The 71,510-nt window shown below is 38.9% G+C and overlaps 5 protein-coding genes, 1 long non-coding RNA gene and 1 pseudogene across 10 annotated transcripts; 3 read left to right on the top strand and 4 right to left on the bottom strand.

Annotated features, from left to right (window-relative positions):
- Nucleotides 1-12,475: 12,475 nt before the first annotated feature.
- LOC115967103 lies at nucleotides 12,476-12,958 on the bottom strand. Its single transcript, XM_031086185.1, has one exon. It carries the CDS (start codon nucleotides 12,956-12,958, stop codon nucleotides 12,476-12,478), a length of 483 nt encoding a protein of 160 aa, XP_030942045.1.
- A 7,226-nt stretch (nucleotides 12,959-20,184) lies between these two features.
- LOC115967104 lies at nucleotides 20,185-21,638 on the top strand (annotated as a pseudogene).
- A 720-nt stretch (nucleotides 21,639-22,358) lies between these two features.
- On the top strand, nucleotides 22,359-26,565 carry LOC115967277 (F-box/kelch-repeat protein At3g23880-like). The gene is made up of 2 exons (XM_031086354.1): nucleotides 22,359-23,612; nucleotides 25,134-26,565. The coding sequence occupies exon 1, from the start codon at nucleotides 22,454-22,456 to the stop codon at nucleotides 23,291-23,293; it is 840 nt and encodes a 279-aa protein (XP_030942214.1). The 5' UTR covers nucleotides 22,359-22,453; the 3' UTR covers nucleotides 23,294-23,612; nucleotides 25,134-26,565.
- Nucleotides 26,566-28,412: 1,847 nt separating this feature from the next.
- LOC115967278 lies at nucleotides 28,413-33,575 on the top strand. Of its 5 annotated transcripts, none has more exons than XR_004086423.1 (5): nucleotides 28,413-28,495; nucleotides 28,769-28,832; nucleotides 30,591-30,660; nucleotides 31,574-31,652; nucleotides 33,195-33,575. It is a non-coding gene; the product is annotated as an uncharacterized LOC115967278 (long non-coding RNA). The 5 variants fall into 5 exon arrangements; XR_004086420.1 differs by lacking the exon at nucleotides 30,591-30,660 and adding an exon at nucleotides 31,363-31,404 and having other exon boundaries at nucleotides 33,195-33,573; XR_004086422.1 differs by lacking the exon at nucleotides 30,591-30,660 and having other exon boundaries at nucleotides 33,195-33,572.
- Nucleotides 33,576-48,547: 14,972 nt separating this feature from the next.
- Nucleotides 48,548-50,532, bottom strand: LOC115967105. The gene is made up of 4 exons (XM_031086186.1): nucleotides 50,476-50,532; nucleotides 50,299-50,366; nucleotides 49,064-49,346; nucleotides 48,548-48,907 (listed from the first exon to the last, which is right to left on the bottom strand). The coding sequence occupies exons 1-4, from the start codon at nucleotides 50,530-50,532 to the stop codon at nucleotides 48,548-48,550; spliced, it is 768 nt and encodes a 255-aa protein (XP_030942046.1).
- A 4,684-nt stretch (nucleotides 50,533-55,216) lies between these two features.
- Nucleotides 55,217-56,814, bottom strand: LOC115967107 (probable (S)-N-methylcoclaurine 3'-hydroxylase isozyme 2). The gene is made up of 3 exons (XM_031086187.1): nucleotides 56,292-56,814; nucleotides 55,923-56,200; nucleotides 55,217-55,822 (listed from the first exon to the last, which is right to left on the bottom strand). Exons 1-3 carry the CDS (start codon nucleotides 56,812-56,814, stop codon nucleotides 55,217-55,219), a joined length of 1,407 nt encoding a protein of 468 aa, XP_030942047.1.
- Nucleotides 56,815-69,579: 12,765 nt separating this feature from the next.
- Nucleotides 69,580-70,272, bottom strand: LOC115967108. Its single transcript, XM_031086188.1, has one exon. It carries the CDS (start codon nucleotides 70,270-70,272, stop codon nucleotides 69,580-69,582), a length of 693 nt encoding a protein of 230 aa, XP_030942048.1.
- Nucleotides 70,273-71,510: the final 1,238 nt, after the last annotated feature.

Raw genomic sequence — 71,510 nt, forward strand, 5'->3', positions numbered from 1 at the left:
GGGCTAAACGTGCATTTTCGCCAATAATAAATTGAGAACGTATACCCTAGTGGTTTTAGTAGCTGTATACGTCTTCTTCTCTCTTTTTTATTATTTTTTACCCAAATAAAGCATATATACAAAGAAGTTGAAACTGCGGATATTTTCCACCTGAGTCCTTCAATAGTCCATGATGATACGTTGAGAGAAATAATAAATTAAGGGTGTATACCCTAGTGGCTTTAGCAGCTGTATTTTTCCTTTTAGGGGAAACACTCTCCTATCTGCAATTTTGTTTTATGGCATGAAAAGACTAAAAACAGTATATTTTCATCTGTCAAGACTCTCCTCTCTGTATTTTTCGAGATTGGTTCATATCAGATTCTATCCTATCCCAATCGTTGGTACCAAATGGTAAAACTCAATGATGACCAATCAATTTATCGAGTCTGTATCAAAAAATTTATCGAGTCAATGACTGCTTTTTCATGAAAAAGAGTAATAATTTATGTATCTTTTTTTAATTTCCTTTTTCATGTAATGAGAAAAAATTGGATTGGAGATCCACTGTCAAAAAGTTTCGTTTTGGGTGTAAGTTCAATTATTTCAAATTCCTTTAGTTATAAAGTAGAACAAGAATCCACTTTTGTAGATATACTTATATAGTTGTTTTTAACTTATATTTGTTGATAGTTTTCCAAATATCAGTGCACTTTGGGAAATAGTTTTATTTTGTTTTATATAAACATTGTAGCCTGATATTTTAATTGATGATTTGGTTTCATTGCTGATACAAAGATTGTAGATTCATTTATATTTAATGTTGGCATGTGTATCAAGCTGCTAAAATGAGCATTCTCAAAAAAAAAAAAAGGTTGCTAAAATGAGAGAAATATAAGTTCCTTATTACCTATTATATAAGCATATAATTCCAATGCTAACATTTGGTGAATGCATTTCAAAACTCGGAATTCATGATTATTTTAAGCCGTCTATATATTTATATTTTGTCAATATATTATTTTTTTGGTGATTGTGTTAATTTATATACCCACCAAAAGCTTTATAAACTTTCTAAATCACCAGCTCACAGGGGCGGAGCCACGTTGCCCCTTGGGGGGGCCGTGGCCCCTGCAAAAAAAAAAAAAAAAAAATGTCCACCAGCCTATATAAAAAATTTAATTGGCCCCCCCATGATGTACATCCACCCCCCTCCCATTTCTGTTCAATTCACTCCCAACCCTAGCATGCTTTAGTTTGAATTGTAGGCCTCTTTTATCTTCTAATAAAACAAAACATGGTCCCCTTATATTTAAATACCCAAAGGCACTACCCAACAAAATAACATTTTATCACCCATTCTCAATCTCAAAATCAAAACCCTTTCTTTTGCTATTCTTTTTAGAAAGGTGCTACGTCCACAAAATTTTTACAATATTTTTACAAACCATAAATGGTTAGTTGTTATTGGTTCAAATTTGAACCTAACACTAAGATTACTTTTTTGCTCCAACAATAACAACCAATAACAACCAGTAACAACCTGCCACTTATGATTTGTTGTAAAAATATTGTGAAAATATTGTAGACATATCATTTCTCTTCTTTTTATTCTCTTCTTGTCTTCTGTGTACATGCTACCGCCCACTCCACTAGTACTAGCAGCCCTCAAACAAAACAAAACCTTAGCTCAGCCCTCCTTTCAAACTCAGTCCTCACGATCCCAAAAAAAAAAAAAAACCTGACCATTATTTTCTTTCTTCTTGCTTTCTTAAAATAAATCATTCAGAGGGTGAGTTTTCAATTTTCTTTTCTTTCTTCAGCACTACCCTTCATCTCTTTTTTTGTTTTTTTTTTTTTTTTCCTTCTTCTCAACTATATACGCTTACTTAAATATTTACATGCACTTTAATTTTTCATAGATTTTTAGAGAAATATATGATTGAAGGCATGGGGAGGTATGAATAACATCCATATAATTAATAATAGGAATGATGATAGGTTGACTGTTTAAATTATAGTGGAAATTTTGTTTTTTTTCTTAAGTACGAATAACATCCATTTAATTAAGTAAAAATTTTAATTAAGATTTTATTTTTTAAGTTCTTTTCAGGTTAATTTTTGAGTCATATTCTTAAAGTTTAAAGAATTATGAGCAAACAAAAAACAATTGATGCATTCTTTAAGAAAAAAGATGTTAGCAATTCAGAATTTATGACACCTATGGTTGTAGAAACAAATGTGGCTGTAGAAATAAATGTTGATACTTCAATGCCCAATGAACACCCTTCCAAATGTTCAATAATTCAATTTGAAGAGATAGATCGTGATCCAGGATCACGTAAACAAATATGTGAATTTCCTATCAAGAAACAAGATGAATCCGTCGAGCTTATTTCAAAGAAGGTCCATATCAACCTAAAATTATAGACTGTCCATATAACAATGATAATCGTCGTCGTCGAAAATCAGCCCCCCCATGTAAAAAATCCTGGCTACGCCCCTGCCAGCTCACTTCCTTCCTTCCATTCCTTCCATAGCACAATCTAGTATCTACACAACATTTTTTCAACAAAAATTATTACACAAGAATATGCAGCAAGTGAGAATAAGATCACTATTAGACCACAAATTTATTCGTAAACTAAATTTCATGGCCATTTCATAGTAAATTTATCAAGTTGAATGAGTTAATAGACTTGTAGGTGCTGATGTTTATGGACGACTTGTAAGTTAAAATTATCTGCAAGTGCCCATTAGATATATGTTATATGACCCATGAAACTTGAGATTATAGTGACTTTTGGTAGGAGTTTGCCATGCGTACTTGGCTTAGAGCATCCACGTTGATAGAGTCATAAATTTAGCATTACAAAAAATTATTTTATCTATTTTACCACCTTATTTTACAAAACACGTAATATCAGTAGTTTTAATAACACAATAAAACAATATAAATAGACTAAAATGAAATCATTTTCAACATAAATGCATAACTTATATATAAATTGAAAATTATAATATAAATTTTTTTGAGAATAAAATTATAATATAAATTCAAAAAAATGAAATATGAAATCCTAGAAGGACACACCAAAGGGACTCAACGTAGTGGTTAGTCTGTAGGTATTGACTTCTTCTCTCTTCTTTTATTTTTTACCCAATAGTTAACGTCTTCTTCTCTTTTCTTTTATTATTTTTTACCCAAATAAAGTATATAGACAAAGAAGTTGAAAAGGCAGATATTTTCCACCTGAGTCCTTCAATAGTCCATGATGATGCGTTGAGAGAAATAATAAATGGAGGACGTATACCCTAGTGGCTTTAGCAGCTGTCTACGTCTTCTTCTCTCTTCTTTTATTATTTTTTACCCAAATAAAGCATATATACAAAGAAGTTGAAAAGGCAAATATTTTCCACCTGAGTCCTTCAATAGTCCATGATGTTGTGTCGAGAAAAATAATAAATTGAGGATGTATACCCTAGTGGCTTTAGCAGCTGTATTTTTCCTTTTAGGGGAAACACTCTCCTATCTGCAGTTTTGTTTTATGGCATGAAGAGACTAAAAACATTATATTTTCATCTTTCAAGACTCTCCTCTCTGTCTTTTTCGAGATTGGTGCATATCGGATTCTATCCTATCCCAGTCGCTGGTATCAAACGCTAAAATTCAACGATGACCAATCAATTTATCGAGTCTGTATCAAAAAATTTAATGAGTCGATGGGTATGCTCTCCATGTGACAAATGACAACTGCTTTTTCATGAAAAAGAGTAATAATTTATGTATTTTTTATTTTAATTTCCTTTTCCATGTAATAAGAAAAAATTGGATTGGAGATCCACTGTCAACAAGCTTTGCGTTGGGTGTAAGTTCAATTATTTCAATATCCTTTAGTTATAAAGTAGAACAAGAATCCACTTTAGTATATATAGTTGTTTTTAACTTATATTTGTTGATAGCTTTCCAAATATCAGTGCACTCTTGGAAATAGTTTTATTTTGTTTTATATAAACATAGTAGCTTGATATTTTAATTGATGAGTTTGTTTCACTGTTGATACAAAGATTGTAGATTCATTTATATCTAATGTTGGCATGTGTATCAAGTTGCTAAAGCCTAAAACGAGCATTCTCAACCAAAAAAAAAAAAAAATTGCTAAAATGAGAGAAATATAAGTTCCTTATTACCTATTATATAAACATATAATTCCAATGCTAACATTTGGTGAATGCATTTCAAAACTCAGAACAAAGCTGTGCGCGCCTGAAATGAGACTGTTGGGCTCCAACTCACTTGGGCTCACAATTTATTTATAAGGTGGGTTTCAGGATTTCCTACTTCGGGTCGTTCTCGGCACAGAAACTCAAAGTAACATTCCTCCTTTCTCCCTCAATGACTGTTTTTCTCTCTTTTTTTCTAAACCCCTTCCTCTTCCCCAACTTCTTCTATTTATAGCTTAAAGTTAGTGGGGAGATCATGATTACTGCCATCGTTAGTGCAATTGAAGGTCCAATATTATCTGTTTTAAGTGGGTGTTTAGGTGAGAGTGGAATGTAACGATTATGGCCTTGGAACTTGGTTCCAACTCAGGTGGATTTGCTCGGTAATGATGTTCCCCGAACATCCTATGGCTCGCCCAGACAAGGTTTATCTGATTGCTCGGGAAGTTTTATACCGAGCACAGTTCAAGATCTGAGGCCCAAAACTCGTTCTTTATGAAGGCAGTCTCAAGAAGGGCCTAGGGCGATGGGGCCGTACCATTGGGCCTGAGCCCAGGGCCCATCTGGGTCTTGGGATCTTGGTGCCGTACATTAGCCCCCCCTTGATTCATACCCAGTTGCCGGGAAGAATCAAGGAGCCAGCCGAGCCTTTTGATCTCAAAAGTCCTATGGCCAAGGACCCATGCGGTTATGGTTTCTCACTAATGCTCTTCTCAAAAGACGCGCTATTCTGTGGCGCAAGGCTCAGTTGTCATTATTGCCTGACGGTTTGCGAACCGAAGCGGCGCGCGTGTCGGTTATTTTTGGCATTCGCAGGGTCGTTCGTGAATCGCACCCATTTATTGCTTGATTAAACGTTCCCATGCCCTTTTCTGATCCTATAAATAGCTTCCTTCAGAACATTCTTTCATTTTTTCCACCTCTGATCTTTTGAGCTTACTCTCTGCCGACCACTTCTTTGTGCACTTACTCACCTACCCAGAGTTCTTTTCTCCCTTAGAACCCAAAGTAAGTTCTCTTCCCCTTCCTATTCCTTCAACTTATTTCTTTAAGTTCCCTTTCATAGCATTAAGTGTCATAGATGGGTTACTCTTATCTTCTGGAGGCCCCGGCTGCCTTGGCCACTTTTAAGAGCAAGTTTAATATTCCCAATGACGTGGAAGTGGCTTACTGCCACGAGAGTGAAATCGCTCTCCACCGAGGACAAGGCACAACCTTTTTTCCTTTAATGGCAATTCTAGAGGGTGGGGTTAAATTCCCTTTGAATCCCCTTTTGACAGACACACTTAGGTACTACGGGCTGTGTCCGACCAGCTTCCCCCCAACTTTTACCGGGTAGTTAGTTGCGTTACTAGGTTGAACCACACCTTTGATTTATAGTTAGATTACCATGATATTAACCATATGTATAGCCTTTGTGGGAACAAAGCTACCAATTATTACCTAAAAAATAGAGATAATCGGGTACGGCAACTGGGACCCGATTATGCCTACCTGATTCAAATAGGAACTCCGTCGGGGAGTTTGTCCGGGTGCGCGGCAACTGGTTTGCCGGGGAAGTCCCCTGCCCTCTTTTACGGCGTGAAGTGGGTTTATACCAATCTCTTGATCTAACTGTTCTTCCCCCCCCCCCCTTTTTCCTTTTCATTGAAGTAGATCTTCGTTATTAAATATTGATATAACACTTGTTCTTTTGTAGACGGCAAAGTGTTCGTTCCGGACATCAGAACTGTCCACGTAAAAGACCTGAACTTCATCCTCCGTTCCGAGATATTCATGCACTGGGACGGACATCTCCGAGCATCGCACCTGATCCTCGGAGTAGAGCCTGTTTATTCTACCTGGCAATCCTTCAAGCAGGCACTATTAGTTGATAGTCCCCTGCTATCTTATATTGACGTTCGGTACGCGAACTTCTTGCCGCCGAAGCTTACAACCTGGGAGGCGAGAGAGTTCAGAAGGCACTACACTTGCTCGGACAAACTTGCTCCTTTGCGGGATGAGTCTGCGGAACGCATGTCTTGGCGTCTTCGAGACTTAGCTCACGAGGCAATTCAACAAGAGGATCCTGTTCAAGAGCAAGCGCAACCCAAGAACCTTGTTATAGAGCCCGAGCGTTCAGCGATTGAAGCGACCGGCTTGTCGACTGCAAATATCCCAACCCGATGAAAACATGGTGTCAAGGAGGGTTATGACTATTGATCACTTCGTGCCCGGTGCACGGCAACCCACCCAGTCCCCACCTTCTCAGGGTCGAAGTCAGGCGCCTCACCCTCCACCCTCTTCTCAAGCCGGACGAGCCCGAAAGAAACAGAGGGTTGCTGATCAACCATCTACGAGTCCGGGAGACGCTGCCGTCCAGACTCCTCCCCAGCTAACAGGGGGCATCATCATCCACGAGCCGTAGGCCCAGGTCGGTCCGAGGGTTGCGTCCTCTTCCGAAGCCACTCCAGCGTGGAAGCCCAAATTTTTGCTGGACGGCAAGCCTTTGCCTTCAACCGCCTGTGTGCGGATGTGGGAGAAAGGCGAAGGCGGTCGTATTGCCCAGACCCTGGCCGAGGGTCTTCTTCTTCCCGACGATGTGCATGCCTTCGAGGAGGGGTCTGAGGAGTCCGTGGGGCGTCGGTTAGAGTGGCATGCTATTGCGGTAATTCCTTATTTGTCTATTACTTTCCATACATTTACTTTTACTTCCGTACTAACTTCTGTGATTGCCAGGCTGCTCAACTGGCCCACATACTGGCTAGCCGTGCACGAGATCTTGCCGAGGAGGTCGATCATGAGAAGGGGGCGCGGGAGTTAGCTGCTAAAACAACAAAGGAAAAACTAAGGGTAGCTGAATCTGCCGAGAAAAAAGCCGCTGCCGCGGAGAAAAATAGAGCGCTGGCGGAGAAGAGATGCGCTGAGCTCCTGGCTAAGCAGAACGAAACAGACATGAAGCTAGCCGAAGCCATTAGCCTGAACACCTCTCAAGCTGAGGAGCTAACCGACCTGAGGGCAGCCCTGGAGGCTTGCGAGCAGAAATGGTATAACAAGGGATTTGCCGATACCGAGAAATCTGCGAAACCGATGGTGGCCCAGGCTCGGAAGCTAGGTTTTGAGGCCGGGTGGTTTGCTGCTCTTCAAGCTCTGGGAGTTCCTAAGGATTCCCCCCTGAGAGACCCCGGCCAGATTCCCTTCCCGAGCCCCGTTACTGCCGTGTAGGATCCCTCGTTGGCTGTTGAGGAGGAAGAAACGACAAGCATGAGGGAACTGGTGGAACAGATTGATACTCATGCCGAGCCAAATGAGATGGAGGCCACCAGCATCCCAACTGTACAGGACCTCCTCGGTGAAGACTCGCATTATCCTTTGACCGACCGGCAAGAAGTGACAAATCCAACCCGGCCCTCCAGCTGATTATCTGCAGGCCAGTTTTTTCATGCTTTTACTTATCTTTATAACATTTTTACTTTATTTTTTTATCGATATATTTGCCTATGTTACCGGGTTGTGGTGACTGAACAATGGGGATTACCCGTAAAAAGTTGCCGAGTTTTGGCGACGAGATATTAACTCTGCCTTTTAACTATGCTTTTAACTTGTTAAATGACTTCCTATTTATTTGTGTGTTTGCTTAGACTATGCCAATGGTTTCTTATACTGTAGTAAGTCGGGCCGAGGGCTACCCGTTCGGTTAAATCATGCCTTAGTATATTGCGTTCATATAATGGGGTTTAGTTTTTCCCGACCGTAAATGGTATGATGCCCCAAAACCTGTTGCGCGGTGCTTTGGATAATCCAAGAATGAAATTGCAACTAATGTTTGTAAGGGGGTTAAGGTTTCCACCTGCTCGGCGATTTTAATCGAACCGAGGATGTGGTTTCTGTCCTTAGAGTTTTTATTTATTTTTTTTTAATTTTTTTTTTTTTTGTAATGATAAGGTTTCCACCTGCTCGGCGATTTTAATCGAACTGAGGATAAGGTTTCTGTCCTTAGAGTTTTTATTTTTTATTTTTGTAACGATAAGGTTTCCACCTGCTCGGCGATTTTAATCGAACCGAGGATGAGGCTTCTGTCCTTAGAGTTTTTACTTTTTTGTAACGATAAGGTTTCCACCTGTTCGGCGATTTTAATCGAACCGAGGAATATGCAATTCTCTTGATGTGCAATAACGGGATCGAAAACAGCTTAGACAAGTAACTCCATCATTATCTTGACTTTAGCAAAGTACACATTTTGGCTTACACTTCAGTACACGGATGGTCACGGGTAAAACTTCTTTAAGTTATGAGCATTCCATGGCCAGGGGAGCGGCCTCTCGTCGAGGTCTTCCAGGTAGTAAGCCCCTGCGCCGACGATGGCAGTAATTCTGTACGGTCCTTCCCACGTTTGAGCAAGCTTCCCTGTAGCTATGTCTCGCATGTTTCCCACGACCTTCCTTAGCACCAATTCCCCGGCGCTGAATTCCCTCCCCTTTACATCTTGGTTGTATCTTTGGGCCAGTTTCTGCTGATACTCGTCGAGCCGTATGGTTGCGGCCTCCCTGCATTCTTCTAACCAGTCCAAGCGCTCCATCATCAGGTCGGTGTTCTGGGCAAGGTCAAACCCTGCGACTCGTGCACTGCATAAGCTTACCTCGGTTGGTATTACGGCCTCCGCCCCGTATGTCAAAGAGAAGGGGGTCTCACCCGTGGATCTTCTGGGAGTCATACAGTAAGCCCATAATACGTTAGGTAGCTCTTCAACCCATCTCCCCTTTGCCCCGTCCAACCTCCTCTTAAGCCCGTTCAAAATCGTCTTGTTCACTACCTCAGCTTTACCGTTACTTTGTGGATATGCCGGGGTTAAATACTTGTTCTTAATGCCGAGATCGCTGCAGAAGGCCAGGAACGCTTTGCTATCAAACTGTAGCCCATTGTCTGATACTAGTGAATTTGGTACCCCAAACCTTGTGACTATATTTTTCCATACAAACTTTTTCACATCAGTATCCCGGATGTTGGCCAAGGCCTCGGCTTCCGCCCATTTTGTGAAGTAATCTACAGCTACCAACACAAAACGGCGGTTACCTGTTGCTCGGGTGAATGGGCCGAGGATGTCTAGCCCCCATTGTGCAAACGGCCATGGGCTGCTGACGGGGTTTAGACAACCTGCCGACTGGTGGATTAGCGGGGCGTGCTTTTGGCATTGTTTGCACCTCCGGACATACTCCGCGGCATCCTTCTGCATCTGTGGCCACTAAAACCCCTGGGTCATTGCTCTATGCACTAAAGACCGTCCCCCGACATGGCCACCACACACTCCGTCATGTAACGCGGTTAGAAGTTCGTTCACTTTCTCGAGATGCAAGCATAAAAGGTAAGGGCCTGCGAAAGACCTTTGGTACAGTTTGTGGTCTGAAGACAGCCAGTACCGGGGAGCCACCCGACGAATCTTTTTGGCCTCGTTTTCATCATCCGGAACTTTATCCTCGGCAAGGAAATCTATGATCGGGTTCATCCAGCACGGATTAGCCACTGTCACCTTGGCAACCTCCACCCTAGCCTAGTCATAATCACTTTTCACACTGATGCTTGGCTCCCTTATAAGCTCTATTTTGACTAACCGCGGTGTATCCTCGGTGGCGGATGAAGCCAATGTGGCAAGCGAGTCGGCATGTTTGTTTTGCGCCCGACCTACCTGGGCCACCTTCACTGTCCCGAATTGGCCAATAATCTACTTAGCTGCACTTAGATAGGCTTTCATCCAAGAGTCCCGAGCTTCGAAACTTCCCACGATTTGATAAACGACCAGCCGAGAGTCTGAATAAATCTCAACATCCTTTGCGCCCAGATGCAATACGACCCTCAACCCGGCCAGAAGGGCCTCGTACTCGGCTTCGTTGTTTGAGGCTTTAAATCCCAATCTGAAGGAGTGTTCTAGTCGTATGCCCTTCGGGGTGATTATGACAATACCAGCTCCAGCCCCCATAGCATTCGAAGCGCCGTCTACAAATACTTTCCACGGACGACTTTCTGCATTACAGATTATCTTCCCGTCATTCTTAAGGGTGAATTCTGCGATGAAATCAGCAAGAACCTGTCCCTTCACCGAGCTTCGCGGTCGGTATCTTATGTCGAACGAACCCAACCGAGTCCTCCATTTGGCAATTCGGCCCATGAAGTCCGATCTTTTTAACAACGACTGCAGGGGATACTCAGTGAGGACGAACACCGTATGAGCCTGAAAGTAATGTGGCAACTTCCTAGTGGCGTGTACCAGTGCTAAAACTAACTTCTCTAGGGGCAGGTATCTCGACTCGGCATTTACTAAGGTTTTGCTTATGTAATACACTGGCATCTGTACTCCTTGGTCCCTTATTAACATAGCACTTACGGCATGGTCGGACATCGAGAGGTACATAAACAAATCCTCCCCGGGTTCCGGGGCCGTTAACATGGGCGCTTTTGCCAAGTATTCCTTCAGTTCTCGAAAAGCCTCATCACATCCCTTGTCCCAATGAAACCCCTTCCACTTCTTCAGAAGTTGATAAAACGATCTGCAGCGATCAGTGAATTTGGAGATGAATCGGTTTAGGGCAGCTAACATCCCGGTTAGCATTTACACTTCCTTGGGATTGCTTGGCGGTCTGAGGCGATTCACGGCCTCTATCTGGTCGAGATTGGCCTCTATCCCCTGAGTAGAAATCAGATAACCTAAGAACTTGCCAGCCCCCACACCGAAAGTACACTTCTCGGCGTTCAGGCCCAACTTATGCCACTGGAGGTCTTCCGTATGTTGTGACTCCTTTCTACTTTTTACCACCATGTCATCAATGTATACTTCAACCGTGCAACCAATTCTTTCTCGGAACATCCTCGTCATCATCTGCTGGTATGTGGCTCCGGCGTTTTTCAATCTAAACGGCATGACCTCGTAGTGATAGTTTGCACTCGAGGAGATAAATGTTGTTTTTTCCCGATCCTCAGACACCAAGGTAATCTGGTGGTATCCCTGGAAAGCATCCAAGAAGCTCATCCTCGGGTGCCCATACGTGGCGTCTACTAATTGGTCAATTTTGGGCATTGGGAACGAATCTTTGGGACATACCTTGTTCAAGTCTGTGAAATCCACACAAACTCTCCATTTACCGTTTTTTTTCTTCACTACAACTGTATTCGCTAACCACCTCGGGAAGAATATTTCTCTTGTCACTCCTGCTTCCTTGAGCCTTAGGACCTCCAAGTTCACCGCGTCAACATGCTCCTTCGATGCTCTTCTCGGTTTTTGCTTTTTCGGGGGGAATGATAGGTCCACGTTAAGCTTGTGGACAATGAACTCGGGATCTACGCCGGGCACTTCATACGGGCTCCAGGCAAAAACATCTACGTTCTACAAAAAGAACAACAACATCTCTACCTTTTCTCGGTCATTCATGCTGGTACCTATCTGGAAATACCTGTCAGTATCTAGAAAAATTCTAAACTTCAAAACCTCATCGGCAACGTCTGCCCCCGTTTCCCCTCGGGGCTTCTGTAATTGCTATAAAGTTTCTCTTTCGGTCTCCTTCGCTTGTCCGAGCTGTTCACTTTTCCACTTGACCGCGGCGACACGACACTGCCTAGCCACCCGTTGGTTCCCTCTCACCACGGCGACTCCATACTCGGTGGGAAATTTTACTTTCACGTGCAGGGTGGACGGAACGGCCTTCATTGCGTGAATCTACAGCCTTCCCAAGATTGCAGTATACGGTGAGAATGATCGGACTACTATGAAGGTCACTATTACTTCCTTGCCTTCCATATCCACCGAGAGAGAAATCTGACCTTCGAAAATCACGACTCTCCCGTCAAATGAAACCAGTGGCATGTCATACTTCGCCAAATCCTGACTCTTCAATCCGAGCCCTTCGAATATGTCCGGGTACATAACGTCGGCCCCACTTCCATGGTCTATCATCACTCTTTTCACCAGGAACCCGCTTATCCGAACTGTTACCACCAACGCATTATCATGAGGTTGGATCATCCCTTCCAAATCTTCTTCACCAAACAAGATGGTTAGCCGATCAACTTTCATCCTCTTCTCGAGTGAATCTCTTTCCGTGCAAGCCACTGTCAATACCATTTTAGCTGCTGCCGTACCTCTTAGGGTAGCGTGGATGACTTCGATAACTCCCAACGGTGGCAGGAGGGGATTCCTTTTTTGTTGAACACCCTGGCCTGCTTCTCGGTCAGCAGAGCCCACTACAAACTCTTTCAGATACCCTGCTTTTACTAGCTACCCGAGATGATCTTTTAGGACCTGACACTACTCGGTGGTGTGCCCTTTATCCTTATGGTATATGCAATACAGGTTTTGGTTCCTCCGAGATGGGTCACCCCCCATTTTGTTTGGCCACTTGAAGAACGATTCGTTCTTAATCCGGTCTAGGATTTTGTGCACAAGCTTTTTGAATGCCACATTAACTCCAATTTGCACCTCTGGTTCCTGCATCCTGAAATCTTTTTTAGGTCTTGCTGGCATAATGCCCTGCCGAGATCTCCCGAGTAATGGTGCTTTCCCCTTATTCTGCAGCCGATCATCTTCCAAGCGTTTGTACTCCTCAATGCGTCTCATAAGCTGTCTCATATCCTCGGGAGGTCTTTTTGTCAATGACTCCCGTAATTCAGAGTCTTCGGGGAGCTCCATCCTAAAGGTGCTTGCCGCAATCTTCTCATTTCCCCCACCAATCTCATTGTAGAGTTCCCAGTACCGGCTGGCATAACTCCAAAGGGTTTCTCTGACCCTCATCTTTATGGAAAGTAGCGCATCACCGGCTGCGGCACTCGGCTGCATGTCACGAATCTGCTGCCGAACTCTTGGATCAACTCAGCAAAGCTACGGATGGAGCCTTTTCGTAACCCATTGAACCATCTCAAGGCCGTAGAGCCGAGACTAGAGGGGAATACCTTACACATCAACGCATCATTGTGTGCATGCAAGGACATCATGTGGATATAATGACTAACATGCTCCACAGGGTCCGTCTTCCCATCCTAGGAATTGAATGGCGGCCGTATAAATCTACTCGGCATAGGGGCCCGTTCAATCTCGTCAGAGAATGGTGACCGAGCAACCCTTTGTAAGGCTCGGCTTATGGCGTCCATGGCAGCATTGTAGGGTTGTCATTCCTCCGGCGAATCCGATCCTTGGTCATCGTATCCATGCGACCGTGAACGATTCCGATGATGACGTGTCTCTCGGGAGCATGAGCAATTCCTACGTCGGCGTGATTCTTGAGAGGGTGATCGGTTTTGGAATCATTGTGTACCGGATTGGCTAGAGCCCTCTTTACCCCAGTTTCTCGTGCTATCATTTCTCCTTTACCAACGGTTGCGGTCCCTTTCTTGGCGTCGACCCCTTGCTTCCAACTCTAGATCCATTACCAGTCTCTGCAACCGCTCCAACTCTCGGTCTCTATCATCATACTGCCCGTGTGCCGAGACTCGACACCGTTCGACGAGTTTGATCCGACCCTTCTCCCAGGCCAGACCTTTCCTCTCCTTGGAGGCGTTACCTATCCTCGAGCCTTTTCTGCCTTCTCTCCCGCCATGTCGATCCCCGAGAAGATCCTACAGAACCGTTCGGGGCTCGCCCTCCCGAACGTCCCTCGGACATTTCCCTTGTTTGAGTCTCAATCGAACCACAGTTTCATAGGAGAGCCCCACGGTGGGCGCCAATTGTGCGCGCCTGAAATGAGACTGTTGGGCTCGAACTCACTTGAGCTCACAATTTATTTATAAGGTGGGTTTCAGGATTTCCTACTTTGGGTTGTTCTCGGCACAGAGACTGAAAGTAACATTCCTCCTTTCTCCCTCAATGACTGTTTTTCTCTCCTTTTTTCTGAACCCCTTCCTCTTCCCCAACTTCTTCTATTTATAGCTTAAAGTTAGTGGGGAGATCATGATTACTGCCATCGTTAGTGTAATTGAAGGTCCAATATTATCTGTTTTAAGTGGGTGTTTAGGTGAGAGTGGAATGTAACGATTATGACCTTAGAACTTGGTTTCAGCTCAGGTGGATTTGCTCGGTAATGATGTTCCCCGAACATCCTATGGCTCGCCCGGACAAGGTTTATCTGATTGCTCAGGAAGTTTTATGCCGAGCACAATTCAGGATCTGAGGCCCAAAACTCGTTCTTTATGAAGGCAGTCTTAAGAAGGGCCTAGGGCGATGGGGCCGTACCATTGGGCCTGAGCCCAAGGCCCATCTGGGTCTTGGGATCTTGGTGCCGTACAAAAGCCTTTCATGATTATTTTAAGCCACTTGTCTATATATTTTATATTCTGCCAATATATTATTTTTTGATGATTGTGTTACTTTATATACCCACCAAAAGCTTTGTAAACTTTCTTTGTGAGGTAAGTCTAAATCACCAGCCGACTTCCTTCCTTCCATAGCACAATCTAGTATCTACACAACATTTTTTTAGCTAAAATTATTACTCGAGAATATGCAACAAATGAGATAAAGATCACTATTAGACCACAAATTTGTTCATAAACTAAATTTCATGGCCACGTCATAGTAAATTTATCAAGTTGAATGAGTCAATAGACTTGCAGGTGCTGATGTTTATGGACGACTTGTAAGTTAAAATTATTTGAAAGTGCCCATTAGATATATGTTATATGACCGATGAGACTTGAGGTCATAGTAACTTTTGGTGGGAGTTTGCCATGTGTCCCTGGCTTAGAGCATTCACGTTGATGGGGCCATAAATTTAGCAATTTAGCATCACAAAAAGTTATTTTATCAATTTTACCACATCTCTTTACAAAACACTATCAATAGTTTTGTTTTAACTTTCAACACAATAAAATAATATAAATAACACAAAAAAACAATATATCTATTATAACAAACAACAACCAGAACCTCTACAGCCATAGCCACAACCACCCATGGAAAGTTTCTACAATTTCATTGATCTCAACCTCACTCAAAATTAGGTTGATCGAATGTCAGGTGAGACTATGCAAAATTGCGATTTTTGCAAAATTAATGGTCAAGAGTTGCACCACTTGATATTTTAACATTTGTGAACATTAGGTGATTGTTTCAAACAATTTTAGAAACACAATAAATCATGTGGATTTTCCAAAATTGCTATTTGAAGAGCCCAAAAATCTTGGTTGCATCTTCTAAGTAATCCTCTACCAACTCGTGTACGTGGGAAAAGTTTGTCTAAAAGCAACAATTTTGTCATGCCTCCAAAGTCATTCAAACTTCCTTATTTGTTTATTAAATTTCACTCGTTTCTTTCATTGTTTACTATTTTATTCTCAGCAAAAGATTCATAATTGCATCCACAGTCAATTACCAAACGAAACTGAGATTTATAAAAATAATAATTAAAAAAAAAAACAGCTACCACAATTATAAAATAATAATAATAGATGGATAAATGGAGAAGCTCCATCGAGTTAGGTATACGAGAGAGCATTCAAAATCTCTATACATAATCAATGGATTGGGTGCTTCTAGTGAGATAAAGATGAACATTTAATCACCAATCCTGGTTAAGTAGGAGACGTAGAGTCTAACATAAATTGGTTAATAAATTAAAGAAGATAAATGAATAATTTGAGAGTAATGCTTAGACTTCTCTTATAAAAACTAGCCCACTAATTAAAGTTTGTACAGTCAACTCCATGGATGTAGTGAATTAATATATTTTCAGCAAAATCTTTAAATAGTAGGGAAATTATTGTGTACTCTCGGAGTACCATAAATACATACTCCCTCCTCTCACATGAATGGCGGGTCTCACTAATTAAATTCATGGTAGAACCCATCATTCATGTGAGAGGGGGGAGTATGCATTTACGGTACTCCAGGAATACCTAATAATTTTCCTAAATGGTATCCCAATAATAAATGAGTAAAAAGAACATTAAAATTTAATAATCATAAATAAGAATTTAAACTATAAAATAAATATGATGTTTATTTCTTTTCATATTTAAGCTCCTAAGGATAAATGGTTCTTAAGGCAGGTTTCATGATATCTATGAGATTCTAGATTCGAAGTCTCTTACTGGCATCTTAGGGCTACCCCCAAGAAATTCCTCCTTATAATAACTTGGTGTGTGTGGAACGAGATGACTATATACATCTAAAAGAATAGTCCGATGCTTGAAGAGTTTTGGAATGGAATCTAGATACCCTCATTCTCACCCAAAAAAAAAAAAAAAGCTTCTTAAAACATAACATGTATAATTTCATGTGTTACAACATAGTAAAGGATAATAGGACACTCCTCTCTTATTATGAATTGCAGAGTTAAGCACTCAGTCAAATAGTATGTAATGTGATTGATGGTAAGCGTCAACATTAAATGCCAAGCTGATTAGGTATGTAATTGGGAAAGTCTCCATAAGAAATTTGATTCAAAAGAGAAGACACGTGGCTTGTTCATTAACCTAATTTTGTTGGCTAAAAGGAAGCACTTCGGTTGAGTAGTTGCTAAGGAATTTTGAGCTGCATTGATCTTATTTACCAAATCTTTAGATAGTTGCACAAGAATGAACGATTAAAAGAACATTAAACTTTAATGCTCACAAGTAAGAATTTAAACTTTAACATAATATAATTCTAAATAAATATGTTTATTTCTCTTTGCATTTAAGCTCTTTAAAACATGACACGTATAATTTGACGTGTTAAAATATAGTAAAACATGAGAGGACACTCCTATCTTATTATAGGTTGCAAAAGTAAAACACTTGTCAAGTAAAATGTAATGTGATTGACGTTAGGTGTGAACATTAAATGAACGGCTAAAGAACATTAAAGTTTAATGTTCACAAATAAGAACTTAAACTTTAACATAAATATGATGCTAAATAAATACATTTATTTCTTTTCACATTTAAGCTCCTTAAAACATGACAAGCATAGTTTGACATTATACAATAGACTAATAGAGTAAACATGAGAGGACACTCCTTTCTTCTCTTATTATGGATTGCAAAGTAAAACACTTGTCAAATAGAATGTAATATGATTGATGGTAGATGCCAACATTAAATGCTAAGGTGATTAGGGATGAATTTGGTACAAAGTCTCCACTAGCAATTTGATTCAAAAGGGAAGATTCATGGCTTGTTCGTTGCCCTAATATTTGGTTAAGTGAGACAATTGGGCCTAAGCCTCAGCCTAACTAGAAAGACCAATAAGGCTTTATTTGCCCACTACTGATAATGCGTGGAAAAGCAGGTGCAGGACCAAGACAACCGAACTAGAAAAATGAAAGAAAACAGAACATGTCCTTGTTGGCGTAGAGTATGTATACGCAAGAAAGGATAAAGCAGCCATGTCCCTGGTGGTTTCCAACAATTTCTCAGAGTAATTTTTGGGTTATTGTGCTTTTTTAGGATACAAGATCTGAAAGGTTCTACGAGAAAGTATCTTTTGCATCAAACTTACGAGATCTTGTGGAGACACTAATGGTTAAACTTACAACCATGAAATTTGATGATAGGTGTGAGATGCATGAGCATGTCATTGAAATGATAAATTTGGCTACTTATGTTCTTAATTGTTTTATTTGAATTTACGATTAAGAAACTAGAGGCATATAGCCCAATGTGGTGGGTTTAATTTGACACTAGGGTTGTTAGGAATGACTCTACTGATGTGAGATTTTGCACGCCACACTAATCGAAATAATGTAGGTGGGCTATTAAAGAGGGGTTTATTTTAAGTCCATAATAATATAATATCGATAATTTTTCAGTATAATTGACTGTGAGTTTTTTTTGGAAGAAATTGATTGTGATATTTTATAATAAATAATATTTTTTTTCCCTATGTGGGCTGAGACTTTGGTGGCTTTATTTCCATCATTCATCAGCCCAACCCAAATTTAATATCCAACCGAAGAAAAATGGGGAAATAAAAATCACTGAGTCTACTTCCCTAACAAATAGCAATATTGGATAGTTATATTGAAATGGATGAAAAACAATGCTATCTTTGGGGACAAGTGATGTTATACATGGGAGTGTTGTTCTAACTAAACTTGGGTTGCTATTAATAATATAATTGTTCCCTATTAAAAAATTTCAATTCTCTTTAAGAATTATAACATCACCTATTTTTTGAAAAAATGAGATGTAAATTAGAGAGTCTAGAGACTGGGTTCAAATTTAGGACTATTTACTTTGATATCATGATAAAACATTACTTAAAACTTCATATCCAGCTCAACTTGAATTTTTTTTTAAACTCAGTTTTTGTTCTTAAAACTTCAGGATGATTCTTATATTTCTCCTTAAAAATCTGGAGATAATAGGCAAGATATATGCACAATATACTGAATGGGAACTTTTTGAGAACAAATTTTTACCTTTAGCTCTTCTTCCCTTGTCTATGCATGCAAATATGGTGTGGCAGTCTCTCTCATGCTTGTATTGTTGCCCCTGTAGATAATCAATGAAGAAGTCATGCATCACTAGAAGAAACTAATGGCTATAGTTGGGTATTGGTATAACTTAAAAGAAACCTACCAAACAGTTAGGCTGCACAATCTCAGAAGTTTGCTTAGCACAATAATCTTCCTATTGCCATGTCTCACCCGATAGTTCCTGCCAAATACTTCTCCACTAGCCTGTTTGGAAAGAAAAAAAGCAGGGTCAACCAACTCATGCACATTATAAGAGTCCAGAATAATATTTGGAAACTCAGCTGTCCCTAAACTTACTCTGGGAACTTGATTCTTCAATTTGTCAGCAGACTCTAAACCATCAACAGGTACTATTTGTAGGTTTGACTGTCACTCTAGCTGCATTCTATTCTTACAACTAGTACACATACATATAACTGAATCATCTTATAGTATATCACCAGGAAAGGTTTGCACACCCACATCAACTTTGTCAACTGATAAAACTGGCTTGGAATTTTTCAGGTTTGGATGGAAATCTGAAGTGCTGACTTTATCGACAACTATCAGTAATTTCAAGGTCCTGGCGGATGCCTGTTGCCAAATGTTCAGGCGGTGTAAGAAAGTTCTTACTTTTTTTTTAGTAAACAGAGCTCTAGATCTTTTTGGGAAACAGTCAGCATTGATGAAGTACTCAACCTTTTCTGTTGCTGATTCTGGGTGAAACACTTGGAGTTGGACTTAAGTGCGGGAGAGACTTTCAGATCAAACTACACTGAGGCTAGGAGGAGACACACAATTCAATGATCCATTTGAGAAATCATTAGGCGCATCTGCACTGGACATGACAGCAGAACAGAAACCCCATTAAGAGGTTTAGAGACTGCACACAAAATTATCCCTCACATTTATGCTTCGTGATTATTCAGAAGAATGTGAGGTAATTTTAACTAGTTCCGCACAATCAATAATCACGGTGTCATCCTGTTCCTGTTCAAATGCTCCTTCCATATTAACATCTGTCTAGTGATCCTCAGAAATTTGGTCCTTCATACATCCACTTCCAGATGTGTGGTGCGGAGACTCGTGAAAACTTATATCTTCAAACTCCGTCAGTTGTGAATCTGAATTTACTGTTTCTACTTTGCTCACATCAATTATATTGTTAGCTTCACTGCTGGCTATTTGCTTATCCACTTGCTCAAAGAGCCCCTCAATATTTTCCTGTCTATTTCCATCTCCTTGTCACCATCATCATCGAAACAATAATGTCATTGGACAATGGAAGCTAGACTTTAGGAGATTCAAACTTCTACGACTCCATGCCACTGTGTGACCTCCATTTGAGTCATGGGTGTTGTGGCCATTTGCTTTAGTTCATCCTATTTATTCATTCACTGAAAGTCATACCCACATGTTTAATTTTGTGCATTGGAAAACACAAAAGAATTATTTACTACAAGCCACTCAAAGGCTCTTTTGTTTTTCTTGGTCCATATCTCCGAGATATATGGTGGCTTGGAATGCAATGATTGGTGGTTTCGCTCTAAGTTCTCGTTTTCTTGAGTCATTGGCTTTCTTGTGAAAGATGCAAGATGGTGATAAATTGAACCCAGATATAATCACAATGATAAACATGCTTCCCTCGTGTGCACAATTACAAGCTCTTTTGGAGGGTGAATCTGCCCATGGTTATGCCATTAGAAAATGTTTTCTCCCTCATCCAGTCTTGGAAACTGCTTTAGTTGACATGTATGGAGAATGTGGGAAGTTGAATATGGCAGAACATGTATATGGTCAGATGACCGGAAAAAAACCTGATTCCATGGAATGCCATGCTTGCTGCTTATGTAGAGAATGGGTGGAACAATAAAGCCTTGGTTTTGTTTCAGGATATTTGGCACCAACCTTTTAAACCAGATGAATATACATTTGCAAGCATTCTACCTGCCTATTCCGAATTAGCCTGAATGTGAGAGGGGAAGCAAATCCATGGTTTTATTATGAAGTCGGAGCTTGATACAAATACTTTCATCTTGAATTCAATTGTTTACATGTATGCAAAATGTGGGGATAGAGGGGCTGCACGAGAAGCTTTTGATCGCATGCTGCATAGGGATGTAATACCACGGAACACAATCATTATGGCATATGCCGTCCATGGGTTTGGTAGATTTTCTGTTCAATTGGTTTCTGAAATGAAGGAAAAGGGCTTCAAACCTAATGAGAGCACCTTTGTGTCCCTATTATCATCTTGTAGCATTTCTGGCATGGTTGAAGAAGGGTGAGAATACTATAATTCAATGAAGAGGTACTACGGTATAGATCCCAAAATAGAGCACTATGGTTGTATGCTTGACTTATTGGGTGTACCAGCAATCTTGAGCAAGCCAAGATATTCATTGATGAAATTTCATTGTTCCCTACAGCTAGGATATGGGGATCATTACTGACTGCAAGCAGAAACAACCAAAACATAGAATTAGCTGGTCTATTAGCACATTCCTGACTGGTCTATTAGCACCTCCATACATAACATTTGTTGCTTAGCTGCACCTTTTCCTGCTTTTAAGTTTTGTTGGGTTTGGAGAAACTGCAACTCTGCAGCACACACTGTTGCCAGTCTTGCTTTAAGCTTCCACCAGTTTTTCTGTTTCAATAAGAGCAATCTCCCACCATCTATCGAGTCTGTTTGTAGGGTGGATTATCTCGCTTGTAGTTCCGTTTTGAAGCTTAGTCCCAAAAAAAAAAAAAAAAAAAAAAACCAATACATAGAATAGAATTAGCTTAACTTTCAGCTAGACGCATCTTATCCTTGGAGCATGATAGTACCGGGTGTTATGTCTTGCTTTCTAATATGTATGCTGAAGCTAGGCGGTGGGAAGATGTGGAGTGGCTTAAATGTATTATGATAAAAGATGGGTTAGAGAAAACGAAGGGGTGTAGTGTGATCAAAATCAATTCTAGAACTTGCAGGTTCGTCAACACACTAGTTACTTGTAAATTAAGTATTATATAAATTGAGTTCTACATAGGTATTGAATTAATGAGTTCCACACTGAGTCAGTTAATCCACCACCAAATTGGGAGATGTTTAAGCAATAGAGTGGTGATTTTCAGTCCCAAAACTCATACAAACCTTCCATGATTAAAGATTTTGCGTCTGACAAAAGTCTAATAAGCATGAAATTTACTTTACCAAAAAGATTATTAATGCACATCCAAACTAATTTTTGTTATTTTGAGTTTAAAAAAATGGGGTTAAAGTAATTCATTCAAGGTTGAAAATGGCAAGTCTACTTTATAATTATTGAGATAAATTGACAAATATAGGTAATGTTTGGATAGAGCGTTGCGTTTGTTGCGTTCCGTTTCTATGCTTTCTCTTTTTTTTTTTTTTTTCCACGCGTTTTCCCCCTTACAAGCGGCTACTGTTTATGTACTGTACATAAACAGTAGCCGCAACATTTAATCAGTTTTATGTGAACAGTGCATCCGTGTACTGTTTATGAACCCACAAATTTTATTTTTTATTAATTTTTTCATTAAAAATAAGTCTCACGGTACTATTTACACATTTAAAAATTATTTTACTACAATATTTTCAGTTTTTAATTTTTAATTTTAACAAAATAAATTCTATCCAAACAGACCCATGGTATAGCCAATTAGCCATTCACGGCTTCAAGCCTGTTCTAGCTTGAATGAAGCCTTGTAGGGCTTTCTGGTTAGGCCGAGGCTTGGGCCCAATAGATTTACTTGCCAAACCTCCATCTCTCTTTTGATATTCCTCCTTGTCCTTCCTGCATTTCACCTTTTCACACTCAAAAGAGTCAAAACCTCAAACTACAACAACAATGCGTGAGCCTGTACCAGACGACGTCGTGGAAGACATCCTGGCTCGGCTACCTGTAAAATCCTTAACCAGATTTAGGTACGTTTCGAAATCTTGTAACTCCATCGTCACTGACACAACTTTCATCAAAAAACACTTGAAGCTCAACCTCAACCAATCCGAATCATCAATATCCGCAAACACTCACAGTGGGTATTTGCTATATACTACAGAGGATAAGGATGGTTCATCATCTTCCAAAGAATTGTGTACGGTTGTTCGCAACAAGGACCGCACATGGACCCAGTTTTCTAGGTTTGAAATCCCGTCTTTTTTTGACAAGTACATGATTTTTGCTTTCTGTAATGGCTTGTTCTGCCTAGCTAGTTGTGAGAAAGAACTTTGTCACATTATTTATTTGTGGAACCCAAGTATTAGAATGTGTAAGAAACTTGGAGCTACTCGCTTTAATCGCAAGTATAATGAAAGAGCCGCTTTTGGGTTTGCTTATGATTCTCTGAACAACGACTTCAAGATTCTGAGAGTTGTGTGTCATGCGATGTTCAATGAATCAGAAGCTGAAGCAGAGATTTACACGTTAAGTTCAGATTCGTGGAGGAAGGTTGTAATATCAATGCAGTCCTTAAGAGGGTGTGAAGTGACTGAACCCAAACTTGGGACTATTTTTGGTGTTTGGGGTCCCTTTACATTTTATAATGGGGCTCTACACGCTTTTGCTCATACTATTGGCTATTCTTTCATTTTGTCCTTTGACATTAGTGATGAGAGCTTCCATGAGATAATGATGCCTCGTAATCACTATGATTCAGATACTACAAATTTCACTAAACTTGCAGAGTAAAAGGGATTGCCAGCTGATTTTGTTTTCGCTCTTGCTGATGGCAATAAGCCTTTTGGGAGAAACTTATGCAACATATGGGTTATGGAGAAGTACGGTGTGGCCAAGTCTTGGACTAGAAAATTTGTGATACCAATGGAATGGGTTTGGGCAGGTAATTTCTTTGGCTGCACTAACAATGGTGAACTTCTCATTAAGAATGCCACTGGGCTGGTTTCAATTGACCCTGAGAGTCAAAATCAGAACATTCTCGACATTGAAGATGCTAATTGGGTGGCTTTCTCAACTAATTCAATGGAGAGCTTGGTTTTACTTGATGGGGGTAAGTAACTGTGAAAATTAACTTTAGCTGTAATATCACTTTCAGTTTTGCCACCATTGTGAAAATTAACTTTAGCTAGCATAGCGTAATTTGTATATAACTTTAGCTTGTACTTTTGATGCTGAAACTAAGGTTGCAATTGTTTCCATCCTTGAGTGTAAGAAATATCTCAATATGAATGGGTGAAGTTAGCTAAATTGCATTTGAGGAATGATAGTTTGAAGTGTTGAATTGAGGTCAATCTTATTGCTTTTTGTTTTTCTCTCTTCAGTGTGCATTTCTTATAAGCAAATTTACAGCTTGAGCAGAGAATGCTAGACATAGGTTTGCCTTTTGCTAATCCTTGGCCCTGTTCTAATAATTCTAACTTAAGTCAATTTTGGAGTTTAAATTATCACCTTTGCTTTTTTTTTTTCTATGTTTCTTTCTTTTCCTAGGCTTTCTCAGCAGCCAAATAGTGACTGTCATTAATTAGGATTTTGGACACAAAGTTTAATAATGATTAAGTTTTTTGTTTGCTTGATTTTGTTCAATATTGGCTTTGTTTTGAGTCTCATTTTGTTTAGTTCTTTTTTTTTTTTGAGTCAGTGTTTATATTTATTTCTGCACTACCAGTTAATTGAATTAACATCAATAGGGACTAGAGAGAATGTGGAGGTTGCAAATATTAATAGTTTTAGCTGTTTGTGCCTGTGTTTGGTGAAAGTAATTGTGGGTAACAATGCGGATTGAGGTTTGGGAAAATTTTCATTGAGTACTGTATACTTTATTTTGTATAGATTTTGTTATTATTGCTGAGAATATCCAGCAATTCTGTGCACATTGTAGGTGCTATCGATGTTACAAGTAGCAACGAGACGTATTTAAGAGTATACCATTGTAGTTAGCAACTCCGAAATGTGCTCAAATGGGGATTCAGATAGCTAAGCAATTTTGTTCTTTAGTACTTTCGCCATTGACCATTCAAAAACCCATTAGCCTAATTGGTCTGCATAGTAATGCTTAGTTCCATAGCTATTTCTGATAGAATATTGTTGTCAAATGTTCTCAAGTCCAACAACTAGCAGTAGCTTAAATTATGCTTTCTTTTAGATCCTGATTGATTGTAATTAACAGTGTAAGAAACAAAAAATTGCGTTAATATCATTAGTAGGTGTTAATGTTGCAATGAAGTGGGACCTTTTAAAGTATTTGTCATAGGCTTGTGTGATTTTAGGATAGGAAAAGTTTCTGTATTATTATTGTTTTTGATAAATAGTAAAACTTCATTGAAAGGATATATCAAACACAAAGAAATGTCTCATGTGCTGAGGAAACCATGAAAACCACAAAACTAAGATGCACTTATATTCTTAACAGGTATAGCTTCTTTTTTTTTCTTTTCTTTTTTTTTTTCTTTTTTTAATAATTGATTTATAAGAGATCTAATGGTTGAAAAATACACCACTGGCCATGTCATTACTAAAAATTTGTTAATGGCCACGTCAACTGACCTATTTAATGGCACCTTATTTTTCTCAGGCTCATTCATCACTCAGAATGTTTACACAGAGAGAGAGAGAGAGGAGGAGGAGGAGAAAAAGAACTCCAATGTTTGCTCCATGGATGACCTAGGCGGTGCTTCGGGCAGCGGTGGTGGCCTAGACAGTGGCAGCAGTGGCGATTGCCACAGCAGGGCGACTTAATAAAAATTAATTGGAAAAATCCTTGGTCTCATTAGGTTCCTTTACACTGGTGGTTAGTGATTATATTTCTGCTAGCAAGAGCAGTTTTGAGTGGCAAAGCTTTATAAAGAAGCTGCCACTAAAGAGATCAAGGATTATCTTAATCCTTGAATTTTCTTATATAGTTATATAGTTATCTATGTGTTTGGAGAACACTCAATTTAGGGATGAACACAATTTACTTTCGTAAAATTAAGACATAAATTGTTGCTCTGTTTTTCATACATAATAGATGTAAAAATAGTATTTCTATCTAAATTATGGGCATAAGTTTTTTTGCATTGGAATTAGATGTTACTGTTACAAAGTTCATAAACCTAAACCAACATTTTGTTCTTGGAACTTGATGTGCTCTAGGTAAAATAATTCTTTTAAGAATATGTTAAGAAATAGAGCTGAGCTAATGATTCTTTGTACAGAACGTAGTAATGGTAAGCATCTAAAAGGATGCTTAGTTTTGCTGTGATTTTCTTTTGTTCATTCACAAAATGCTTTTTGGACTCTCCTCTAATAGCAAACAAAACTGAGTCTAGGAAAGATTTGAAAACTAGAAACATACTTGGTCTATGGTAGTACACCCTAGAACACATCAAACTTGGGTCTATAGTGATACTTCTGCCGAGCAATAGCCAATGCATGCTTTACACGCTAAATATCTTAAAACCTTAGTTCCTTTTAGAAAGCAGTTTCTCCTTGATGTTAGTAAGAGAAATACAACAATGTAGGGCAAGAACAAAAATTTTGGTATGACAAAACTCAACTTATAGATTTCTGTAGTTTGTATTGGTATCCTGGACAGGCAATGTTGACACCAACCTATTCCACTTCTAAGCTAAAAGAGAATCTCCCAAATCACATACATGATGCAATTGTTATTTCATAATCTTGGCAATCTTGTGAAATGCATGTGTCAGAAGGAGAAACACTATAAACAGAACAATTTTCACAATATTTCTCACAAAAATTGAGCTGAGAGGTTTTTATTGATTTTTGTTTGGGCTAATCACCAACATCACTTTACTTTTTACCATTAATAACTTGCCACTTTAATATTTGTATATATTTTGTGAAAAAAGGTTGTCTCTAGAGCTCTTGAATGGGTAAAGAACCTTTCTGAGCTTAGTGGGAAAAGGCAGTTGGCAACCTCTTGGGAAAGAAGTTGCTTGTACAGGTACAAGGGTTTCCTCAAAGATCTCACATTTATGATTCAACAACTTGTCACAGTAGTTACGAAAATAGTCTGTCTCAACATTGTATCTGTAATGGGCCTAAATGTTGTAACATATAATAATTGCGAGATTAGTTATAAGAAATGGCAAGGATGGATAAATCTTAATTTTTCTGAGTTTAGAAGGTGCCCCCAACGTAGCCGATAAGGCAGGTGGCGTACGTGGGGCTAGGCCTTTTTTTTAATTAAAAAAAATTATTATAAAGGTTTTTTTTTTTTTTTTTAAGTGATCTATAGAGATTTTTTTTTAATTATAAATAATTTGGATAGGAAGTGGACCATTTCTCTATATCTATTAACTATATAAAAAGCGCCTATGCCATCTAGTGATTTTGGTTTCGTGAGTCCTCTTTTTTTGTCCGTTTGTGGAGTGCTAAACGGTGTGTTTTGGCTGAATATATAAAACAATAAAAGGGAGTAAGAGACATATAACAGTGAAAGGGAGAGAGGCCAAAGGGTATCTGGAACTAGGGGTGTCCACGGGTCGGGTTTGTGCCTGACCCGGAACCGACCCGAATTTTTCGGGTGGGTAAAAATCGAAACCGAAACCGACCCGTTTTAATGGTCGGGTCATCCGGTTCGGGTCCGTCGGGTTTCGGGTTGGTGTCGGTTCAGTTTCGGGTTTCGCCGCTAGTTCCGATATTTCGCCGCCGGTGCCGATATTTCGCCGGATCGGTCTAGATCTGGCCGATATTTGGCTGGATCTGTTGAGTCTGGAGTAGATCTCACCGGATCTAGTGGATTTCAAGTAGATCTTCGTCGGAAAATAAAAAATATCGCCAGATCTGGTGGATTTCAAGTAGCTCTTTGTCAGAAAACCTTTCAATCTCACCAGATTTTGTTGATTTTATGGTCGGGTCGGGTGACTCGGGTTTTTGGGGAGGAAACCCGCTGGCTGACCCGAAGGGATCGGGTTCTGTGGGTGGCGACCCGCCGCCGACCGTCGGATTGGTTGGTTCGGGTGGTGGCGGTTCGGGTTCGGGCGGGTGGACGGGTTCTGTGGACACCCCTATCTGGAACTCTCTTTTCTCTTTGGAACTTTCCGGATATTTTCTCTCTCTTTTCTCTCCGGAAGAACTCTCTATATTTCTTCTCTCTCTCTTTTCTCTCTATCATTTTAGGCTAACAGGACTAGATCGGCTTAGGAAGAAAGAAGATTAAAAAAAAAAAAAAAACATGGGAAGAAAGACCGACTAATTTTTACAATATCTTTTTTTTTTTTCCTCTGTTTCTTCAAAATTTCCTTCTTTTTTTTTTTTTTTTGGTTCTTAAGATCTATGTTTGTATTTATTTCCTTGTGGGTTTCAATATTTGATTGTTTGCTAATACGGGTCTTTTAGGTTTTGATAAAGAAAGGAGATTTGGTTCCATTTTGGGTATTTTCGGCTTACACAAGAAACAGAGATGGAAGTGGGTGAAAGACGAGAGACCTCATTTTGGCACTAAAGAACTCTGAGATTCTTCTTTTCAATGGAACCAAATCTCATTTCTTTATCGAAACCTAAAAGACCCATATTAGCTAATATGGGTATTAACCATTCTTGATTTCTTCTTTCTATTTGCTAATATGGGTATTTTGGGTTTCTTTTCTTCTAAACTTTTAGTTGCTGGGTTTGGAGTTGTGTGTGCGTGGGTTTTTCCTTTCTAAGGTGAGAAGATATTGAAAGAGGGAGAGATAAACAGATCATAAAGAAAGGGGATTTGGTTCCATTTTTGGTATTTTTAGCTAACACACTATAGGTAAGCGCTCTCTCTCTCTCCAATATTTCCACTTTGAAGTTTCACTGATCATAATTTGGTTCCATTTTTGCCTAATCCCATGTTATTCTCTCTATTTTTTAACAACAAGAAAATAGACTAATGATGCAGACCTATACACCATAGACAAAACCAATTTTGCCAAAAAGAAAAGCTGCCTCCTCCATTCAATTGTAAAGTTGCTGTTTTTCCATCAATTTCATAGCAAAATTTGTGCTTTATGTTTCTCTCTATACACATAAATGAATGATCCTACCTGTAGAAAGGATTAAAAGAACCGTACAAATTATAATGTTCTAGAAGAATATATCAATTGTTGTTGTTTTTGTTTCCGGTAATGGTGGTGGTGATGTGATTGGTCATGGGGTTTGTAATCTTCCTCTTTTTTATTTTGTTGGTTTAAACAAATTTTTTAGAAGTGCTAATTTGTTATATTTGATTTGCAGCCACCAAGCTGAGCTATTTGATTCAAAAGTAGTGACTAATCTTTTGGACATCATTCTCACAAAGGTAAGGTATGCTTTGTGTTTTTGGTAAAAATGTTAGGTCTTTGAATATATATAAATATATATATTTATATATATATATATATATATATTTTGTAAATATTTGATATATTGATTCTAGGCATAACTTTTTGTTTCTTTTAATTTAAAATTGATAACTATTAAAAATTTGGTTGCTTTTGTTTTAAAGGTGTTAAAATTTGTTGAAGAAGTTAATGATGTTCATTGTAGTGGAATACTTTATTTATGTTCATTTCGGATTTTCATTTGTATAAAGCAAATTATTTAGGTTATGGTTTTGTCTTTGTTGGAGGATTTGTTTCAGTTTCTTTATGCCATCTTTTTCATTCAATTCTATTTTTTGTCATAAGATAGTCCGAGCATCCTAAGACTCTTATATCAACATGAATTGCAAGTGCTATAATATATGTGATTCCAATTTTGAATCCAGCTATAATTCTTTCCTAATGTTGGTTGCTAAATTTCAGTTATAGAGATAGGGTTTTTTAGGTAGATTCTTGTTTACATCTCTCTTTGTTGATGTCTTTTTTTCTTCTTTTTTTTTTTTTTTTTCCATCTTTTCATCTGCCTCTTTGTTAGATTGTCACTATGTTCAATGTAGCCTTATTTTGGGAATACAAGATTGATTGAAAATTGAGACTGCCATGAGTATTCATTTTGGTAGGTGCTGCATTAAAAAGCTTCTAATTTTAAGTTAATGAATGAGTCCTTTTTGGAAAACTAAATATTAGAAAAGCTATTAATCTGTTGTGGTTGGTCTCCCACTTTTTTCCTTTTTAAAGTCCAGGTTGTTGTTCTCCCCCCCCCCCCCCCACAAAAAAAAAAAGTCCAAGTTGTTCAATTCCCTCTCGGTCCACCAAGTTTCTTTCTTTTTCTTATCTTGTGCTTCTTAATGAAGTTTAGGTGAATACCCAGTTGCTTATTTTGGATTCTGAATTGTTATTCAACTTCCATTGCATTAGAATCAGTAAGTAAAGGTATTTCTTTGGTATATTTGTAAACTTGTAATGTAAGCCTGTTGTGGGAATTTGATTGGGCTACTGATATTGGTGGATATATGCCAATATTTTGCATCATATTTCTGCTTTTTAGAGGGAAAGATACTATCTTCAAGTTCTTTTAAGCTTTATATTATGTTGGTTGCTATATTAAGTTGGTTTGAATTTTGATAATAAACCATATTAACAGTGGTAGTTAAGGTGTTACATGTGTTTTATGCAGTTTAGCATCCTGAAAGTATGTTTTTGGAGTGGCAATGTCATTCATATTTTGCATTTGTTCTGCTTTTAGTGGGAAGATAATATCTTGACATTCTTTGGAGCTTCATATTATATTGGTTGATGTATTTAGTTAGTTTAATTATTATTGGCTTTTTAAGGTCAAACTTTGTTTTCCTTTTAAATATATCAGTGAACATGTTAGGAATGAATTGTGGTTTGGGGGTATATGTGATGAGGACTAAATTAATGACTTTTCCATGTAGATTTGCAATAAATTTAGATTATCGTCACTTCTTTGACATCCTAATCTTTCTAATAATGACAACAATGCTTGCAAGTGGCAATGCAACTATTGCTCAACTCAAAATCCAATGGAATGATAGTTTTTTGCATTGTCAAAGTCTTTTTTGTAGATGGAACGATAGTTTTATTTATACCATTGATAATTATGTTATTTTTACTAAGATGTTTCTATGGTATTCTATTCTATTTTATTTTCATTGGTTATTTCAATCCAACAGATTTGGGAACTCTTTTGACACCATTATTCATATGGGAAGAACACCTTAATAACTTCTTCATTCGTTGCAGGTGCTTGCAATTTTTTTTCCATATTTGTAGTTGAACTTGATTAAGCAGGGGTTACATATGATTCTTTGTTTATTGTTTTTTTTTTTCTTTTTTTTGGTTGTAATAAGCTTAATATAATTATTGCATTTAAGTGTTTTTTTTTCTTTTTTGTTCTTTCTTATGTTGTTTTTTAGCTCCAAAAGAATGTACTACTATATTTTTTTGATAATCAATGTACTACATATATGTAGTATGTTAGATGGATAAGGTAAATATTATGTTATGCTTTGTTAAATGAGATTTCTTTTTTGGGGCCTTAATTTTTAGTTGTAACTTCTTGAGGGCACGAGTTTCTTAGGGATTTTGTGCACGATAAATCTCTCTATTTTTCTTAAATTTGCTTATTTTTATAGAGTTTACCCAAAAAGTTTTTTTTAATGTGAATAATTTTGATTTTGTTAATTTAAAATTTTTAAACAAGTTATCGGGGTTTTAGAACATGCATTTTGCAGTTAGATTAGTGTGCCAAATTTGGTGAATTTTGGGGAATCTAATAGTGTGAAAATTTTAGAAACTTTTATTGTCTAAAAAGCCATGAACAACATAAGTCCAACACAAAGGCCATGAACATCTAGGTAGTCTCTTGGCATGTTTTTGTTTCAATTCTTTTTCTTCCCCTGATATAATTTTGCTGTTTGATTTGCTGTTTAATTTTATGTACAGTTTTCAATGCAACTGACATCAATTCAATACACAAACATGAAGGTGAAAATGAGAGTTCTTGATGCTCTTTTTTAAAGTTCTCTCTGATTTATTAATTTGTGTTGCTTAGTGTTTCAATTTTAAGGACTCAGTGACAAACTGATGCTGTAATTGTACTATTGTTTTACTTGTGGGAAAAATTTGATGAGTTTTCTACGTTTCTATTTTGCAGTTCGTATTGTTCTGCTGGATGAGAATGCTGATGTGGAGGACTTAGACAAAGATAATGAGCTACAGTCTTCAATCTCAAGGTTTTTGTTTATCCTTTATATTAAGCTGTAAATGCATAATAGTTTCTTTGAAATCTTATATAGATTCTATTTATAGTCATAGGGTCAACATAATATATTCAAAGAAACTCCTATTAATTTTATTTTCCCTAAGTTGTTGGATCAAACATGCATCCAAATTCTGTTTTAAATGGAAATAATGCAACTGAAGATTATTTACCTCTTTTTTTTTGCTAGACTAGAAATGAAGTTTACATTGAATTCTGCACTTGATGCTGCACTCTCCCACATAGATTGCGTGGAAGAAAACCATAAATTGGAGTTCTATGTTTCTTGAAAACTTGCCTCAATTTATGATTAGGAGTTCTATGATGATTGTATGTAACTCATTATAGAACATGGTGGAAAAATTGGATCTAAAGGAAAGAGGAAACATTTTGGTCAAGATCAAGTGTCACAAATGTTTAAAAGGCTATTATTAGCACATGTTGACAAGTTTGGGGTAAATTTATATTGTAAACACATAAAAATTGGCAAATATTGTACACATTTGCAAAATTTGTACAAATTTTTTTTTTTTGGCAAATGTATATAATATTTGCCACTTTTTGTGTGTATACAATGTAAGCTTACATTACAAGTAAAAAGTAAACATATAAAGATCCTTAAAAAGGAAAAAGGCAACTCACTAAGCCAAATTACTGTTCATGAACCTATTGATTCTTTTTATATATAGACTAGCCATTATGTTATTGTAGAGTAAATGTTTAAGCCATTTTCTCAATTTAGGCTCAACAACATTGAAAACGCTACAGCCTTAAAATTATGCTTTTTTAAAATAGGGAATTATAGGAAATTAGTTTAGACTTCCTTCTGAAGTATTGCAAGTTCTTTAATATAAATTATAGGGAATTGGTTTAGACTTCCTTCTAAAGTATTGCAAGTTCTTTAGAAATATACTTTTACTATCAACAATTTAGTTTCATTGTAATGATTGTCTCTAACGTTACCAAGAGTTCAGTTCACTGTTCAAAAATAAATATTTTGTTCAGATTTTTATTGTTCAATCAAATTCTCTAAAGCCTCATTGTACGTAATGTAAATTGGATAGTGACAGTAAGAATCCTAAAATCATGAAAACGTTGTTGTTTGTTGTAATCGCTTTGAATACTTGGGATAGATTCTGATGGGTGCTTACTAATTAGGAACCTTGTGATCTCTTGGTCATTGTTTGCATCTTGGTCCAAGGAATTCTATTTTTCAGTGCTTTATAAAAAGGATTTGGTCCAACTATACATGTTATATTTTCCTCATTTTGATTAATGGTGAGCATCATGTATCTTGAACAAGAGTGTCATATTTTTTCAAACTTTTATTTAAAATTTGCGAATAGATGTTGTTACATTACTTTTCAAAATTTTTGCTATACACTAACATTGATCTAATTCTATTTTAGTAGTTTGTCTTGCTAGATAGTAGATACAGCCAATTACTTGATTTTGTTCATTCCTATGTTACATAAAAGAATTTTGTTTGTTAATTTGTATTGTATGTATGGTGCAGTAAACAACATTCATTCCTAAATAGGTGGTCACCTTGTGTGATATGGCGATGTCAACTTATGAAGGTTTTACGACTTAAGACAATGGATGCTTGAGAACCTAAACCTTTGGTAGAGTAAGAAGTGTGGACCAGAAACAGAATTAGAAGTATAAGGAGTGAAGAGAGAGATCAATTTTTATGACATATAATAATATTTTTTCATTATTTCATGACATATAATATATGTGTTTGCTTCAATTGGAATTTATTGTAGATGTGAGATTTATATTATGGGTGAAAGCTATAGTAGGTTCTATACTTGATCTTATATCACTATTCAACGTACTGGCTAGAACATGCCTTGCACATGCGGCCCAAACTAGTATATATAAAAGCGCGAATGTGCTAAATCACTGTAGCTACAGTGCTTTGGTTTCTTGAGCCACTTTTTTTTTTCCTCATTAATCGGTTTGTGTTATTTTTTTCCCTTTTAAATATTTATGTAAGCTGGTATATATATTGTTATATTGACACAATAAATTTCACAATATTTTTACAATTATTGACGTGTCAATTTCTTACAAGTCGAAATAAAATAATAAAATATGAGATTGTGACCAATCACAACTAAAAATAAATGTTTTGAGAAAATGTTACAACACTTATTGTGCAGTGCTTTTGGTTTATTCAACTGGCACGGTAACTACAGTGCCTAAAGTTTTTTTTTTTTTTTAAATATTTATGTAAGATGGTATATATATTGTTATACTATGACAGGCCAAAAACATATTGATCCCTTGTGATGAATTAATTGATTAATTAGCCAAATTTATTAATTAATCAAATTAACATGCAAACGCGTGGTAGCACAAACAAATCACCAAATAAATAAATGCAGTGGAAATTAAATTTGACACGGGTGATTTGTTTACGAATGGGGAAAACCACCGAGGTAAAACCCTACCAGGTAAATTTAAGGTCACCACTCCCGAGAATCCACTATTATCAAAACAAGCAGTTACAAGTAAAGAAATCTCAGTACCTTATACCAACCTATAGTTGAACCCTTACCCCAATACTCAATTGGACTTGTTTTGTAGTGACAATCTCTCATTTTTTATGCACGGCTCCTAGTACGTGACTAACCAATTTGATGTGCGAATCCCAGTACACGGCTTACTCCTTTGCATGAATCCAAATATGTGACTAACTCCACAGCAACCCTTTGATTGTTGTAGTTGATTTGCTGCAGTTTCATATAAAAACACCAATAAGATCTTCAATGTTGATACAAGAGACTTTGCTTGGTTACAGAACCCAAAGGCGTACAAGAAACGCAACAAGAGATCTTTCTTCTGTAGGAGGAGGCTAGGGTTTCAAAAAGAAAACCTTATGAAGCTCTCTGGAGTTAGGGTTTTTCTTTTTCCACCTCCTTTAAATAGGAGCTTAATGGGCTCTCCTATTCTAAATAGGTTTACACAAACCTTGGGCTTTCCTAGTCCAATAAAGATTATATAAACCCACAAACCTCGGGTTTTCCTAGTCCTATAAGGATTATACAAAACCCATAAACAAATAGCCTTTTAGAATAAAAACGTAGTTGGCTATAACCTAAATCTCGTAAGTTCGATAGATCGAGACATCTATCGAGCTTTAATGAATCTCGACAAATCGAGATTCTGTCGAGGAGGTATCGAGACTTGCAAATTGCACTTTCTTGAACAGTTCTTGAGTAATCTTCATGTCTTCAATTTAACCACTTGTAATGATTATCTTGAACCTACTTAGATTTACCCAATTACAAGTAAAGTGCGTTTTGTCAAAAGATATGTCAATTACATAAAAATATGTCCCTAACATACTGACACAACAAATTTCACAATATTTTCACAATTATTGACGTGTCAATTTCTTACAAGTTGAAATAAAATAATAAAATATGAAACTGTGACCAACCACAACTAAAAATAAATGTTTTAAGAAATTGTTACAACACTTATTGTTATCACAATATTTTCACAATTGTTGAGATCTCAGTTTCTAATAGATATCACAATATTTTCACAATTGTTGAGATCTCAGTTTCTAATAGATCAAATAAAAAAAATGCTAAGTCCACAACATTTTAACATTAATTTCTACAGTGCCTAAGTTTTTTTTTTAAAAAAATATTTATGTAAGCTGGCATATCTATTAACTATATAAAAAGAGCCAAAGGCTCATGAATATTGTTTTTTTGGTTTATTCAATTAGTGAGGTGCACTTTTTCTTTTCTTTTCTTTTTTTTTTCCCCTTCAAGTATGCCACCCTTCAAGTATGCTAGTTGGTTTGAGTTTTGTTTTTGTTTTTTTTAAGATCTTTATATGTTTACTTTGTACTTGTGTAGACACCCAATTTTACAACTTGCATTTTACCAACCGGCAGATCTTTAGATTTGTGATACAAAACAAACCTTGATGTTCTAATGATCATAATGGTATGTCATGGGCTTTGATCGGACCACCTGATCAAAAGTTATCATACAAACAAATTTCAATGATCATGGCTCGCCTATACGATGAGCCTGATCACATCCTATTCTAAACACTTAATTTTGATTGGTTCTCACAAGAATTAATTTGAAATTAATTAAGTGTGATTTTTGATTGGATTTCATTTCCTTTCATTTTTTTTAAAAGAAATAATAAAAAATGCTTTTCTTTATGGCATCTTATCTACTCTTTTAAAAAAAAAAAAAAAAATTCTGGAGATATGATCCATGAAAAATTCAAAAAAACAGAAAAATGCTCAAAAAACGTCATTATCTTCAGCAGTAACTTGAATCGCATTTTTGGTCAGAAAAACATTGAAATTTGGATTTCTCTATTTCTATAAAAGTTGTAGAGAATTAAATTCCTTTCAAAAAACATCAATCCCGAATCGATTGGAATTTTGAGCAAGTTATGGCCAAAATACGAAACAGGTGTAGAAGATAACACAAATTCAACATTATCTTCAATTTTCTCTCAAAATTTCAAATGAGTTCAACATCAAATCTGTTCAAGCCTATCTAATAGACTTATCCTTTCCCTTTGCTTCAGAAGAAAGATTTTTGAAAAATAAATTGGATAAAGAAACAGATACATCCTATGAAAAAATTAAAAAATGCTCAAAAGACGTTACTATTTTCAGCAGCAATTTGAAACACATTTTTGGCATGGATAACGTTGAAATTTGGCTTTCTCTATTTCAGAAAAGTTGTAGATAATTGAATTTGCTTTCAAAAAACACCCATCTTGAATCAATTGGAACTTTGAGTGGAAAATTAGAGCCAAAATACGAAGCAGGTGCAGCATCATTTCAAAATTTGAATGGGGATCAACACTAAATCCGTCCCAGCTCATTTAAACAAGTTATCTCCTCCCTTAGCTTCAGAAGAAAGCTAATAACTTAGCTTTAAAGCTAAGCCATCCCTTCTCCTATAAATAAAGAAGACCTCTTCCATTCTCTAAACCCCGAATTCCCTCTAAAGAGCTAGTGAAAAAGCAGAAAAGAAAAGCTGTTGAGCAACCATTGTTCTTACTTTGGTTGTAGTTTATTACTTCCTTGCTTTCTCCCTAGCCCTTTAAGTGATCACTTCCCCTTTTAATTTATGCTAGTAAGTAGTTAATTGTGTTTTTTAATTCTTTATACATGCTAGAATAAATGCTTACAAATCATTATTCACTTCTTTTATGCTATGCTTGGATGAACATGCCTATGTGTCTTATTGATTTTCTCTTACATGCTTAGATGAACATTTCTAGGTGAAACACAATTTTCTTTTGAATGCTTAGATGAGCACTTCTAGGCTAAAACACAACTTTCTCTTTAATACTTAGATGAACATGTCTAGGTAGTTGGTTTACTTTTTTAAATGCTTGAACAAACATGTCAAAGTAGTTTGATTTTGTCTAGATAAACATGTCTAGGGTTTTTCCTTCTCTTCATAATTGCTTGGATGATCAAATATGCTTAAAGGTTTTATTTTTATTTGTTTCTCTTTGCAATTATGTTGATGACAAATAACATGACAATTTTGTTTTTCCTTCACATGCTTAGATGAACATGTCTAGGCTAGGAATTCTTTATTTATATTGATCTTTTGGATGAACATGCCATTACCTTCATTTTTTTTTACATTAAAATTATTATCTAACAAGTTTTATTTATTTATTTATTTTTTTGTTTCTCTTTATGTCAAATTCCCCTAACACATATTTATTTACAATTTCTGCAAATCACATGTTTATATTACATATTCTTTGTATTTGTTTAACATAACATGACATTGGCCACCTTAACCTAGGAGACCGGTTTTATCGGGCGAGATGGGTGCTTAATTCCTTCCCATCTCGTAAATTAGCCTCCGAACCAAGATCAAGGGTTCTAGACTATACTCTTGTATATACAATTTTACGTTTTTTTTTTTTAGAATGTAACTAGGAAATTAAGCAATGTAATTTACTTTTCTTAGATTGTATCTAGGACAAAAAAGCATTGTAAATTTTTGTTACAAAATTTGATGTAAATTGTCATATACATTAATACAACAGAAGTATTTTTCATTAAAGGTTTTCTTATTTTTCCTTTTAAATTAAATAAGTGGTGACTCCATGTAAAACCCTCGATCTAGGGGGGAGCACATTTTTACAACTTGCAATGTAAGTTTACGTTGTAAATACACAAAAGTGGTTAATATTATATACATTTGCACAAAAAAATGTAAATATTGTACAAATTTTGTAAATGTGTACAAAATTTGCCAATTTTTTTGTCTACAATATAAATTTACTTTGTAATTAAGTACAATGTAAACATAGAGATATTATGAATATGTTGCGACGCATGTATCAATTCCTTATGGATCAAAATAAAATAATAAAATATTATACCGAGATCTAGCACAACTAAAAATGTCATGACATTTTTTTGTTATTACAATATATTCACAACTATTGAGGTGTAAGTTATAGGTCAAAATAAAATAATAAAATATTGGGCTAGGATTTGTCACGGTCTTATACGAATGAGATTTACTTTTTATGACATAATTATCAAAATTTTTAAAATTAATGTCTTTTTTGATTAATGTAAATCTCTATGTATTTTAAAAATCAAATGATTTATATCTTTATTTTGTAATATAAATAAAATCTAAAATTGATCCTAATCACTACTTTTTTTTCACATGGCTAGCACGTGCCTTGCACGTGTTGCCCTGACTAGTTATATATAAAGAGTTAATATTGCAAACTCGAGACCCCAAATTTATCTCTTTGAATTCTTTTCTAATGGTCTACTTCCTACAATTTTTTTTCTTTCTAATTACTAATTTTTCAAATAGTTAACAAAATAAAATAAAATAAAGGTAATTTAGTTCTCATGACCCAATCAAAAAGTAAGAAAAAAAAAAAAAAAAAGGTTATGGGGATACTTTCCAAGGGTTAACTTTAAAACTCTGCATCTAGTTTACCACCAAAAAATAAAAAACTTTAAAACTCTCATAAATCTAAGATTCCAAGACTCTGTAGATGAGACCACGCAATCTAAATTGGAAAAAAAATACTCAAACTTTTGAAAAGGTAAAGAAAAAATGGTTCGGTTAATGCGTGCCTTTAAGGCATACATTAATCATCAATTTTGGGAAAGTTTTTATGGAATATTGAAAAAGCTATCAAAATAGTGAATTACTTTTTCGTTTTTTCATAAAAAATTTCTAAAATGGTTTACTAATGTATGCCCTAAACGCACATGTTAGTAACGCTCTGTTTGTTTCAGCATTAACGTTTTCTAGAAAATTACTCATTTTTCAAAGAGCATTTTCTAGAAAACTGTCTCATTTTCCAGTGTTTGGTAACAACCTTGAAAATGAGCATAAGAATGTTTTTTAGTGTTTGATATGCAATTTTTCAAAAATTATTTCTTTTATAATTTAAAACATGTATATTATGTAAACTAACTAATGTAATCATTATAAATAAAAAACCAAGAATGAATTTGGTTTTCATACTAAAATTTTGACAATAGATACAATCAAAATTAATTAATTGTCAAATTTTCATGATCTCTACCACTCATCTTGCTCATATATATAAATAGTAACGTACGTACATACACACACACACACACATATCAACCATTTGTCTATATATATATATATATATATAAATTTGACAGGGGAATACATTTTCAATAAGTATAAATAACAATAACTTTTAATTGTCTACTCTTTTTGTAGGTATACTAATTTTCTACTATGGTCAACCACAAGTCTCCAATATTATTATAAATTATGTATTTACATAATATATTGTATAATATATCATCACTACATAGTATCTGCCAACAAAAAAAGTATTTGCCAACAAATGCAATTCTCCTAAACGATTATCATTCATTATATAACAATATTATTAGTCCACAGTAAAGATTGTCCCATGTAAAAACAATTTAGAGCAATATAGGTACTATGTTTAAAATTTTCATCTTTTACTTCATTCTTTCTTTCTTCTTCTTCTTCTTTTTATTTTATTTTTTATTCTTTCTTTCTTCTTCTTCTTCTTTTTATTTTATTTTTTATTTTTTTGCACTTTATGTATGAAAAAGAATTAACTTTTGCCTGGAATCCATCAAACCGAAAATTTCTTAGAGAAAAAAGAAAATCAAGCTTGAAATTCAAAGCAAAGAATTGGGATTTTGGTAGAGATAAATGAAATAATTACCATTGCAAACTTGTTCTCCTTTGCAAGTTGGAGCTATTGACCGATCAGTGAAGGAAAAAAAAAAAATCTAATCAGAGAATTGCGTTATAGAGGGGAAGAGAAACATGGAGAAAAGAGAGAAGAGAGACAGAGAGAGAGATTTATGGGAAGAGGAGAGAACAGAGTTAGTGACAGTGAGGGTGTGAGGAGAGAAAAAGCAAAGGGAAGAGAGAAAAAGTGAGAAAACTTACCATGAGAGAGAGAAGGCACCAAAAAATTATGTTTCCCACGACTATAGACGAAGATAATATTTATAGAAGATGCAATGCGTGAGAAAGAGATTGTTTTCCAAAAAAATTTTTTAGAAAACAACCTATAGAAAATAAGTCTTATTTTTATTAGAGTTTTCCGTTGACCAAAGATAGTTTTCCATTGACCAAGTTTTTTGTGTGCTACCAAACACTGAAAAATGTGGAAAACTATCTTTATAAAAGGTTTTCCAGCAAAACAAACAGAGTGTAAGTCCCAAGAAAAAATAACAGAAATGTTAATCTTTTGCTAAAAGCTATCAAAACAGTGAATTAATTTTTCGTTTTTTCATAAAAAATTTCTAAAATGGTTTACTAATATATGCCATAAAAGCACACATTAGTAAGTCCCAAGAAAAAATAACAAAAATGTTAATCTTTTGCTAATAGTACTGTAAATAAAATTAAAAAGTAGCTGAAATAGTACAATGGTAATCATGAATTGTATCAAAAAGTGCAATGAGACCCATGAATAGTAACAAAAATAAGTTAAATAGTAATGTAGGGGGAATACGTTTTGCAACCCAAGCACAAGATGTATGGGATCTTGGCCCAATGAGCCCAGTACAATAAATTTGTAGAGAGTGGGTCAAACAACTAGGCCTTAATGAATTGGACAACGGTTAGTATGGATTTAAATGATGATCTAACAAGAACAAGAAGCACTGATCTGAATCAATTCATTGTCCAAGGAGTTAAGCCTTTATATAAATCAACTAGACTGAATACAAGTATAATTTTGATGGCTACAGTGTTCTCTTTCTCTTTTTCTGATCCCTTCTTCATTGAGGGTCTCTTACATTATATAGTTCCCTTTATACCATCTTGATCCTACACTTGTTGGTCATCTAAGCCCTTATTTGAGTACTTGTCCCATTAGACACCCTCTTTGGCTTTCTGTGAGTTGTGGTAGTCAAGGCAGCACTGTTTAGAGGTCTTCTCCACATAAATGCGGCCAGAAAAGTAGCTGCAATGCATTCAATGCAGTGGTAGCAGCTTTCCCTTAGATATTTTTGGATTTCCCTCCTTCTTGTATGGTAATGATGCACGTCTCTATCATTAGAACTTCATGGAAGGTCACTCTGATCATTGGAATACATATTTGAGTTGTACTTATCGTATCTGAGGAGATATTCCTCCTCGGACAACCTTCTCATTTGTATCTTACTCATTAAATCCTGAACCTGAACCGTTCATTACCATTTGTTCCTCCTTGGACCACTCATGCTCTCGGCCAAGGCCCAAGGCCCAATATATAATTTTGGGCCCTTAATCCTACAATATCCCCTCAAAACTCCGGTTTTTTCCTCTCATCCGAGGAGAAGACTAGGGTTTTGAATTTTTAAGAGTTAATTCTACTTGATCCTTTGATTTACACGTGTGGGATTGCCGTTTTATGCGCCCCATAATTGCCATTGACGCTTTGAAGCCCGTGAGGCGTCATTAATTGCTCCAGGCGACGCTTTGTTCCCTAGATCTAATGGTGAGGTGCAAATCCAACTGTTGATCCTTCTCTTAGAATTTTGAGCAGGACAACTCCCACTCATTTTCACCCTCTATATAAAGCCTTGAGGGAAATCATTTTCCCTTTACTTTACGAATTTTCAAGTTCTACGGAGTCCTCAAACACTCCAACTCACCAAAATCTCTACACTCCTAAGTTTTCCTAACTCTTTTCCTTAAGAAAATTCTAAAATATTTTTCTAAAGGCTCAGGATTTAGTACACTCACCTGTTTTCGTAAGAATCTATTTCTTCAAACTTTCTTTTTCTTTTCGGCCAAACTCCTTGGCCTTCTTCCTTATTAGAAAACTTTCTCCGTGTCATCTACGTTTGCTTAGATGGGTAGATTCAAGCACTTAGTGGACTCTCCGACTGGTATGGAGGGTTTCAGGGCCAAATACCATATTCCATAAGGAGTGGGCTTACAATATTGTCCCCTAGACCGAATACTTATTGATACAGAGGAGGGTGAAGCTATCATTCCAATGATCTCCTTTATAGAGGGAGGAATGACACTTCCTATGGGTAGGATAACCAGAGACTACCTACTCAATCATAGGTTGTGTCCCCATCAGTGCGCTCCCAATCTGTTTCGAGTCCTAGGGAGTATAGATGCCTTAAACGATCAGATGAACTTAGGGCTCACATGGCACGATGTCGTTCACATGTACAAATGTCATTCCCTTGCCAGCGCGGGATATTACCTCAAGTCCCAGTTCGATGTCATTAAATTAATATCCTTCCTTCCTAAGTCCAACAAGGGCTTGAAGGATGATTATTTGGTCGTCTCTGGGGAGTGGCACGACGGTCTTCACTGCCCAGTTCGGGCAGGAAAACCAAGTGGGGTACCCTAAGATTAGGTCCCTTAGCAAGGATTTTAGTCTTCTTATATACTATTTTTTTTATAACTCTGCCTTAACATTTCGCCTTCTCGGATAATAGTTTTTATTTATATAACCCTAATTTCCTCCTCAGATGTTTTTGCAGATAAAAACCACGTCGCGCCGAGACTCAGTCTTGTCAATGTACTAGGTCTCAACATATTGCTGAGGTCCAAGGTATTCATAAGTGAAGACAGACAATTATGAGCCGCCCACCTAATTTTGGATTACGAGCCCTTGTCTCACATATTTCAAGACGTAGGCCAGGCAATAAGGGCTGGTGATTCTACGCTAGCATGCATAAACGTCTTTAAGCCAAAGTTTTTAGCTCAGAGAGACCTTTCACCTATTGAGCTTCCCATTCAACATGTCCCTCAGGAAGTAGCCACTCCAAGGGAGGAGACAGCTTTTACACATATATCACTTGAAGCCGAGACCGACCAATTCCACCTTGACAAGGAAGGTGAAGTGCTAGAAAGGCCGGTAGAGCTCTCGGACTTTAAGGCCAATTTTGATAGATTTTCTGCCGTCCATTCTTCGAGGTTAATAGTTGCTCGGGTTGATACCGGCTCAGAAGACAAAGAAGAAGGTATGGACCCGAAGCAAAGGACCGGCTTAAGGGGTCTAATGGCCAACAGGAATAAGGGGTCAACTTCGAAAGAAGTCCCTAAGACCCAAGTTCCTCCAAATCTCCCCCCTCCTCCTTTTCCTGTGACTACGGTGGGACTACTCCCCAATCCTGATTTAAAGAGGAAGAGGAAAGTACCAGAAGTGCAAGAGGTGGAGGAGGGCGAGATAGTTCCTCTAAAGGGGGAAAACACAGCCCAAGAACATTAAAGATAAAAGGGCTCGCTTCGTGGAGAGTTTTGAGGAGTCCGATGGTGCTAAAGTGCATCGAGGGTCGCGTACTTGGGCCTCTCGGCTAGAGTTAGAGGGTACTCCCATTCCTTGGGATGCCACAATCTGGGAGTCTCAAAAGGGACACGCCACCCACCTCACCGAGGCCTTAGAGCAACCTCTTCTCCTCCCTAGAGATATGGAGGGCCTCAGGCGTGCCAGGCAACCGAACATTTTCATGTCAGTTGAAGAAAGACCTTGCAATGGTAAGTCAATCAACATCTTTTTTTTTTTTTTTTTTTGAATACTAAGACGCACATTTATTCATATATGTATACATACATATATAAATATATATATATATATATATATTATGACCCCTTTATGCAGCTCACCCAGCAAATTTACATAGCTGAGGAGTGGGTCAGGAACGCCCATGACGAGGTTAAGGCTGAGGTCCACTCCACCTTAAGGCTTAGAAGGCTTTTGGAGCCCTTAAACAAGAACAAGCGGAGTTGTCCGAGAAGCTGAAAGAAGCGAACCAAGCTCGCCTGAATGCTGAGGTAGGTATAAAGACCACGGAGAAGTAAGCCGAGAATTAGTGCCAAAAGTTGCACTTAACCGAGATAGACCTGGCCACCGAAAGACAGATGATTTTGGATCTCAAAACGGAGCTGCAGAAATCCAAGGATGCAGTTCGGGTGGCCAAGGAAGCCGCTAAGGCCACAATGAAGGCATCCTATGAACGTGGGTGCGGGACATAAAGATCCGGCTGGCAGAAGAGGTGGCTATAGTGTGCAAAGACTACTACACTGAGTCATGGGCAATAGCACTTGACCGGGCGGGAGTCCCTGCAAACTCCGAATTGAGGAGGGCCGAGAACATCTTCTTCCCGAAAGATATTCGAGAAGTTCCAGATACGGTCCCTCCTCCTGAGCAGCTCCGTACCACCCAAGCTCCCCCTCTTGGTGCTGAAGTTTCTAAAGGGGATGGAGTAGGTAAGGAGGCTCAGCCACCGATGAAGGCCAATTCATTAGAGGATGCCCTTACAATCAGGGATGTGGTCTCCCAGGCCAAGGACGCAAAGCTCAAATCTCAGGCTGAGGGTGGCAAGATGAAGGCAGCTGATTTTGAATTGGGCCCTCGACCAGTAGAGAAGTAGTTGTAGGATTTTTCTTTGTTATTATTTTTTATTTTCTTTTCTTGTGGTTTCTGCCACCACTTGTAATGCATATTCCTTTGATTAATGAATAGAATTTTCTTTTTACCTCTTGTGTCTCTACTTTATATGCTTTCAAGTTTACTATTATTGCAAATAAAATTGAACTACTGCCACTCTAACTTTAATAAAAACTACAACAACACCCTGCCACCAGTTTAATTGATTTGACTAAGTGCCAGCAACAAAGAGATTTACCCCATATTTGTACTGTGACTTGATTCTTCTGCAATGAAAGCTGAATCCAATAAAGATAAGTAATAAACTTTGCAAAAATAAAAGGGGGAGATATTCTTCATTCTGCCCAACACTTGGCTAATAATTAAGGATTTTAGCTTGCACAAAGCCAGCTATTCGAGGAGTTGGATATAATCCTAGATCTGTTTTAACACTTAGTGAAAAATAAATAGATGTTACAGTGTTAATTTTCCCAAGTATATGATCCAAGGGACCAAGTATGACTAGGGTTCTGTTTAAACACTTAAAAGGATGTCAAAGAGTGTTAATTTCTCCAAAACATCTGGTCCGAGGACCCAGGCATGACTAAGGTTTTGTTTAATCACTTATATGAAGATGTCATAGAGTGTTAATTTCCCCAAAACATCTGGTCCGAGAACCCAGGCATGACTAAGGTTTTGTTTAATCACTTATAAAGATGTCATAGAGTGTTAATTTCCCCAAAGCATCTGGTCTGAGGACCTAGGCATGACTAAGGTTTTGTTTAATTACTTATAAAGATGTCATAGAGTGTTAATTTCCCCAAAGCATCTAGTCTGAGGACTTAGGCACGACTAAAGTTCTGTTTAATCACTTATAAAGATGTTATAGAGTGTTAATTTCCCCAAAGTATCTGGTCCGAGGACCCAAGCATGACTAAGGTTCTGTTTAATCACTTATAAAGATAATAATGGGAAGTACGATGTATTTACACAATAAATGAGCATATGACAAAGGAAATTTTTATTAATAATAATACTTTTTCGGGTTTTTTACATTCCAAGGTCGTGGTATTACACGTTCATCTAGGTCTTCGAGGAAATAAGCTCCTATACCAACCACCAAAGTGATGCGATATGGCCCTTCCCAATTGGACCCTAGCTTTCCCCATGCCGGGTTCTTTGCAGTACCTAGAACCTTTCTTAACACCAAGTTGCCAGGTACCAACGGTCTCAACTTCACATTGGCATCATACTTTTACTTGAGTTTATGTTGGTAATATGCCAATTGGACCATTGTATTTTCTCTCCTCTCCTCAATCAAGTCTAAGCTTCCTTCTAGCAATCTGTTGTTATTGCTCAGATCAAAAGAACTTGTTCTCAATGTCGAGAATCCAGTCTCTAAAGGGATAACAGCTTCGGCTCCATAAGTCATTGAGAAGGGAGTCTCCCACGTTGATCTGCGAGGTGTGGTTTAGTACGTACACAGGACGTGTGGCAGTTCTTCCACCCATTTTCCTTTCGCTTCATCCAGCCTCTTCTTGAGTCCATTCATTATGACCTTGTTGACAGCCTTAGCTTGCCCGTTTCCTTGGGGATAAGTTAGGGTAGAATACATATTCATAATTCCCAGGTCACAACAGTATCTTCTGAAAGACTTGCTATCAAACTGAAGGCCATTGTCCGAGATGAGGGTGCGAGGGACCCCGAATCACATGACAATTTTTTTCCAAACAGATTTATTGGCATCCACATCCCTAATATTTGCCAAAGGCTTAGCTTCAACCCATTTAGTGAAGTAGTTCGTGCCGACTAGCAAGTATCTGTTGTTCCCTGTTACCTTGGGGAAAGGGCCAACAATGTCCAAGCCACATTGAGCGAATGGCCAAGGGCTAGATAGAGGATTAAGGACTCCTCCCGGTTGGTGTATGTTTGGTGCGAATTTTTAAAACTAGTCGCACTTCCTTGCATATTCTTGTGCCTCATTTTGCATACCACCAATAGCCTTGAGTGATGGCTCTGTGTGCCAAAGATTTACCTCCAATATGGCTTCCACAAATCCCCTCATGTAACTCCTCAAGGAGTAATTCTGTTGACTCGGGATGAATGCATAGCAGATACGGCCTAGAGAAGGTATAGTTTCCGATCCTCGGATAGCCAGAATCGAGGAGCCTTTCTTTGTACTTTGTCAGCTTCGGATTTCTCCTTGGGCAGGATATCCTCCTTCAAGAATAGTACTATAGGGTCCATCCAGCTAGGCCATACTCTAACTTGGTGAACCTAGATCACCTCTCTCTTCACCTCTGTGGGCTTGTACAAATCCTTTACGAGGATGATCCAGGGCAGGCTCTGGTCGAGGAGGTGGCAAGTGTGGCCAGGGAATCAGTATGTGTATTTCCACTTCTAGGGATATGCGATAGGTTGAAAGATTCGAACCTTGATTGCAAGTGTCTAACTTGACTTAAGTACCATTGCATTCTTTCATCTCTTGCTTTGAATTCTCCTTTCAATTGGTTGACGACCAATCTTGAGTCCAAGAACATCTCTACTGCCTTTCCGCCCATTTTTCGAACCATGGCCATCCCATTAGTAGAGCCTCATATTCAACTTCGTTATTTGTGGCCTAGAAGTCCAGCCTCAGTGACTTCTTAATAGTGATTTTTTCGGGGGATACTAGAACTAGCTCCACTCCGAACCCCTTCTAATTTGCTATACCATTGACGTATACTTTCCAGGATAAGGGATCTTGTTGGAAGATCATGCCAACCAATTTTCCATCCATGTTTTGCTTTTCTGCTTCTACTTCCAATAGAGATTCAGCAAACTCGGCTACCAGATTTGCGAGGACTTGACCCTTGATAGAGGTACGAGGCATGTATTTGATGTCAAAAGCCTCTAGGATCGTCCCCCATTTAGCAATCTTCCCTATGTAATCAGCACTTCGGAGTAGAGCTCTGAGCGGAAGCTGAGTTAGGACGACCACAGTATGTGCCTGGAAGTAATGGGGGAGTTCACGTGTCGCATGTACCATCGCCAAAACGACTTTCTCCAGTGGCAGATAACGGACCTCGACCTCATGTAGTAACTTGCTCACATAATAGACTGGCATTTGTATGCCGCCACCAACTCGTATCAAGACCAAGCTTACGGCATGGAGGGCCATAGCAATATAAGCGAATAGGACCTCATTCACCTCAGGACTGGATATGATTGGTGGCCGAGCGAGATAATCCTTAAGCTGTTGGAAGGCTAAGGCACACTCCTTGGTCCACTCAAATCCTTTCCACTTATTCATCAATAGGAAGAAGGGTCTGCACCTATCCGCTGATCGAGAGATGAAGCGGTTTAAGGCAGCAATCATTCTGGTCAGCTTTTGGACTTCCTTGGGATTTCGAGGTGGTTGTAAATTGTTGATTTCCTTAATCTGATCAAGGTTAATTTCAATTCCGCAATGAGTAACCATGTAGCCTAGAAATTTACCCGATCCCACACCAAAAGAGCATTTCAAAGCGTTAAGGCGCAACTTATGCTTCCTCAGAATTTCAAAAATGTTCCCGAGGTCTCCTACGTGCTCGGATACCACCTTACTCTTCACTACCATATTGTCTATATAGACCTCAATACTCTTGCCAAACTGTGGTTCAAACATTCTAGTCATCATCTTTTGATAGGTAGACCTTGCATATATTTTTCAAACCGAATGGCATCACTTTGTAGTGGTAGTTCCCAATAGGGGTGAAAAAAGCTGTCTTTTCCTGATCGCCCAGGGCTAGGTATCTGGTGGTACCCTTGGAAGGCATCCAAGAAGCTCATCCGAGGATGGCCTACGGTTGCGTCCACCAGCTGGCCTATCCTAGACATTGGGAAGGGATCCTTTGGGCAGGCCTTATTTAAATTTGTGAAGTCTACACACACTCGCCATTTCCCACTCTTCTTCTTCACCACCACAGTATTGGCCAGCCACTTAGGCTAAAAAACCTCCTTGATAGCCCCTGCCTGCTTGAGCCTTTTCACTTCATCTCTGATGGCGTTAAAGTGATCCTTGGATGAGCATCGAGGTGGTTGCTTCTTGGGAGTGACAGATGGATTAACATTTAGATGGTGGCAGATGAAGCTCAGATCCACCCTCGGGGCTTCGTAAGCGCTCCATGCGAACATATCAACATTTTTCCTAAGAAACTCTATCAGCTCTTCCTTCTCTAGAGGAGGCAGCTGAGCCCCAATCTGAAAGAATTTCTCCAAATCATCACCAACGACGACCGTTTTCAAGTCTTCACATTTCGCCTCCTCGGCCAATCCATTGACAAGCAACACCGGAGCTCTTAATTGCTATAAACCCCTTTCAGCAAAGGCTGAGGACTCAACTTCGGGCTATCGTGAGATTGCGGCCACCAGGCACTGCATAACCATGGATTGACTCCCAATAATCTCTTCAATTTGGCCCTCCGACAGATATTTCACCTTCTAATACAAGGTGAAAGAGACGGTCCCCAGTGCATGAAGCCAAGGCCTCGCCACAATGGTCGTGTAGGGGGAATAATCATCCACTACGATGAAGTCCACCTCCACCACTTCTGAACTGGCCTGCACCGGTAGTCTAATCTGGCCCCTCGAAATGAGAACCTTCCCATCAAAACTCACAAAGGGTGAGTCGTAGGTAGTTAAGTCCCCGGGTCCCAAGTTCAGCCCCTTGTATAGGTCGAGGTATATAATCTCAGCACCACTGCCTTGGTCCACTATCACCCTCTTCACATCATATCCCCTAATCCTGAGCGTAACCACCAAAGTGTCATCGTGGGGCTATATGGTTCCAACCTTATCCTCATCCAAAAAGCTTAACGCTAGCTGGATGTTCACTTTAGCCCTCTTCGGCCTCGAACTGGTGTCCTAGATGGACAGCCGAGCCACAGACATCACTCTGAAGGGGTAAGAACCGGTCCTCCCAAGAGTGGCAAAGATGACATTTATCGTGCCCAATGGGGGTCTTGAAGAAGCATCTCTCTCGGGTTCCAAGCCGATCTGGCTCTTCTGGCCAAAGGAATGATGCAAGAGCTGCTTCAACTTTCCCTCTCGGACCAATTGGTCTAAATGGTCCACAAATTTCGTAGTCTTCTATAGTATGTCCCTGGTCTTAGTGATATTGGCAATAGAGGTTCTAATTACGCTTCATGGGGTTTCCTATCATCTTGTTTGGCCATTTAAAGAATGACTCATTCTTAATCTTCTTCAGAACTTGATGCACTGGCTCCCGGAACACCGCGTTAACTGCCTGAGCATTGACAGACCCTAACTGCCTAGCATAGTCTCTCCGAGGCGATTGTTGTTGTATCGGTCCGACTTTAAATCCCTCCTCTCCTAAGGGATAACCTTATCCTTTCCTTTCCCCTACTACTGGTCTTCCTCAACCCTTTTATATTTGTCAATCTAGTCTATGAGCTGGCGCATGCTGGTGACAGGTTTTCCTGTTAAAGACTTCCTTAAGCCATGCTCGGTTAGGAGGCCAACCTTGAAAGTACTGATAGCCACGTCATCAAAGTCACCGTCTATCTCATTATACATCTCCTAGTATTGGTCTGAGTACGTCTTCAGGGTCTCCCTTTCTCGCATGGACAAAGATAGTAGGGAATTCAGGGGCCGAGGAACCTTGCTACAAGTGATAAAATGAGAGCCAAATGCCTGGGTGAGCTCCTTGAGGGAACGTATGGAACCCGCCCTTAAACCATCGAACCATCTCATTGCCACGAGTTCCAGATTGAAGGGGAACACCTTGCACATCAAGGCTTTGTCCCTAGAATGGAAAACCATTCTTTGGTTGAAATGGCACACTGTTCCACAGGGTTTGTTCGACCATTATAGATGGTGAATGTTGGCTGGTTGAACCGCCGAGGAAGTCTTACCCCTTCAATCTTGCGCGTGAAAGGTGATCTGGAAACTTGGTTCAATGCCTTGCTCATAGCGTCATTTCCTAGGCCTTTGCAAGGCGGGCTCTTATACCTACGTTTGTGATGATGCTCCTTATCGTAGGAGAAAGACTCGCTTGGTGGGGTCCTTAACCTTCTTCTATAACTAGCATCCTCTCCATCATTAGAGGAAACGTCAGGGTTTGAGGTGGCTCACTCTCGTCGTGCATAGCGCAGCTCCCTCTTTAGATGGTCGATTTCCCTTTGCATGGCTCTGTTATGTTGCTCCTGAGAGATACAACTTCCAACTTGAGAGTGGCTTTTACTTGTATGCGTAGTATGTACGCTGCCTTCTCGATCTCTCCTATGCTCAAGGTTAGTGAAAGGATTTTCATGTTGGGATGTCATGGATTTTGCTTGGTGTGGACCTGAACCTACCATAGTTGACCGTTGTCTTCACTATCACATAAGTTCTTCCCACAGACAACACCAATTGTAGGGGGAATACGTTTTGCAGCCCAAACCCAAGATGTATGGGATTTTGACCCAGTAAGCCCAGTACAATAAATTTGTAGATAGTGGGTCAAAGAACTAGGCCTTAATGAATTGGACAACGGCTAATATGGATTTAAATGATGATCAAACAAAAACAAGAAGCACTGATTTGAATCAATTCACTGTCCGAGGAGGTAAGCCTTTATATAAACCAACTAGACTGAATACAAGTATAATTTTGATGGCTACAATGTTCTCTTTCTCTTTTTCCGGTCCCTTCCTCATGGATGGTCTTTTACATTATATAGTTCCCTTTGGACTATCTTGATCTTACACTTATTAGTCATTTGAGCCCCTATTTGAGTACTTATCCCATCAGACACCCTCTTTAGCTTTCTGTGAGTTATGGTAGTTAAGGCAGCACTGTTCAGAGGTCTTCTTCACATAAATGCGACCAGAAAAGTAGCTGCAGTGCATTCAATGCGGTGGTAATAGCTTTCCCTTAAATATTTTTGGATTCCCCTCCTTCTTGTATGGTCATGATGCATGTCCCTATCATTGGAGTTTCATGAAAGGTCACTTTAATCATTGGAATACATATTTGAGCTGTACTTATCGTATCCGAGGAGATATTCCTCCTCGGACAACCTTCCCATTTGTATCTTGCTCATTAAATCCTGAGCTTGAACCGTTTATTACCATTTGTTCCTCCTCAGACTACTCACGCTCTCAACTAAGGCCCAATATATAATTTTGGGCCCTTAATCCTACAAGTAAAAAGAAACTGACTTTTTAAGTAAATGTCAAACACAACCTTAATATCACAAATTTTATTGACTTAAAGCAAATAAACACTAAACAAATTATGAATATGAATTCTGAAACTTGTATTCATTCTAATTAAACCATATTTTATTTTTCTATAAAAATCTGTTTCTGGCCTTTTTATTGATTCATCTCTTTTTTCTTCTTGATAAAAAACTGAAATTTCATTAAAATGAACTAAAAAGAATTACATCAATGGAGAGAGCATATTCTACATAATAAATCCAAGTAATATACTGTCTCTTTAGGTATTATATATGCTTATTAATTAATTTAACGAGTTAGATATATCATTATGCTTATCTCATTTATCCAAAAATAAAAACATGTCTCATTGAAGAAAACAATGAAGCCGAGTGTCGTCATTTCTGTAGGGCTCCATGGCATGGTGCAATTATCATTTATCACTACATTGCTCAACTTGTGTTTTTTCTTTTTTCGTTTTTTATAGAAGAAGCGTGCTTTTATTCCATTGATCAACTCACTCTTTCTTTTTTTTTAAGCTAAGAATATTGTTTTGACTGCCTTTATTATGCGCTTTATTTTATATGTATTTATTTTTTTTTTTGATCGATTTATATTTATTTTAAGTGTTGTTGATAACCATATTTGAGATTTCTTTTTGGAAAAAAAAAAAAAAACAGTGACATTTTTTATGCATGTAGCAGAGCTGTAATGACACAAGTGGTGCCTTATCTACTCCTTTTGTTGAGTCTATTTACTCAACCTACAAAATCATTGTTGAAAAGAATCAGAACTATGGTCTTCTTTATTGCATTCACCTTTTTCCCCCTTTGAAGTAATTCCAGGAAGGAAATGAGAAATTGTAGTTCGTAGGCACAAAAAAAAAAATAAATAAATAAAAATTGACAACAAAATTATAGGTTGAGTTGGGGGGCGTTTGGATTTGGGTAAGATAATGTTTGGGTTAAAAATGAGTTGTCTTAAACAGGCCGCAAGTAAGTAGAGTCAATTAGATTACAAGTTGGGTTAATTGGGTTATGTATTATCTAAACTCTGAACTCCAGAATGCAAATGATTTCTATTTTCATCAATGCAATATGAACGAACCAAACTTTGGCAAATTAGTAAGTCGACATACGTTCCTAAATATATATATATATATATATATATATATATATATTTATATATAAAAAAAAGACATATTTTCTTGCTCTAAACTCTAAAGACACTGCAAGTAGTGATCTTTTTAGGGAGAAAATGGACTTTTGTCATTTTAAAAAAAAAAAAATATCCAACAAAATGATCAATGTCTGAAACTAATTATAACAAATATGGACTTAGAAAGGGAAAAAAAAAAAAATTGGAACTTAGTTCTATGTAAAGTACTCGAGTTGCACTTGAATTTTTTCAAGGAACTCAAGTTCCATGAACTCGAGTACTTCACATGGAACTCGAGTTCCAAAAAAAAAATAAATAAATAAGTTCACTATAGCTCAATTGTCCAAAAATCGAGTTTTAAATTGAAACTTGATTTTTAGAAAATTAAGTTTCAAAAGAGGAGCATTTCCTTAAATAATTTCAGATATAAGGTATTTTGTTGAATATTTAAAAAAAAAAATGACAAAAGTCTATTTTCTCCCTCTTTTCAGAGTTCAAAAATACAGATTATTATTATTTTAGTATAAAGGGAAAGCAAATGTACGTAGAAAACGGTGAAGCTGGGTGCCATAATATATTCTTATTTTAGTATATGGCAATGATGGCATGGTGCAATTATCACTACATGGCTTTATTACACACTGATCCACTCCCTATTTTTTATTGACAAAACTAAGAATATTTATTGAGCGTCTTTACCATGTGCTTTATTTTTATTTATGATGACCAACCTTGAGATTTTTCATGTTGCAAAAAATGTCCTTTACATGGCTTAAGCCACCAAACTACCTCCCCTTTACGGAAATTAATTATTTAACATATATGCTATATTAAACTCTCAATTATTAGGGAATCTTTAAGGTGTTGTTTTAGCATTACTCATCGACCAGATTTCAAGACTATTTCTCCTATTGCATTCCTTCTTCAGTTCTTCTTTTATTTATTTATTCAAGTGGAATTGGGAAGGAAATGAAGAAACACTACTGAAGCCAAAGTGTCACCATTTCTGTAGGGCTCTCTGGGCATCAACGGCACTATTATCTCAAAACTGGAGCACAAAATGGGCTTCTGCCCTTTCCACAAAACTAATTAGCCTTTTACCCTTCTTCCCAAACTAAATAGGGAAATGCCCCTCTTTTGAAACTCGACTTTTTTAAAATCGAGTTAAACCCTATAGTGACGTTTTTAAGGACCTACAGTGACGTTTTTAAGGACCTATAGTGGCATTTCGTAACTTGATATTCACAAAATCGAGTTATAGGCAATTTTATTGCCTATAACTCGATTTTGTGAATATCAAGTTATAAAACGTCACTATAGGTTCTCCAAACGTCACTATAGATCCTTAAAAACGTCATTATAGGGCTTTAGATTTTTTTTTTTTTAACTCGATTTTAAGAAAGTCGAGTTTCAAAAGAGGAGCATTTCCCTATTTAGTATAGGAAGAAGGACAAAAAGCTAATTAGTTTTGTGGAAAAGGGCAAAAGCCCATTTTGTCCCAAAACTGGACAAAGGATTGATGTGTTTTTTTTTTAAAAAAAAAAAATAGCAATGATCACTACATGGCTCAACTTTGCGTCTTGCATTTCACTCCCAGTATTTCTTTATCTACAAATTAACCTAAGAATATTTTTTTCAGTGCCTTCATCATGGTGCTTTTTTTATTAATTATTAGTGCTGTTGTAATAGAAATAGATATAGGATGGATTGGGATTCACAATTTAAACTTTTCAAGAGATTCTAATCAAGAAACTATTCACTCCTTTTGTTGATCTATATATGTGATCCTCTTAACTAATACAAATAAATTATTCTGAGTCCGGTGCGAAGTAAGAAGAAATCAAGGTTTGCACGACTTGTCAAAAGTCCAAGGAAGTATCTATGTCTCAATTTTAAGTTAAGGGGAAAAAGAATCAATGAAATTTTTTTGTGGGCGGATAATTAGAGAGTGTCGGAATTTGAATCCTAAATATCTCAGTTTAAAACACTAAAAAATGTCAATCAATTGAATTACATGACACTTGTAAATCAATGACTTTCAAGACAAAGTAGAATATACAATAGTAGAGTTGGGCAAATTCTTACTTGAAGAATAACTATGAAAATTATTGTTGCAAGAACAGTTAGTAAAAACTAATTCTACACAATACATGATAGACAACTACTTAGTTTAAGGAGAATAATTGTCTTACACTCCCAATATTCACCATTCTAGCAATAATAGCACACAAAAAAAAAGTACATAAACACACTTATCTTAACATCTAATAGAACACAAGAGACGGTATACATACAACTATTTTCTTCCTTTAGGAATAAGTTGTAGGGGTTGCTTCTTCCGCAATGTTAGGGAGAAATGATCATTCATGTCTAGCTCAGTTGAATTCATATTGCCTGGAAGAAACCAATCAAATGAGTGAAGCAGTAATGCCAAAATAAATGGAACTTGCTTAATAGCCAAAGGTTGTCCGGGGCAAATTTTCCTTCCTGCTCCAAAAGGCATATAGTCAAAATTATTTCCCTTAATATCCAAGCATGAGTCAAGAAACCGCTCAGGTTTGAAGCTCAATGGATCATTCCAAATCATAGGATCTCGACCAATTGCCCATACGTTAACCAAAACTTGAGAGTTTTTAGGCACTGTATAGCCCATCACTTGGCATGTTTGCAAGGCACGGTGAGGAAGGAGTAGTGGTCCTGGAGGGTGCAATCTAAGCGTCTCTTTGACACAAGCTTCTAGGTAAGGAAGATGGGCTAAATGAGATTCTTTCACGATGTCTGTACCAATTCCACGTTCAAGTTCATCATGGAGTTTATCCATGGCATTTTGATTTTTCATCAGTTCTGCCATTGCCCATTCAATTACAATGCTAGTTGAGACCGTACCAGCCATAAGTAGCTCCTATACATGGGGACAAACATTTTTTTTATCACGTGAGAGTTTTAGAAATACATAGGTACAAAACCAAGCTTTGAGAGAGAGAGAGAGAGAGAGAGCATACCATAATCAATTGATTGATCTGATCATTTGTGTGCCCATCTTTAATCAAAGTATCCAAAACATCTCCATGAACTAAAATAGCACTCTCTTGCTTTTGTCTTTTTTTTATAATATCCTCCCAAATGGCAATAAAATTTTCAATTAATTTATCACGTTTCTTTTGTATACCTTGAAAATCCAATGCACCCAATATAGGATACAAATTTGATAAATCAGGAGTAATCATCAACTCTGCCATTTCATCTATAAATTTCCTTAACTCTTTGCCCATTCCTTTACCTTCAAAGTCCAAAAAGTTTATTGAAAATATCACATTACTCAAGATATTAGTAACAGTAATATACTGTCCCTCCAAGATTCACTATCTCACCTTCCTTAGAACCCAGAAAACTCACCAACTCCCTCACCTTCTTCTCTCTTATGTGTTTTTGAGATTCCAATACTTTGGCTGAAAAAAGGTCAGCTTTACAGATAGTCCTTAAGGACCTCCAATGATCGTTGCACTCAGGGGCACCTCCAATTGAGAAGTTGAGTTTTGGGTTTATGATTGGAGAGGCATGTGTAACATAGCGGCCTGACAATATTCGGTCATGGGTCTTAAGAATTTCGCTTGCTGCGGCTGGTGATGATGCAATGATGTTAAGTTGGGTGCCAAGCCGTAGAGACATGAGTGGACCATGGGTTCTAGCTAAGTTGGCAAGTATGGAATGGAGATCCCTTCCCATTTGGAAAATGTTTCCAACAATAGGCCATGCAAATGGACCTGGTGGGAGTGGTGGATTTTTAGACAGTTTGTGCTTGTAATAATAAAGATAAGAGAGAGTTGCTAGAAGGAGAAGGAGACTGAAGAAAAACAGGTAGTCAATCTCCCTCACTATTGCCTTTTGATCCATAGTTTTGGTGAGAAACTAAAGCTGTATATGGTAATTGTGAACTTTGTTATCGCTCAAAATTATAGGTGAGAAAGATCATTTTTATTAGGGTTTATTTATAAGTGAGAGAATCTGTTTGAGTTTGTTCTTTGTTGCTCCACATCCACTCGTTTTAGAAAGAAATGGCAATCGGGTGGGGCAGGGTAGGTTCGAAGGATGGAGTCTTCGCTCCCACCCCGCATAGTTTTGTCTTACCCCATTCCTGTCCCGTCTCACCCCGCATGACGAGGAAAATTTTTTTGCCTTATCCCCATCCCACCATGTAAAACTCTACTTCTTGTTAATTTGCCCACAACTATTGCAATTGTTTTCAATAAAACCTGTTTCGTTAATAAAAATATACTTGAAATTAAAAATAAACTTATCTCATCAAATCAAACTAATTTTTAGCAAAAATTGAATAATATTATTAAGTGTTTAACAAGACAATGTCACAACAAAAACAAAAATCTCATAATACAAAATCAATGATTCAATCGTATATAAATTTGTTTATAATAAAGACAAAAGAAAATGTTAAAATTGGTACCTTATTTCCAACTTTGCTAGAGAAAAAAAAAAAAAAGAGGTAAAAATCCTTGTTGGATAAAATAAAATAATTTAATGATATGTTTGTTTAAATAGTAGGGTTTTAGGGTATGAAAAAATTTACAATTTAACCTTTATCAATGCGGGGCAAGGCGGGGCGAGGTGGGTCTAAAAAGTCTAAACCTATCCCTGTCCCACCCCATGGTGCGGGCTAAAATCTTACCCCATCCTCGTCCCATGACCTTTGTGGGACGGGAGAAATTCACGTAAGGTGAAGGGGGGAGGGGCGGGACAAAATTATCATCCCTAGTTTTAGATGAAAATATTGAATTATTGATTGCATAGTGTCAATTGAATACTTGATTGAAGGACCCCTCTCATTTATCAATTGATTATTGTAAAAAATGAATAGCTATCATGTTTTCTTTTGTGGATCATGAACCTGATCTTGGGGCCCAGAAAAAAGTTTCAAAGACTAATTTATATTAGTTAATATCTAATGACTAATGTCGATTAGTTTTAAGTGTAAACAACAACAAAATTAAAAAAATGATCATAAAGTTGATTGAGCAACAACCTATGGAGTATGGACCCCAATAATGCAGTATTGTGGTATTTCCATGTCGAAATATAAAGAAACTTATATGTGATTATCAATTCAATTTCTTTAACATGTTGAAGTTGACATTGGTTAAATAAAGATACACTACAAAAAAACTGGACCTATTGTGGCGTTTGTGAAATGCCACTATATGAATATTGAATTATTGATTGCATAGTGTCAATTGAATAATTGACTGAAGGACCCCTCTCATTTATCAATTGATTATTGTAAAAAATGAATAGCTATCATGTTTTCTTTTGTGGATCATGAACCTGATCTTGGGGCCCAGAAAAAAGTTTCAAAGACTAATTTATATTAGTTAGTATCTAATGACTAATGTCGATTAGTTTTAAGTGTAAACAACAACAAAATTAAAAAAATGATCATAAAGTTGATTGAGCAACAACCTATGGAGTATGGACCCCAATAATGCAGTATTGTGGTATTTCCATGACGAAATATAAAGAAACTTATATGTGATTATCAATTCAATTTCTTTAACATGTTGAAGTCGACATTGGTTAAATAAAGATACACTACAAAAAACTGGACCTATTGTGGCATTTGTGAAATGCCACTATAGGTACTAAAAACGCCACTATAGGCCCATTTGGGCTATAGCAACGTTTGCTATAGTAGCGTTTACAAACTCTACTATTGTACTGTCACTATAAGTCTACCCTATAGTGGCATCTCTAAAAGCCACCATAGACCAATTTTTTTTTTTTTTTTTAAAAAAAAAAGGCAAACACCACTATGGACTTGCCAAGTCATTTTTTTGGCATCACCATTTTTTGGACTTTGTGTGTGGTTTAGATGGTCGTAACTTTTTTTTTTCTTCACCTATAGTGGCGTTTATGAAACACCACTATAGCACAATTAAAAAAATTAAAAAAAAAGGGGCCTATAGTGGCATTGACAAACGCCACTATAGGTCTTTTTCCTCCTCTAGCCCTTATTAAATAAAAAACCAAAAAAAAAAAAAAAAAAAAAAAACTGAAATAAAAATTTCCTATAGTGGCGTAACTGTCACTATAGGTCCTTTTTACCTTTTTTTATTATTATTTTTTTAAAGACCTATAGCAGTGTATGTAAGACCAGGACAAACGCCACTATAGGACTCCCTAAACACAATTATATATATCTCTATAGCAGCGTTTATAGAAAACACCACTTATAGGCCCAGTTTTTTGTAATGATAATATGATTAGTTTATGATCATGGGACCAGAGAAACTTAAAGTTTCTTTAATTTATATCATAATATTGTGGAGTAGTTGGTGTGTGTATATACATAAAGGGTTTTTTTTTTTTTTTCTTAAGACCCTGACAAATCTCGGTCATGGGTCTTTAGAACTTCTCTTGCTGCATCTGGCGATGATGCAATGATAGTAACTTGGTTGCCAAACCGTAGAGACATGAGGGGGCCATGGATTCTAGCTAAGTTGGATAGCATGGAATGGAGCTGCCTTCCCATTTGGAAAAAGTTCCCTACCATAGGCCATGCAAATGCAGGGGCAGAGCTGGGGAAGGTCGAGAGGGGCAGTCCAAAAAATACCCTTAGTTATTATAGCTAATACTTATTAAATACTCCTAGTTGCTTACCTTTTGTTTTTGGCTTTATTAAATGGCACTCTATTTCTTTTCTTCTTCTTTTTTTGATGGGAAGTAAATTAATTTTATTCATGAAGAAGATAAATACAAAGCATCTTGAATCGCAATGGATTCAATAATGGGTGGACTTTCCTCTATCCAAGTTACAAAATTATCAATTCCTTTGGCGTGCTTTGCCAAAATATGTGCTGGTTTGTTTCCTTGTCTCTTCACATGTTAGAGATGACTTTGTCTAAAATCCTGCAGTCTATGCTGAACATCCACAATAAGGTTGACAATAGCAACAGGGGGTGTGGTGGAGCCATTGAGAGCTTCAGAGATAGTGCTACACTCTATTTCATTGATCTTGAAACAAAGCACAATTCCTAAATGAACCATTGAGGAACCTTGAGTCCTCCACTAGCCTACCTTGTACTGAATTTTTTAGTTTGTCCCTACCATATTATAATTTGAACCTTTTATGGGCCTACATTAATCAAAATAATAGAAATTCACATATATTACACTCAATCTTTATCTAACTACTAATAGTTTCATTCATAACTTGAGTTTTGGCTCTAAAAAAAATTAAAAATAGATCATTCATGTGAGAAATATCTCAATAGATAAATACAATATTATGAGTAAGTGTTTTTTTTTTTTGGGTATAATTACATTAAATATCACTTAGTATTTAAATAAATTTCTTTTAATTTTTCAAATTGGTCTTGAATATTATATATTCACATAATGTGTGTAAGTACGTGTAAGTACGTGTATCATATATAAATTTTGCCCCCTCTCTACTTAAATCCAGCTCCACCACTGTGAAAATGGACTGGTGGGAGTGGTGGAGTTTTAGAGAATATGTGTTTGAAGTAAAGATAGAAGAACGGTATTAGAAGGAGGAGACTGAAGAAGACCTTTAGATCCATAGTTTTGATGAGATAAGCTAAAGCTGTATTGCATTTGTGAACTTGTAATTAAGTTGTAACCCTAATTTATAGAGTGAGAAAATCATGTTTTACGGTTTGATTTATTCTAAATATAATCCACATGTTACTAATGTTGTAAATAAAGATTCGATTATGATCTTTGGGCTCAAAGAAAAGTTTCAAAGGCTATTTTATATCATATAATTGTGATTTTTTTATATAAAAAAAGTCCCTTTCGTACGTGGATCCTTACCCCGCATTTCTACCTAGATTTTTTATTTAATTTTTATTCCTATTTATGGTTTCAATCAAAAGAATCATAGTGTTGATTGAGAAACAACCAATGGACCCCATGTCGAAATATACAGAAGTGATGATGCCGTGAAATCACCAGTGAGCCGCACAGTCCACGCTCGCCGCAACTAGCAACCTGCAAAGAAAAAGAAAGTGATCTCGCCGTGGGCATCGGTGTGGTGCTGACCAAATACCCTCCGACGATCAAGTTAGTATTGTTCTCCACTCTAGAGTGCTAGAAAGGGTGTTTTTTTTGTACCTTGATTTGCGAGAGTATTCAAGCTTTTATAGTAGAAGAAGGTCGGCTTTTCCTCTTTAGACTAGAAGTCTTTTCCTTGTAGAACTCTGAAATCCCCAACGTGATGGGCAAACATTTCCTTGTAGAACGAGTCTCCTCATTAAGGCGGATCTTCTAGAATTGCCCTAGTGCGTGTGTATCAAGTATTTTAAGCGGGACTAAGCCATGGGCCTCTGCTTAATGTCGGCCCATGATCACGAATCCGTCAGGCCCACATGTTGCACAATTTTTTACCCATCAATTGCCCCCTTCACCCTATGGTCCGTCAATGTTTTTAATGGACAGATTATTAGGGTGACGGTTGTAAAAATTGTGGGGATGACGACTATAATTCATGATGATGACAGTTCCAAATGGATAAACCCGTCAACTGAAGATTTATAAAGTTGATGGTTCCATGAAGGGTACAACCTGTTGACGTGAGCTGACAGGTTGTCAGCATTTATTGGGTATGCCACGTGTCAATATCTGATTGGGCTTTGTATCGGATCGAAGCGTCGCTTCGTCTTCCGTGCATTTCCCATATATATAAAGCGCATCACTCTTCCATTTCTACTATTTTCAACCAAGAATCGTTTGTCAGAGCGAACTCGTCACCCTTGCCAGAGAACTCCGTCGAGGACTTGTATCCATAGAACACACCAACCGTCAACTTTCCTCTACCAAGTGCGGTAAGTACTTGCTTCAATATCATAGTCAAGTTACATTTCCGCCCTTGCATTTTTGTTAGGCTTATTACACCCGTCAATACTTTCAAACCCGTCAGTCTTAGGTTTGACCATCGATTGTAGGAAATGTTTAGTGCGTCAAGTAACCAGTCGGTGGTTCGTGACGGGACGGAATACGAGGATGTATGCCCGTCCGGTCATAAAGACCAAGAGAGTCCCGGCGAAGATAGGAGTTCATCTGCCTCCTCTTCGTCATCCACAAATGAGGATGTGGAGATAGTTGAAATAGAGGGTTCTGATGACGGCGGGAATCAAGCACTGGAGTCCGTTGTAGGTGCTGATGGACTAAGGCAGTTCATCATGTTACCAGAGTGGACAGTGCATAGGTTCACATCCGTCATCAGGGAGAGACATTTTAGTACTTTTAGAACCAACTTCCAGATTCCGGATTACATTTCCATCCGTCTACCCTATGTGTTGGAGAAGTGTTACTACGAAGGGGTAGAAGGTGTTGGAGTATACGAGCAGGTGTTAAAGGCAGGACTTCGGTTCCCACTCTCTACACTTCATAGGGAACTCTTGCACTATCTGGGGTTGTCCGTCACCCAGATTTCTCCGAATGCCTGGAGGGTCTTCATGGCAATGGAGATTCTTTATGGTGCAATGTCAAATGGAGAAAGGAGATTGACGGTCCGTGAGTTTCTTCACTGTTACCATCCCGACGAGATTGATAGATCAAGGGGGATGTATAGTTTTGCTAGTCGGAGCCCCTTGTTGAAGGTGATCTTTGAGACCCTAGACTCAAATAGAGACTGGAAGAGTCGTTACTTCTTCCTGGAGGGTGACAGATGGATGAACCATCCAGGGGAGACGGAGTACATGCCTGTTGACACAACCTGGGGAGTGATAAATCAATCGTGTATGCATCTGTCCCATTTTCATAATACTTTTCATACCCGTCCATTTTTATGTGCATATTTTGATCGTCCATCTCTGCAGGTAGACGGCGCCCGCAAGTTAGCCTTGAGGAATTCAGTTTCCTTGAAAAGATTTGCAGAAAAACTAAGCCGGAGGAAAGGACCTGGGCTAAGTTGGTGAACCCGAAGACCATACATTGGTACTGTGACGGTCTTGAGCCCACCCAAGAGGCAATTAGATACGACGAGCGAGTGCATAGACGTAAGCCCGTCGATTTTACTTTGCCGTTGACTTAACTGTATTTAGTTTAATTTCATCCGTCATTTTTGCAGAGATGGAAGACGCAAAAAGGAGAGCTTTGATTAAATCTCAAGCCATCAAAAAGAAGGAATCCGGCGAGGTGGTACCAAAGGGGTCGGCTCCAGCCTCGAAGAGGAAGCCGTCATCAAAATCTGACCGTCCGTTTAAACAACCCAAGATCTCTCTTGAACCAGTCGTTGGCTTGATGGCTGAGGGTGTCAAGACCGTCACCCCAGCTAAGCATGGGACGGGTAAGGGTTTTATGAAGGCCCCGGACTCCAAACAAGAGAGACCTCCTCCGCTCCTCCGCGACGACTCCAAGTTTGCTTTGGAGAAACTGACGTCTATTATCACGGCAGAGGACTATGAAGACTTAAGGAACCACTCGACGGAAGCTATGGGAGAGACGGGCCTCTTCGCCGTTGCTCAAGTAAGTTTTGCCCATCGATTATTATTATTTTTTTTTTTATTTTTTTTTTAATACGTGACGGGCTCTCTTGTCGTTTTGCAGTCGTTGGTCATGATGAAGGGATTATTGGATCGGTGTCTTAACCGTGAAAATGCTTTGGACCGGGTGCGTGCAAAGGCGGAACAGACGGAGGAAGAGCTTGGTCAACTCCATAAATGGAAGTCCAACATGGAGAAGAAGCTGGAGCTCTCTGAGCAAGCAAGGAAAGAGCTGGAGCAGAAGACGGACAAGGCGTCGTCGGTCTTAGAGAAGAAGGAGAAGAAAATTAAAGCTTTGAAGGAAGAGATCCGTCTTGCTAAAGAAGTAGCTGTCCAGGAGTACCGTGACTCAGACTCCTTGTTGAGCGAGCTGGCGGACTCTTTTCTGCAAGGCTTTGACGACTCGCTTCGTCAGATCAAGAAGGTCTATCCCGAGCTGGATGTGTCAATGATCAAAGTTGATGACCAAGGCCAGACCTCTGCTATTCTCGTTGCTTCCGAAAATACGGAGGACCTCTTCGGAGACGAAACAGCTCAGGGTGACGGAGAATCAGCTATGCCAAAGGAGGTTCCTGCTGCCGACCCTAAGAAAGTTGATTGATCCCTTGTAATTTTTCTATTTTGAGGAGTGTTTGTCCCTTTTTGTATGTTTTGAGCAGTTTGAGGACGGTTTGCTTTATGTTTAGCTTTTATATTTGAACAATGTTCTTTTTTGATAATACATTTATGCATATTTTTGTTTTTGATTGAGTATTTGCATCCGTGAGGATTTTTCTCTCCCTCTTTCTGTATGTTAAGTGTTAATTTGGACAAACTGGTCTTTTGGGGGGTCCATCCGATCTATGAATACGTGAACGGGTCGCATCTGTTTTTTGATCCGTCCACTTTGTTGAAGAGCTTTTATCTCACTTCTAGTCGGACCCGTCTATTTAGGTGGACTGATGGATATGTTATCCGTCCACTTGGTGGTTTACCTTTAATATGGTCGTCCATTTCGTGGGCTCGTAAAAATTTTAGCCGTTTCTGTGGTCCGTCCACTTTGTGGGCAGCTCTTCATCGTCGTGGTTGTCCGTCCACTTTGTGGGCATTATAGAACCACCCGTTTTATGAGCATAAATTATTTCAACCGTTTTTGTGGTCCGTCCACTTTTGTGGACAGCTTTTTATCGAGTTGGTGATCCGTCCACTTAGTGGCGGTTACATCACCTCTTCTTTTAGGAAAATACCGTCCAATTTGTGGACTTGTTTCACCGTCACGGTGATCCGTCCGCTTTGCGGACAGTCCTTTTATCGTCGTGATGATCCGTCCACTTTGTGGCGGTTATACCGTCCAATTTATGGACTAATAAAATATTCTCACCGTTTTGATTATCCGTCCACTTTGTGGCGGTTATACCGCCCAATTTATGGACTTGTAAAATATTTTCACCGTTTTGGTGGTCCGTCCACTTTGTGGACAGTTCTTTCCCCGTCGTGGTGATCCATCCACTTTGTAGCGGTTATACCGTCCAATTTATGGACTTATAAAATATTTTCACCTTTTTGGTGATCCGTCCATTTTGTGGACAGTTCTCTTACCGTCATAGTGATCCGTCCACTTTGTGGCGGTTATACCGTCCAATTTATGGACTTATAAAATATTTTCACCTTTTTGGTGATCCGTCCATTTTGTGGACAGTTCTTTTACCGTCATAGTGATCCGTCCACTTTGTGGCGGTTATACCGTCCAGTTTATGGACTTGTAAAATATTTTCACCTTTTTGGTGATCCGTCCACTTTGTGGACAGTTCTTTTATTGTCGTGGTGATCCGTCCACTTTGTGGCGGTTACACCGTCCAATTTATGGACTTGTAAAATATTTTCACATTTTTGGTAATCCGTCCATTTTGTGGACAGTTCTTTTACCGTCGTAGTGATCCGTCCACTTTGTGGCGGTTATACCGTCCAGTTTATGGACTTGTAAAATATTTTCACCTTTTTGGTGATCCGTCCACTTTGTGGACATTTTCTTTGTAGCATATCCACATCCATAAAAAATTAAATTGTCTGTGAATCACTTAAATAAACGAATAAAAAAAACAAGTGCCTGCCCCCTAGGGCTTAAAAGGGCACAAAAAGATTGTATCAAAAGTAGGAAAAAGCGTAGTAAAAGTTAACAGAAAAATAAATAGGGGAAAATGAAAGTCTTTCTCCATGGGTGCTGTAGCTTTCGTCCCTCCAACGTCTCGAGGTGGTAGGTGCCCTTCCTTTGCCATGACGTGATCCTGTAGGGTCCTTCCCAGTTGGGGCCGAGTTTCCCTTGCGAGGAATCTCTGGCGGCACCCATTACTTTCCGCAGCACTAGGTTCCCGACCCCGAAGTCCCTGCGCCTTACTTTGTTGTTGTAATGTCTCGCCATGAGATTCTAATAGCATGCTAGCCTTTGCTCGGCCGTCGCTCTAACTTCGTCCAGTAGATCAAGTTGGAGGCGCATAGCTTCTTTGTTTCCATCTTCGTCGTAGCTCTCCACCCGGTAGCTGGTGAGTCCCACTTCTGCAGGGATGACAGCTTCTGTCCCATACGCAAGTCAGAAAGGTGTTTCTCCAGTGGGTGTTCTTGCTGTGGTCCGGTATGCCCATAGGACGCTAGGTAGTTCGTCTGGCCATAAGCCTTTTGCTCCTTCAAGACGGGTCTTGATTATCTTGAGTAGGGACCGGTTTGTGACCTCTACCTGCCCGTTCGCCTGTGGGTGTGCGGGTGACGAGTAATGATTCCTGATCCCTAGTTCTGCGCAGAAGTCTCTGAAAGTATTGTTGTCGAACTGTTTGCCGTTGTCAGAGACCAGTACCCTGGGTATCCCGTACCTGCATATGATGTTTCTCCAGACAAAACTTCGGATATTTTTCTCCGTAATGGTGGCTAAAGCTTCCGCCTCGACCCACTTGGTGAAGTAGTCTATGCTGATGACCAAGAATTTTAACTGCCTGACTGCTGTAGGAAAGGGGCCCATAATGTCGAGTCCCCATTGTGCAAACGGCCAGGGTGCCGTCATAGGTGTCAGCTCTTCGGACGGCTGCCTGATGAAGTTGCTGAACCTCTGGCATTTGTCGCAACATTGGACATAGGTTTACGCGTCCTTCATCATTGTAGGCCAGTAGTACCCTGCACGGATCAGTTTATGTACCAGTGATCACGCCCCTGAGTGGTTTCTGCAGATACCCTCGTGCACCTCTTTCATTACATAATTCGCCTCTTCTTTGCACAAACACCTCAGGTATGGTCGGGAAAAACCTCTTTTATATAGGATGTCTTTTATCAGCACGAATCGTGAAGCCTGGACCTTCAATTTTCTGGCGGCACCTTTCTCGTTCGGTAATACCCCGGCCTTTAGGTAGGCGATTAACGGCGCAGTCTAATCACACTCAGAGTCCCCAACCTGCATGTTGGTTTCGTTATCGATTAATGAGGATGTTTGCACGAACGACAATACCTGTTCGGGGACCACTACGAACTCGGCTGATGCAGACTTTGCCAGTTGGTCTGCCCACCCGTTCTCTTCCCGTGGGATTTGAACGAATTCGACTTCAATGCTGCTGATTCGGTACTTCACTTCTTCTAAGTATTTCTTCATTCTATCGTTTTTGCATTCGTAGTCGCCATTGATCTGACTTGTTACAACTTGCGAATCGCAATGGACAATTACGTTCTCCGCTCCCGCGGCCTTTGCGAGGTCTAGTCCTGCTACCAAGGCCTCATACTCTACCTCGTTGTTGGTTATTGGAAAGTCCAGGCGGATCATGCATCGTATCGTGTCTCCCCGCGGAGTTTTTATTACGACTCCAGCTCCTCCGGCTCGCCTGTTTGAGGACCCGTCTGTGTAGATTTTCCACTGTTCCCTATCTTCTTCCAATCGGTCCTCCCCGAGTGTAAATTCGGCTATGAAGTCAGCAACTGCCTATCCTTTCATCGCCGTCTGTGGGCGGTATTGGATATCGAACTCGCTTAGCTCTATTGCCCACAAGGCCATTCTTCCCGCTGCCTCTGGGCTGTTCATAGCTTTCCTTAGTGGTTTGTCTGTTAAGACAATGATTGTGTGTGCCTGGAAATACGGCTTAAGTCTCCGTGCAGCTATTACTAGCGCAAAAGCCCACTTCTCCATCTGGGGGTACCTCTCCTCTGCACCACGGAGTGCACGGCTGGTAAAATAGACAGGTTTTTGTATCCCTTCCTCCTCCCTTACTAAAGCTGCGCTTACTACGGCATGTGAGACTGCTAAGTAAAGGTAGAGTTCTTCACCTTGCACGGATGGACTGAGTAATGGAGGAGATGAGAGATATGCTTTTAAATCGTTGAAGGCCGCTTGGCATTCATCCGTCCACTCAAATGACTTTCTTAGGGTTCGGAAGAATGGTAAGCACCTATCCGTCGCCCTTGAGACGAATCTGTTTAGGGCCGCGATCTTTCCATTTAGACTCTGGACTTCCTTGACCGTCCTCGGGGGTTCTAACTCCATAATGGCCCGTACCTTCTTCGGGTTAACTTCTATTCCTCTCTGGGACACCATAAAACCCAGGAATTTTCCCGCCGTGACCCCGAACGCGCACTTGCTCGGATTTAGCTTCATGTTGAATGACCGAAGTGTGTTAAACATTTCACGGAGGTCGTCTAGATGATCTTTTTCGCGCAGACTTTTGACTAACATGTCGTCAACGTAAACCTGAACATTCCTGCCTATTTGATGTGCAAACATCTTGTTCATTAGCCTCTGGTACGTTACTCCAGCGTTTTTAAGTCCGAAGGGCATTACCTTGTAGTAGAATAATCCCTGACTGGTGACGAAGGAGGTTTTTTCTTGATCAGATACGTCCATCCGGATTTGGTTGTAGCCCGAGAAGGCGTCCATGAAGCTTAGGAGCTGATGTCTTGCAGTTGAATCCACCAGGGTATCTATCCGTGGAAGCGGGTAGCTGTCTTTGGGGCAAGCTCTGTTGAGGTCCGTGAAGTCCACACACATCCGCCAATTCCCGTTTGCCTTCTTCACCATAACGACGTTCGCCAGCCAATCGGGATAATACACCTCTCTGATGAAACCCGCCCCCAGTAGCTTCTGAACTTCCTCGGCTATGGCCTTATCCCGCTCCTGGGTGAAGGCTCGTTTCTTTTGCCTGACTGGAGGAAAGGAGGGTGACACGTTCAACTTGTGGACCATGACTGATGGGTCGATACCTGGCATGTCTTCATGGTTCCAAGCGAACACGTCTTGGTTACTTTTTAGGAAAGTCGTGATCGTCTGTCGCACCGGCCAACTGGCTAGTGTGCCTATTTTAGTTGTCCGTTCAGGCCGTGCGTCATCCAGTCTAACTTCTTCTAGCTCTTCAACTGGCTCTGCCGTTACTTTCTGTTTCCCGATTCACATTGTCTGCTATTGATCCTCCATTTCTATCATGGCAATATAGCACTCTCGGGCAGCAACTTGATTTCACCGCAGCTCTCCTACCCCGTACTCCGTCGGGAATTTAATCATTAGGTGGTACGTGGAAGTTACCGCCTTCCAGGAATTGAGTGTTAGTCGGCCAAGGATGGCGTTATAGGCGGACGAGCAGTCAACTACGAGAAATGTTACTTCCTTGGTGATTTGCTGAGGATAGTCACCTGCTGTCACTGTTAGAGTTATTGCGCCCAAAGGGAATATCTTTGCGCCCCCCAAATCCCACGAGTGGGGCATTCATTGGAGACAATAGTTCCTTGTCAATTCTCATCTGCTGGAATGCTGGATAGTACAGGATGTCCGCTGAGCTACCGTTGTCGACAAGCACCCGATGCATATTATAATCCCCAATCTGCAGGCTGACCACAAGAGCATCGTCATGAGGATGGTGAAGTCTCCGAGCATCATCCTCTGAAAAATGTATGACGGGGTTACCTATTCGTGGCATCTTCGGTACGGATCCTGTGAGTTGGACGCTATGGACCGTCCTAAGGTAGGTTTTGCGGCCTTTTTTGGAAGACCCGGCTGCAACTGTGCCCTCTATTATCATCCGATGTCCCCTATTGGTGGTCTGGGGCGCTCATTCTCCCGTCGTGGGGTCTGTTCTTCCGATTTGTCGGTCTTTTCCCTGCTGACGAACCTTTGTAACTTTCCCTGTCTGATCAGTGCCTCAATCTACTGCTTCAAGTCATAGCAGTTGGCAGTGTCATGCCCGTGATCCCGGTGAAAGCGACAATACTTGTCCCTTGGTCTTTTGTTGGGATCTCCTTTCAACTTCCCTGGGAATGTCAGTGCTCCTTCATCTTTGATTTGCATCAGTACTTGGCCGATTGGGGCGGTAAATGGTGTGAAATTGGTGAATCTTCCCGTGGGGGGTCTGAAACGCCTTTCATCACGCTGATCCCCGGTTCTAGCGACCTTTCGCCCCCTATCTTGCCGCATATCCTCCTGTCTCTCCCTCTTCTTAGGTTTCTCTTCGCGGGCCAACAGTGCGTCTTCCGCATTCATATACTTGGTAGCCCTGTAGAGTACATCCGCCATGGTCTTCGGGTCGTTCTTGTACAAGGAAAACAAGAACTTCCCCTTCCGCAGCCCGCTTGTAAACGCGGCTACCAGTATCTTATCATCCGCTTCATCGATCGAAAGGGCTTCTTTGTTGAAACGGGTTATGTAGGCTCGCAACGTCTCGTCTTCTCGCTGCTTTATGCTCATCAAGCACGCGGTGGACCTCTTGTACCGATGTCTGCCAATGAAGTAGGAGGTGAACTGGGCGCTCAACTCCTTGAAAGTATTGATTGAGTTTGGTGTCAGTCTGCTGAACCAGACCCTCGCAGGTCCCTTCAGTGTGGTCGGGAACGCCCTGCACATGATCTCGTCAGGTACCCCCTAAAGGTGCATCAGGGTCTTGAAGGTCTCTAGATGATCAAGAGGGTCCTTGACCCCGTCGTAACTTTCGATATGAGGCATTCGGAACTTTGGTGGCAAGGGGGATGAGTTAACGGACGCCGTGAATGGTGAGTCGGTCCTGTTCACTAAATCGTCGAGGTCGGAGGATACCCGCCCCTTGAGGGCATTCATCATGACCTCCATCTGCTCCTTCATCGCCTGCATCTCCGCGATGATAGGTGGGGGAGTAAGATCCGTGAGAGACGGAAGGCTTTCGTTTTGCCGCTCCTGTCGGCTTGGGATGTTGCTGTCCTCTGGATTCTCCCGCTCCCTCCGCTTGGCACTGTCACCTTCCTGGTTTCGTTCCTGAGGATTAGGTCCTACATCCCTTTGACGTAGCTGTTCCTCCAAATCATGATTTTGCTTTGTGAGTCATTCGACCGCCGTCATGAGGGTATGGACCTGCCTTTCCAGTACCGTAGATCTTAGCGGTTCGTCTCCTTGGGCGTTGCTGGTGGTGGCCATTGAACGAGTGAGTACCATGCAACTCTTACGTCTGGGAGGCGATAATCTTTTTCGTGTTTCCCACAGACGGCGCCAACTGATGATACCGTGAAATCACCAGTGAGCCGCACAGTCCACGCTCGCCGCAACTAGCAACCTGCAAAGAAAAAGAAAGTGATCTCGCCGTGGGCACCGGTGTGGTGCCGACCAAATACCCTCCGACGATCAAGTTAGTATTGTTCTCCACTCTAGAGTGCTAGAGAGGGTGTTTTTTTTGTACCTTGATTTGCGAGAGTATTCAAGCTTTTATAGTAGAAGAAGGTCGACTTTTCCTCTTTGGACTAGAAGTCTTTTCCTTATAGAACTCTGAAATCCCCAATGTGATGGGCAAACATTTCCTTGTAGAGCGAGTCTCCTCATTAAGGCAGATCTTTTAGAATTGCCCTAGTGCGTGTGTATTAAGTATTTTAAGCGGAACTAAGCCTTAGGCCTCTGTTTAATGTCGGCCCATGATCACGAATCCGTCAGGCCCACATGTTGCACAATTTTTTACCCATCAAGAAGCTTCTTGAGACAATGTTCAATTTGAACAAAAATTTTGTGTGTCTCACGTTTATGTCAAGTGCATTATAAAGTCTAAAAGCATTATCTTTTTGCCTTTATGTGGTGAACACTTTCGATTCTATCACAATATTTTTCACGAAATCTAATTTTAC

The sequence above is a fragment of the Quercus lobata genome, chromosome 11 (genome assembly GCF_001633185.2).
Source record: "Quercus lobata isolate SW786 chromosome 11, ValleyOak3.0 Primary Assembly, whole genome shotgun sequence".
Lineage (NCBI taxonomy): Eukaryota > Viridiplantae > Streptophyta > Magnoliopsida > Fagales > Fagaceae > Quercus > Quercus lobata.

What these genes read in the sequence shown, in the direction of transcription:
- LOC115967103 (XM_031086185.1), bottom strand. Translation starts at nt 12,958, where the DNA reads ATGAGGGTCAGAGAAACCCTTTGGAGTTATGCCAGCCGGTACTGGGAA.
- LOC115967277 (XM_031086354.1), top strand. Translation starts at nt 22,454, where the DNA reads ATGCGTGAGCCTGTACCAGACGACGTCGTGGAAGACATCCTGGCTCGG.
- LOC115967105 (XM_031086186.1), bottom strand. Translation starts at nt 50,532, where the DNA reads ATGAGCAAGGCATTGAACCAAGTTTCCAGATCACCTTTCACGCGCAAG. An exon ending in GGCAATGAGATGGTTCGATG is followed by an intron (nt 49,347 to 50,298) that starts GTTTAAGGGCGG and finishes GGTTACGCTCAG; the next exon opens with GATTAGGGGATATGATGTGA. An exon ending in GGCTTCATGCACTGGGGACC is followed by an intron (nt 48,908 to 49,063) that starts GTCTCTTTCACC and finishes AGGGGTTTATAG; the next exon opens with CAATTAAGAGCTCCGGTGTT.
- LOC115967107 (XM_031086187.1), bottom strand. Translation starts at nt 56,814, where the DNA reads ATGGATCAAAAGGCAATAGTGAGGGAGATTGACTACCTGTTTTTCTTC. An exon ending in TTTTCTGGGTTCTAAGGAAG is followed by an intron (nt 56,201 to 56,291) that starts GTGAGATAGTGA and finishes TGGACTTTGAAG; the next exon opens with GTAAAGGAATGGGCAAAGAG. An exon ending in AGATCAATCAATTGATTATG is followed by an intron (nt 55,823 to 55,922) that starts GTATGCTCTCTC and finishes CCCCATGTATAG; the next exon opens with GAGCTACTTATGGCTGGTAC.
- LOC115967108 (XM_031086188.1), bottom strand. Translation starts at nt 70,272, where the DNA reads ATGTGCAGGGCGTTCCCGACCACACTGAAGGGACCTGCGAGGGTCTGG.